This window comes from Haliotis asinina, chromosome 4, assembly GCF_037392515.1.
Source record: "Haliotis asinina isolate JCU_RB_2024 chromosome 4, JCU_Hal_asi_v2, whole genome shotgun sequence".
Lineage (NCBI taxonomy): Eukaryota > Metazoa > Mollusca > Gastropoda > Lepetellida > Haliotidae > Haliotis > Haliotis asinina.
Genome location: NC_090283.1, coordinates 45,586,140 through 45,658,228, shown reverse-complemented (window position 1 = coordinate 45,658,228; position 72,089 = coordinate 45,586,140). Strand labels below are relative to the sequence as shown.

Sequence of the window (72,089 nt, the reverse complement as noted above, 5' to 3'; positions counted from 1 at the left end):
GTTTCATGAACTGCATGATGACATGGCTGCTCGTACAGGTACAATATATCAAGACTGACGGGGTGACTGCTTTTGCCCTTCTCTTCATGGCTTTCTGTTCGTGCTATCGACCACTGGTTTCCTTAATCCAGACTTCATGCCTGATCATCTGATTATCAGCATGCTTGGGGAGCAAACCACTGACGGAAATCGGCTAGCCGAGGGAGATGCTTTTTAATGGTTATTGTTTTTCGATTTACAGTTTTTGGGAGGTACATGTTCACATTTTGCAGTTGAGTGACTGTCGATGCTGATGTGTTAACACCATCATTCAACAACAGCAGTTAATATTAATGTAATTTACCCTGACATCTTGTGGCCGTGCCGTGCCCTACCGATTGATGTTTTGAGACGCTCGTGTATGCATGAAGTGTGACGAGCAAGGCAAACTCACTCAAGCGCCAGAGAAAGAGCCGTAATCTAAACCACAGAGCCCTCGTTTGAGACTATGGCAAGATGTCTGTTCAAACTTACGAGATGTGAAGATGACATGGCGTGCTGGGATATGGCAGGGTGGAATGTTGCATGGTGGGATGTGGCATGGTGGGATGTGGCAGGGTGGAATGTTGCATGGTGGGATGTGGCATGGTGGGATGTGGCAGGCAAATCAGGGAATCGGGATGTGACACCTCAGGATACAATATTTCTGGATGTAACAGGCTGCACAGAACAGTATAGAGATGAAGTGCACATGGTGCCTCTTTGATGATTTGAGATTTAGACAAATACTGACTAGCAGTGTGTGTTTCCACAGTTAACTGAACTAAACACACAAAATATGAGGACATATACAGTCCTAATATGAGGTAACCTCTAGAGATGGTACAACAATGATCAGTGACCAAACACCCTGAATTACAAACGTAAGCTGACCTCTAGAGATGGTACAACAATGATCAGTGACCAAACACCCTGAATTACAAACGTAAGCTGACCTCTAGAGATGATACAACAATGATCAGTGACCAAACACCCTTAATTACAAACGTAAGCTGACCTCTAGAGATGGTACAACAATGATCAGTGACTAAACACACTGAATAACAAACGTAAGCTGACCTCTAGAGATGGTACAACAATGATCAGTGACCAAACACCCTGAATTACAAACGTAAGGTGACCTCTAGAGATGGTACAACAATGATTAGTGACCAGACACCCTGAATTACAAACGTAAGCTGACCTCTAGAGATGGTACAACAATGATCAGTGACCAGACACCCTGAATTACAAATGTAAGGTGACCTCTAGAGATGGTACAACAATGATTAGTTATCAGACACCCTGAATAACAAATGTAAGCTGACTTGCTGTTAAATGTAAGGACCTTTGGCGAGACAACAGGCACTGAGAGAAAACAAGAGAGTAAGCAAAGATAGGTGATTGTGTTGTTGTGAAAGGGAAACAGGTGAGATTAACTGGTTAAGCTACTGAGACAAAGTTATTGACATACAAACTTAAATACACTTGACTGCGTAGTCCCATAAGTGTGGTAGAGGATTGTAATTACATCGTGTCTTGAGAGCAAATTTTATGGGTTCAGGTAAACATATTTCAGAGGAGTGGGCCAGTAGCCATATACACCATCAGGTTAATCACATTGTGTGTTGAGTGTGGTTTGCATAATTTCCTTTTCAAGACAAATGGACAAGTGGTCAGATGGACTGTGTTTGGTGAGCAGATTCCTGCCATGTATATTAATTACTGCGCTTTCTGTCATATGGACTGTGTGTAGTGATCAGACGCCTTCTATTATGGGTACCCGGTAGGTAGGTAGGTAGGTAGGTAGGTAGGTAGGTAGGTAAGTAGGTAGGTAGGTAGGTAGGTAGGTAGGTAGGTAGGTATTGACTACTGTGAATTATGGTGTAGGTTTAGGTTAAAGGCAGTCTGTGCAAATAGTCTAGTGGCCCATCAGACTGTATACAAAGACTAGATACACACCAGCACAGGGTTGTCAATTTATATACGTTTTGTTAAAGATTCTTCAATGGACATGGTCAAGTTGTCACACACTCTGGGGAGGTGGGGTAGCCTAGTGGTTAAAGCATTTGCTTGTCACTGAAGACCAAGGTTGATTCCACACGTGGACAAACTGTGTGAAGTCCATTTTTAGTGTCCCCCGCTATGATATTGCTGGAACATTCATTCGCTAAAATCGGCCCAAAACCAAACTCAGTAACTCACTCACTCAAACAGATTGTTAAGTGACCAGCTTCATAATACCATGGATAAGTCTTCATTCAATGTATTGAGGATGCAGCTTCAGTTCAAAGGCTTTGGAACTGGTGACATGCTCATAAAGATACATCCAGTGGTGGAAAGCTTTATGTAAAGTGACTAATTACATGATACCATGGACAGATATTTATTTCAGTGGGGTTTGAGTGTCTTGTGCAGCTTCAGGTTAAAGGTTTTCTCTAAATAGTGACCAGAAAACTAGTTCCAGCGTGTGCCAAGTATGCCTTGTGTGGCCTCAGGCTACAGGTATATCCCTGGAAATGGTCAGGTGCATAAAATACAATGTGTTCATTGCAAGTACATCATGGTAAGGGTAGATGTTATGTCTTTGTTCTGCCTTGAGGTTTGTTTGTGTAGCTTCAGGTTTAAGGTATTGCTCAAGTGGTCAAATCTCTAGTGACCAAGTGCATCATAACGCGGTGAATTTTAGCAAAAATGTAGCGGAAGTGATGTCATGAGATGGGGAATGTATTTTGGTGTTACCGTGTACCGCGATATGATGGAGTTCTCCCCTTTGGTAAACGTTAATCGACTCTGTTCGTCTAATGGCTTTCAATGAAACACTATCGAAGTTAAAATAATAATTTTTCCAGATTAAATGTCATGTTAATAGGATTCTACAATAAAAAAGGCCCCATAAGTTCAGACTTTCTTTTCCGATTACGGATATGTCAAGTACCGCGATACCACGAGGTCGCAGGCTATAGGGACTGGTCGAGGTGGCGCCAGTCTAATGGCTTTCTTTGGAAATGGTCAAGTGGTCAAACAGACCTCATTACATTGTTTGTTGAAAGTGGCTTTTGTAATTAACAGTTACAGGAATCTAGAAATGGTCAGGTGGTCAGACTCACTGTCTCCAGTGACCATATATTTATATGGGTATATCTTGACTGCAGTATATCTTGTGTACAGTATATCTAGATTACATTATATCTTGACTGCAGTATATCTTGTGTACAGTGTATCTAGATTACAGTATAACTTGTGTACAGTGTATCTAGATTACAGTATACCTTGTGTACAGTATATCTAGATTACAGTATCTCTTGTGTACAGTGTATCTAGATTACAGTAAATCTTGTGTGCAGTGTATCTAGATTACAGTATATCTTGTGTACAGTGTATCTAGATTACAGTATATCTTGTGTACAGTGTATCTAGATTACAGCATATCTTGACTACAGTGTATCTAGATTACAGTATATCTTGTGTACAGTGTATCTAGATTACAATATATCTTGTGTTCAGTGTATCTAGATTACAGTATATCTTGTGTACAGTGTATCTAGATTACAATATATCTTGTGTACAGTGTATCTAGATTACAGTATATCTTGTGTTCAGTGTATCTAGATTACAGTATATCTTGTGTACAGTGTATCTAGATTACAATATATCTTGTGTACAGTGTATCTAGATTACAGTATATCTTGTGTACAGTGTATCTAGATAACAGCCTATCTTGACTACAGTGTATCTAGATTACAGTATATCTTGTGTACAGTGTATCTAGATTACAGTATATCTTGACTGCAGTATATCTTGTGTACAGTATATCTAGATTACAGTATATCTTGTGTACAGTGTATCTAGATTGCAGTATATCTTGTGTACAGTGTATCTAGATTACAGTATATCTTGTGTACAGTGTATCTAGATAACAGCCTATCTTGACTACAGTGTATCTAGATTACAGTATATCTTGTGTACAGTATATCTAGATTACAGTATATCTTGACTGCAGTATATCTTGTGTACAGTATATCTAGATTACAGTATATCTTGTGTACAGTGTATCTAGATTGCAGTATATCTTGTGTACAGTGTATCTAGATTACAGTATATCTTGTGTACAGTGTATCTAGATTACAGTATATCTTGTGTACAGTATATCTAGATTACATTATATCTTGACTGCAGTATATCTTGTGTACAGTGTATCTAGATTACAGTATCTCTTGTGTACAGTGTATCTAAATTACAGTATATCTTGTGTACAGTATATCTAGATTACAGCACATCTTGTGTACAGTGTATCTAGATTACAGTATATCTTGTGTACAGTGTATCTAGATTGCAGTATATCTTGACTACAGTGTATCTAGATTACAGCATATCTTGACTACAGTGTATCGAGATTGCAGCATATCTTGTGTACAGTGTATCTAGATTGCAGCACATCTTGTGTACAGTGTATCTAGATTACAGCACCTCTTGAGTACAGTGTATCTAGATTACGGCACCTCTTGACTACAGTGTATCTAGATTACAGCATATCTTGTGTACAGTGTATCTAGATTGCAGCATATCTTGTGTACAGTGTATCTAGATTACAGCACCTCTTGTGTACAGTGTATCTAGATTACAGCATCTCTTGACTACAGTGTATCTAGATTACAGCACCTCTTGAGTACAGTGTCTCTAGATTACAGCACCTCTTGAGTACAGTGTCTCTTGGGTACAGTGTATCTAGATTACAGCATCTCTTGACTACAGTGTATCTAGATTACAGCATCTCTTGGCTACAGTGTATCTAGATTACAGCACCTCTTGAGTACAGTGTCTCTTGGGTACAGTGTATCTAGATTACAGCATCTCTTGACTACAGTTTATCTAGATTACAGCACCTCTTGAGTACAGTGTCTCTTGGGTACAGTGTATCTAGATTACAGCATGTCTTGACTACAGTGTATGTAGATTACAGCATCTCTTGAATACAGTGTCTCTTGGGTACAGTGTACTTTGAGCGCAACATATTTTGAGTTGAGAATCTGTGAATTCAGCATCGCATTTGTACAGTGTAATTAGTTTAGTGACTCTTGGGTACAGTGGCTATTGAATGCAGTATTATGTATTTCTTAAATACATTATACAGTGTCTCTTGAGCACAGTGTAATGAGTAGTGTCAGTAGTACAGTGACTATTGAATACAGTACCACGTGTCTCTTGAATACATTGCCTCTTGACTATACTGTGTATTGAGTAAAGAGTGTCATGAGTACAGTCTGTCTTGGGTATAGTTTCATGAGTACAGTGGCTCTTGAATACAGCGCCAGGTGTCTCTTAAATACATTACGCAGTGTCTCTTGAGTACAGTGTAATGAGTAGTGTCAGTAGTACCGTGACTATTGAATACAGTACCATGTGTCTCTTGAATACATTATGCAGTGTTTCTTGGCTGTAATGTGTATTGAGTAAAGAGTGTCATGATTACAGTCTGTCTTCAGTATAGTGTCATGAGTACAGTGATAATTGAGTACTGTGTGTCATGAGTATTTTGTCATGAGTACAGTGACTATTGAGTACAGTGACAACTGAGTACTGTGTGTCATGAGTATTTTGTCATGAGTACAGTGACAATTGACAGTGGCTTGAGGACAGCGTGTGTCGTTGGTGTTTCTTGTAGCTTCCAGTTTGAGGTGTATGTCTGGAAATGTTAGAAACACATCAGTGCACTGATTTATCTCAGTTAAAATAAAACATGGCCCCCTCCTGTACCTGTGTTTTATTGGTCACGGGGAAAGAGATGGTGGGTCCCTAAGAATAACCAGTTGTCATTGTCTTCAGAAGTAAATAATTACATTTGATGTCATGGGCGGAATAGCAGTGAAAGTCAAAGTTTACACAGTGTTTTACTAAAGTTTACTAAAGTTTTGTGCAGTCGTGTGCATTTGAGCCTTTCATTTCACTGAACGTTCCGCCACATTACCATCTTCTAATCGTCCTCTAGCCAGCCTCCTGAGAGTTATCTCCCTTTACCCCGTGGCATTGCTCGCCTTGCATATTGCTAGAGAAGCTGCATCTATCTCCCTTCCATCAAATGTTTTACTAAACATACTGTACTGTACTGTACTTTACTGTATTGTGCTGTATCTTTCACAGTTTACAAGTATGTACCTGTAGGTAACAGCCGCTCTTCATACCTAGAAAAGTATTTATAGCCCGACGTCTCACACCGTAGTACTCCACCACTCGCCAGTGGCCCGTAAACAAACTAGAAAGACAAGTCATCATGAAGATCCAGTTTCTGTGCAGAAATTCCGATATTTTATTGTTTACAATGAAAATAACTCGGGGACTTCACTGAAAAAGAAAACCCCAAAGGTTTCTTTGATTTTAAATTGTAGAAACTGTAATCATTTCTGCATGGTATTGTCTACAGGGTCCCTAAACCCATGTTGTAATGAAACATGTATTATCACCAGTGATGCTAAATCCACAACTACGTCACAAACATATGACCGTCAACAAAATGAAATGAATGAACATACATGCGTAGCTCATTCCTTCAATTATGACACCAACTTAACATGGAAAGTATGACAGCACAGTACATTAATTGCCAGACACAATGCGTTATAGCTTTTCTTCAATTCACGGGAAATTAGTGAAATCTTGTTAATGTCCAGATTATTGAAAAGTAAGGGCACCAACTTATTTGTTAGTTACATGATCTTGGAATCTTTCATTGAAACGTATCACCCTAAGTGGACCTTTTTCTATGGTTGCGTATGAAAACATGACAAAGAGCACCAAAACAGTGGAAACCCCCATCTCAGCACCCAGCTCAGTTAGAAGTCTTTCTAACTGAGGAACTCATGACAGTGGACACAAATAGTTGGAATGCCTGAGGGCGAAGGTTATTGAAATGTGGCTCAGAAAAAAACGTTACATTTTTTGTAGATGTCCTGTACAGCGGTTCAAATATGGGGCTGTAGACTTGTTTGTAAACAGTCTCTGCTGTTGCCGTAAGAGAAACAAATCCGAAGTCCATCAAAGAGGACACATTTCAAGTACTAGTGTTTGGGCCATTATTTATCTATTAAAAGGCCGGCTCACTGCTCTACCAAGTAGGCATGATCATTGCTGATAGGCATATTAGCGTTAACAATCGATGGGATATAGATGGGCCTTTTTCATTTTTCTTGGCAAAACACAGCAAGCATAGAGTAAGATCACACAGGGTGCAGTCTTTCACTCACCATATCAGTCACTTGATTGTCTACTCCACACCCGATTATGTCAGTTCTAAAGTAGAATATACCCAGGAGTAGAGGTGGAGTTTATGTAAGTGTTCGCTACACTACTATATACACCATGGCAAGGGTCGAGTTAGATCACAAGGTGCAGTCTTTCACCCACCATATCAATCACTTGATTGTCTAGTCCACACCTGATTATGTCAGTTCTAAAGTAGAATATACCCAGGAGTAGAGGTGGAGTTTATGTAAGTGTTAGCTACACTACTATATACACCATAGCAAGGGTCGAGTAAGATCACAAGGTGCAGTCTTTCACTCACCATATCAGTCACTTGATTGTCTAGTCCATACTTGATTATTTATGACTGCAAATAACCAGACGTTTGTGATTTCACAAAATACCCGTAAGTGAAGTTTGATTTGATCTGCAGGTTTGACTTAATTACATACAAAAAAAAAATGGTGCACTCAAAACACTCAAGACTGAAATTTCAACCACTATTCAGTTACCTTCACAATTCTTTTAATTTAGTATACAATGGAATAACAATAAATGCTTGTCTGTCTGTAGGGTTGTTTGTTTTCTGCTCTCAGTAATATTTCCAGCTATATCATGAGAGTAAATATGTACGTCTGGATCAGTCAATTCAGTGATTTAGACCCTGAACTTATCTAAACAAGTTGGACATAATGGTTTGCATAACACAGAAACAAACCTGTTCCACTTTGTTCTTATAACCAGCAGACCCGTAAAGGTTCCGGGGTAGAATAGGCCTTCAGCAACCCATGCTTGCCATAAAAGGCGACCCAGCTTGTCGTAAGAGGCGACTAACGGGATCGGGTGGTCAGGCTCGCTGACTTGGTTGACGCATATCATCGGTTCCCAATTGCGCAGATCGATGCTCATGTTGTTGATCACTGGATTGTCTGGTCCAGACTCGATTATTTACAGACCGCCGCCATATAGCTGTAATATTGCTGAGTGCGGCGTAAAACTAAACTCACTCACTCTTATAACCAGCAAATGATGCTGGATAACTTCAAGACAATCACATCACTGGGATGAAAGAGATGTATTGAACGTGCATTTTCTTCAAATGGTCAAGTGGTTAAGTTGAGTTTGGAAAGTCGCCAGATATATCCTCTTATGGGTGGATCTAGATGACAGCCTGTCTTAACAGGCTTTAAGAAGTTACAAGATAGTAATTTTCTGTATATGGTCTGGTGGTCAAATAGTCTTGAGAGTGACCATACACATCAGAGACCATCCAAATAGTGAATTTGTAGAGTTTCTAAAGGGTTGCACGTATTCAAGGTGGTTTATGTAGCTTCGAGGGGAGTTGTGTGTGGCTTTGTACATGGTGGATGGTCAACATGGGGTGAATGGTCTCTGTAGGGTGAATGGTCTCTGTAGGGTGAATGGTCTCTGTAGGGTGAATGGTCTCTGTAGGGTGAATGGTCTCTGTAGGGTGAATGGTCTATATAGGGTGTATGGTCACAACAGGGTCCATGGTATCAGAAGGGTGGATGATGATATGAGGTAAGGATGCTACACTTGCAGAATATCTGAGGGATATAGTGTGTTGTGACCTTTGCACAGTGCAGGTGAACTGAATCTATAATTAAAAGTACTGTTTGCTAAAATTATGATATTTTTTTATTTGTTCACATATGTAAGGGCTATTAAGTGTTGTGTGTTGGTTGTATTGTCTACAGGTATGGTTAACATTATGCCTCCATCAAATTCACACTGTCAGATTACATTAGAATATCTTCATTATTCCAATCTTTACTGTGATTACAGACAGGGACACACCAGCCACAATGACGTGTTGTGTGTTTGACATTCGTATGGTGTCCTGGGAGGGAAATATAGTTAAGCTGTGGTTTGGGTAGAGTTGATGAGAAATGATGTTAGTAAGTACATTACATATTGGTGGAGTGGAGTTCAGAAATAAAAGCATTAAATTATTTGTTTGGTGGTGTTTATTGGGCGTTAAAAATAGTCCTTGAGTTGGGACAATAAGCTCGCACACTCACTACGATGACTGTAACAGGTGCCAAACTTTACACTGGAAACAGCCTGCTCACAAATCATGTCCCAGTTTATTTGAAGAATATGGCCTTAAACAGGTATTCTCCCTGTGTATCTACTCCTCAAGTCCCCCGTTGGCACAGGAAATTACACGTATTTGTTCCACTTACCAGCACTGACAGCTAGGCTATGTTTTTTAAAAAAAATTGTAAACAAATACTTGTTGGAAATACGTCAACACTGAAATTACGGTTGAACTCGAGTTTGTATCACTTGTCTCTGTTAAACATTGCTCGTTGCAGCAAAAACAGATGTGCTATATTTCAATGTTCCAAATGTGAACTGGTATCATCTAACTAGCTGTGGCCCTCTCGCCGGTTATCAAGTATGGCGCTGATCACGTCACTTGGTAGATCTAACGTTCAACGTAATATAACTCTTTTTCCGGATATATCTCCCTTTGAAGGATCACCCGTGTCTATATTAATACTTGAAAATTAGGAGAAAAATCATGGCAGTTGTTCAACTCCAAATGTGATAACACACACATGCACGCTAGGCAGAAAACTTTTTCTAAAATTACATGTTTTCTGGCAGAGGTGGTTTGAAATTTGGTCACACTGAGTGACGCTTTCACCGGCCACTGCACCAAGGTTCAAGTACAATAGTCATGACGTCACCATCGCCTGTTCTGACGTCACGGGGTTCCAGTCGGCTGAGGGCTTGATTATTCTGGCGCAGCCATGTGGCTGTGCCCAAGTCGATGCTGTAAGCTTGGTTTGAAGCGTCCCAAATATCACTAGTTTCTTATCAACTCAACACTTTTATCTACAATTAATCGTTTGTATTGTAAATAAATCGCCATAGAACATAATACTTTCAAAACATTTTCAGGACATTTCGTAACAGTTTCGTTTTTTTAAATATCTGTAACTACTTGATGCTTTTGAAATAAGTTTCACAACTCTTAAAATACTAGTGAAATGTTATGGAGAAATTGTAAATATATTTTATCATGTTTAACAAAAACATTCTGGACACTACCAAATCGTACAAATAAGATGTGAATGTCTCACAACTACTGATGTATTTGAAATCCTACATCATATGTTAATTGTGTCTTAAATTGTCCGAATTTCAATCTCTTGTATCAGTAATTTCATGAACGAAAACCTTTCCTGAAAGAGAGAGCGAGTGTCAAAGACGATCCAATATCCAATATTTCCAATATTTTCAGGTCCAAGCACGTACAGCTGGGGATATACAATTCCCCCATCCCAAACCCAAGCACTCCATCTTCTCAAGTTATTTGATTCCGGAATACAGCTGATTTGTCAGACATGTCTGTCGTCGCTCTCTGTCCGTCCATCCAGATTGTCACTTGGTGCCTTTTATTACCTACGGATCAAACAAATACGAAGCGCGGCGTCATATCATGAATATATAGGCGGTTAGCCGTACATCAGGGGTACCAGGCAGTAAGAATCCACGTACATGTCGCGACAAAGAGGAAGTTCGCACGCTCCCGCGCATTAAAGCCAGGGCTGGTGTTCACACGTATCCCGGCCCTCGTGGCATATATTACACCTCACATTTCTACGACCCACATCCACCCACAATTCCCCATCCAAACGGATTGGTCCAGATAAACCAGTGATCGATATCATGACGATCTTTCCCAGACGCTCAGTAGCGATCCTTCTCTCAGCAGCAACAGCGGCCATTCTAAACATTCTCCAAACTATCTGTAAAGATTGTTTGCCCATATATCGTCATCTTCGTCAGGAACCTTTTATGTCTGGGGCTCTGCTGTAATATCATACATGAATGCATGTGATATTTGTTCATCATCTGGTTGGTTGGCACCAGCACATGTCTCTTTAGTTTGGATGCTCTATGGTACAGCCCGGTGACTTCAACACGTGACTCCAACGTGGCTTCAGAACATTGCCTGAGCAATAGTGGGCTTCAAACATTGCCGGGTAGTCTAGTGGGTACAGCATTCTCTCGTTCGGCTGATGGCCCGGGTTCCGTTGCACATATTGGTACAATGAGCAAAGGGAGTTTCTCGTGATGCGCTCCTTGATATTGCTGGAATATTGCTGAAAGGGCGGTGGGCCAGGATAGAAATCCGGCGAGGCTGAGGTGTCGGGATCGAGCCCACCTGTGACTATGTGTATAAAAACTTGGAGTCAACTTTGTTGTCACAACACTCTCTATACAGTGCAAATCCCTGTGTACTTACATGAACCTACGAATCCGTTGGTATATGACCAGACGATGACCACATGAACACGTGTAAACATTTAGTTGTGGGTACAGCAACGTTCAGTGAACATGGATCATGACTGTGATTATGCTGTGAATGGGTACCTCGTTAGGATGCGATAGCCACAATACATTCAGTGCACCTTGAGACAGCATCAGCTGTATATTCCCCGAGGGGTTGAGACTGATAATGCAATGTGACGTTGAAATTGACAGCCAATGACCGAGGGAAACAAATAGCAGCACCTTGAGCAGGCACTAATTGCATGGGTATGTGAGCTATATAAATATCCTTCCGCAGATTTTGTGTATAAATAGTAAAATTTACAGTGTGTAGGGTAGTGTGGACTGTGGCGCAGTCGGTAGCGAGTCGGATTCGAATTCAAGTTCACTTGGAGTTTGAAACGGCTCACAGAAACAAAGGTATGCATGTGTGTTTTGCGTAACATATGTGTGCCTTAGTGCATGAACGTTTTGAACATGTCATCATTGAAGATACGGACATAATACGTAAAGATCAGGAGCAATATGTAACAAAATGTTTAAGAATAAGGTTAAGTCACTTAAAAAATATGGGTAAGAACCGAGATAAGAATAATATATACCCTGTATTATTTTGGAACTGGCACACCCGTTTGAATCATAACTCACGATGCCTCGTACTGCCCGTGCTTGTGTCTGTAATACAAATACAAGGATTATCTGGCAATGTAAGTCTTTTACCTCAAACCAAAATTTTAAATTAGAAGAAAGAAAACGGTGACAAATACTCCCATGATTTTTTCTGTCGCCTCTTGGTTCAGCTTCGTGCCATTATGGCGATGGTCACGTGACTAGCTATAGATTAATTTATCAACACATAAAACTCATCTCCTGGCCACTTTCTATAGGCATTCCCTGTCAATTTATGAGTGGAAAGTGGGAGTTAATTCATGGCATTTCTTTGACTTCAGGTCTAGTGTCACACACTCGCGATCGCTCGTTGGGTAGAAAACTTCCTCAAAGGTTCACTGGTTTTCATGCCGAATTTGACTGAAATGTGTGCACAGAAAGCGTCGCATTGAGCCGTCTCAGGACCAAGGTCGCAGAGTCACACTCCGGCGCAGAGAAGTCGCATAACATCACTGCCACAGGCTAATTTGCATATCACGTGACCGGACTTTTCTCTTGTTTGTAAACAAATGCGCACATTCATTAATATGTTGAGGCTGGCATAAGGCAAACGATTCGACAAGGTTTTCATAATGTTATACCATGTTACGTACATATGTTTCTAGTACAGCTTCAGTAAGGTTTGACAATATATATATATATATATATATTTCAAACCGGCTGCATCGTTTGCTATCCATTACGCTTCGATGACATGTAAACAAAGGGTCGCTCCGCAAATCGAAATACTGTTACATATTTAAGTTTTAGCAAAGATGTTTAATTAGATGTGTAGACCCATGCAAAAGTTAAACAGTTATGAAATGTGTACGTCATATTGACTGAGCTGTGTATGATGTGACGAATCGTCATCTCTTTCTGGCCTGTGCTGTTCAAGTACAACTGGTGTGACGTCACCATGGACAGTTCTGACGTCATGTTTTTCAAGACGGCCGCACATCGTGTCGCCTCATACTCATTCCCATGACTTGACAAAAAATGGTTTGAGTTTGTGAGCGTCACTCACTAACTCACTCCAAAGGTAATGCCTCGTTTTTCACTCCTATAATATCGGTATTAACTATCGATGGTGAAAGGATAATGATTTCTTGAGAGTGTTGACTTTTAAGCACAAGCAAACCAAGTCTTGGTTTTGTCTACAATTCACGATGTGCCAAGTAGTTCGGTGAAAATAGTTTTAGTCACAACTACACCAGAAACATACCACTGGTCGTGAAAGGCAGTTGGGGAGAAAAGGTGTGTGGGTGGATAGATGTGATGGCGTCAAGTGGTGCCTCATATCACCTCACCATGCCACACCACATCCTCCTATGCCATCATGCCAAATCTCGAATATGCCACATGCCACCATGTTATATTACGATACACCACATCCTCTTATGCCACCAAGCCACATCCTGATATGGCACATCCCACCATGTTATATTACGACATGCCACTTCCTCTTATACCACATCCTGCCATGCCAAACCACATCCTCTTATGTCACCATGCCCCATCAAACTATGCCATGCCACATCCCACACGTCAGACCCACCATGCCAGACCCACCATGTCACATCCCACCATGCCAGACCCACCTCGCCACATTCCACCATGCCAGACCCACCTCGCCACATCCCACCATGCCGTATTCCACGATGTCATACCATATTCCAAAATGCCATGGCACATTTAACATGACATAACCCACCATACTATTCCTTATCCCGCCATGCCATGATGTTCCACCATGCCATGCCACGTGCCGCCATGACATGCCACATCCCACCATGCCATGCAATATCCCACTATGCCATGCCACACGAAGCCATGCCATGCCACACTTCACTTTGACATCCTATAGCCCACCATTCCACATCTCACCATACCATGCCTATATTTTACGACACCATGCCATGACGTGCCTTGTCATGCCATGCCACATCCTGCTACCCTACTTCCCACCACGATTTTTCAACACATGCCGCATCATACCAGCATTCGTGTATGACCGAGTGTGGCCTCTGATACCACGTTTAAAATTGTGCAACATTATCCAGAACCAAGCTGCCATAGTGCCTTCCTACCGGTGCGATATGAACATTCTTCTCCCCCTCCATGAATACAATGTAGGAAAACTATTTTGAATGTTGCTACACCCTCACCAGTACATCAGCTGGCTGCTGGACACCAGTTAATTCCAGGATTTGCCTGTAGTAAATGGTCCAGGCGAACGGCTGGCCACTGTACAGTGATTTGTATGCCGTGTCCATGACTTAAAAAGCCCGTCATGGATGAAATGGTTTGGTTTAGTTTGGTCGCTGTTTAAGGTCTCACTCAGCAATGTTCTTGCGACGGTCTGTAAATGATCCAGACAATCCAATGATCAACAGCATGAAACTCGATGTACGCAGTTGTGATACGATGACATCTGTCAATCATGTGAGGCAGAGCCTGACCACCCGACCAGTTCTAAACCCGGATTTCCACTGGTTGTCAAGGACAGACAGACAGACAAACAGGCAGCAAGACAGACAGACACACACACGCATAAACGCATGCACAGAGACCAAATACATACATAGCTTATAAATTCCAATCATGTTGATACAATAAAGCATGTGTGGCTGTTTTGCCAGTGACACAATGTATCTCCGACGTTGTCCAACATGTTGCAACATCAGTCGGAGTCAAGCAACCATTCTGTCTTACCGCCTGTGAGATACAAGCTTTACTCACCACCTCCGTACAAAGCATTTCAACAGTGTTTTGTCATGTTTAAACCTCGAAAGGAGAGGAGCCAGTGTTGAATAGCTAACAAGTCTTTACATGTATGCTTACGGACCGTTCATACGTTGTGGCTAAGTGTACGTGCATGAGTGCATTTGCGTGCGTGTCTCTGTGTGTGCGTGTTTGTGCGTGCGTGCGTGCGTGCGTCTGTGTGTCTGTGCATGTGACTGAGAAAGGGGGTGTAGGGGCGGGCGTCAGTCAGCTGTAACTCTCATACACGCGGCCCTCCCTCCAAAATATTCCCATGTATGAAAACAAACAAACAAACAAACAAACAAACAAACAAACAAACAGCCTCTAATCACATCCTGTAATATGATAATGCTAATCATCTCCCTACGCAATATCGGGCACACAATATAATTATTGTTGATTCTGTAGCTATGATACTATGTTTCTCAGCTCCAACACTGTACAACATTACCCAGGCGCAATCAGCCAGTATCAGCCTGTATCATATGAGTTTTATTCCCCTACCATTGCTACAATGGAGGGAAGGAGGTGTTGCAATCATGGCAGATGTAATTGTCTGTATAAGTCGTAGGTGGTAGTAAGACTATACTCGCCTGCTACTGCATGAGACGACAAACATCTCATGACTTCACCTGGGCCAAATGTAGTGATCATGTGAAAACCAAACAATATGAAACACTCGGTGGCTCTATTTCTCTCACTACATGTCTTGACCATGAACAACACCAGTTACTTGAGTGCGTGAGTGTGAGGAAGGCGGGTATGTGTGTTTGTATGTGGAGGGGGGTGGGGGGGTGGGGGGGGGGAGGTAACATATTTCATGCGCTTGGTCAGTATTTTCGTGTTTGCTGAAAGTGCGGTTGTGTTTTCAGTAAGAATGGTATTTAGACCAAAAGGGAGGATAAGACCATATGGACGAACAGCTTCATTACTAGATAGGGAATGACAAACGAAAAAACAAACAAACAAACAAAACCCAGTGATACTGTACTCGGTTAAGTATTTCTTGGTACCATAAAGTTCCTGTGTCCATCACGCCTTCAACGTGTTTTCGTCTCTAATAGAATTTATCCTGCTCAAGTGGCTATAATAACATGTCTGAACTTGTCGCACATTGTACAAAACTATGAACCATTATTCAGAGGTTAAACAGCCGTACGGCCTTTCTGCCCATGAGATATGAGTGTTATTCAACCCCTCCATTAATACCGTGTAGGAAGACCTACTACAATGTTTTTAACATAACCAAGCAACGTCATGGGCAGATAAAAAGAATATCTATTTAAATCTATTTCAACCAACACAGAAAAATGCACCAATAATGTATTGCTAGGAGAATTCTCATTGTATCAGTATCACAGGGGATACCGACATGTGTCAAGTTTTGTTTATGTATTGGAGCCTCCCTTTCCCCCAGCCAGCCTGTCTTCCTTCCAAGCCATGTCGTAAGAGTGTTTTCCCCTCTCTACCATTCATACAATGTAGGGTGACTGTTTCAGTGTTGCACCGTGCACTGCTCATTGTCTTATGCTGCACTCAGTACCTTTCAAGCTCGATGCTTTTATGTACACATTCGAGTCTGGACCATACGATCGAGAGATCAATAGCATGAACATACATCTTCACGGGAGGGCAAAGACGACAACCACGTGGGCGAGCCTGACCACAAGCTGGGGTACTAATGGGGTAATGTTTAAATAAAAAAGAAAACACATAAAAAACAAAATACTTCGAGGGATTCGAACGCCGTATGCAGTTTTCTTTTTCGTCCCAGGCATTACCTTTGCATGGTTGGGTATAAGGCAGATAACAACACTGTCTGTCCCTAAGTATATTGTTGGTTTATAACGCATATGAGCAGTTCGGACTGGCCCTGTCATCTCCATGTTTACTCTGTATGTTGGTGTTTAACACCCGCACGATGGCTTCGCGACAGCTACTTACAGTTTGCTAACCCACACCCACGCCCCACATTCACCACAAAATGAAAACCAAGACTCGCAGTTTAACAGTCTGTCTAATTTGACTCAGGCACGCATTGATATTTCTCAATTCCACTGAATTAATATTCTTCCTACAATTAAAGTTTAACTCTAATCACTGTTTCTTTATTGTGGTCTCGTCCTCCTGTGTCACACCTCCGTCTATTCCAGCTTCCATTGTTGCTATCAAACCTCACATCACAGCCACGCCAATCATGCTGATGTGGAGGGAACCCAATAATAACGGCAGTGACATCATCTCATGCAACACTGACATGACAGTACACAACTGAGGACCTCCTTCCAGAGACCACCCACAAGTGGGTTTCAGATAAACCACACAGCAAAAGAAATACAAGTTTAAGACACACATGTCATAGTTTTCCAATCGCACAGATTGATGCTCATGTTATTGATCACTGGATTGTCTGGTCCAGACTTGATTATTATTATACTTTCATATGAGTTTTATTATTCACTAACAATTTATACACCTCTATGATACCCAAGTTGACTCCTGAGGTTATCAGTTATCGCATTCAAGCCATCAACAGCATTGGTGTGGGAGCTTTCAGCACCTCAGTAAAGTAACTACTAAAGCTTGGCCTCCAAATCCACCAAAGATTGAGTGTGTCAATGTCGTGCCCAACAGTCTCAAACTGAAGTGGGGTGACGGTCGAAATCCAGATATGATCACTTATCATCTGGAGATGGCGAAGGACGATGGAAGGTTGGTAGTAGATGACATCATCGCGGATGCGTTAACAGGTTATGGTATACCAGCCAGAGGCTAGTGGAAACTGGATAAGATGAAAGAACCACTAGTTTAAGCGCCATGAGCATGTACCAGCTTGCGTGGATATCTGTGCTATATTGTGTTTATTTTGGTAGTAACAGGCCTGGAATATCTATATGTGTGGCGTGTACTTCTACAATCCACCTCAAAACAAAAAAGGATGGACACAATATGTCAACATGACTACACAGTGTTATTTAGCAAGTTGTCAGATGTAACATGTACATCAACATGTGTGAAGCCTGCCATGATATTTCTGAAATATTACGACAAACAGCGTAAAAACAAACTGCTCACTCACTCACTCATAAATTCTGAAACATTTTCTTGTTTTTCAGTCTTCAAACAGTATACAGTGGTCCTGCTCACAACCATAAAGTAAATCGCCTGACTGAGCTGACAAGCTATGATTTCCGCATCTACGCTTGCAATAGAGCTGGCCGGGACCCTGCTTGGACACGATCTCCACAACAAAAATCACCCACGCCTGCAGTGCAAAGTAAGATCATGAATGCTTCTGTCATTAGTCTTACCACCATATATATTGTACAGTGTCATTCGTCGGGAGGCATGGCAGTGACAATATGTGTGGAGGGGGGGAAGGGGGGCGGGGAGGACGCGAATGGATGCTGCAGACAGTGGCAGTGACAGAGATGCAACAGCTCAGAAGGTATTCAATCTCTTGATAATATTCATAACACTTCCAACCAATTGTCCGTCAATTTTGACGAAATCAATAACTTTTACGGCCGACGCCATCTTTGTTTACACTCACGAGAGACCTACTAGACGTATTTGTTTACTTATTTTTATAGATTATTTTGTTTTCGTTTTTATTACAGAAACTTGAGTTATTATAGAATTGAAAATAATGCTAGTAACCACGCTAAATGAAATAAATTTTATGTAATTCCGTAGAAATGTTTTCGTTTTACATGCTCTCAGATGTGAAAACTTTTGAATGAAAATCATGAATCTAATGAGTGATGAAAGTAGTACCAGTATGTCAAAGTTCACGTATTAGCCAATCAAATCACTCGAAGGTGTTATGACACATATATGTCATAACACTTTGTTATGAAACACCTTTACGAAGTACCACGTGGGGAATAAACGTCTTTCTTTCTATCTACAGCTGACAGGCTGCGAGGCTGGTCGGGGGTGCCTTACGTCATCGCTGGCGGCGTGACGTCATACAGCTGGAGGTGCTGACGACATAGCCTCTGTACTGTAAACTCACCACTATAGAACAGTGTACCCAGTTGGTATGGCAAGACACTGATATGCCCGTGATGGTCTGCAGAACAGAAACCGGCAATGGCGGGTAAAATATTACTTTCAAATACTTAAAGCACTCAACACTACAGTTGTGATCACATCTCCACTGAAATGGTACTGAATGATTGTTTGGGCTACAGAAAAATCGTTGAGGGCACAACTAACACAGACATAAACCAAACCAAACCAAACCCAGAGTCACACAGTCCTCTACAAAGAACAGAATATTGTACACAGTTCAGAATCTATGTTATTATTTTAGTCTTGAAATAAACACACGAATGCGGCTGTTCACTCAGTTATGAAGAATTGAGAACTTTTACCCGAGTTCTGGCAATATTTTCTCTCTCATCAGCATCCCGCTCTCAAAATAAACAAAATCAAATTACAAATTTATGTCATCTGGCTGTTACATATTGTTGAAACTGTAGGCTACAGAAAACCTGTATTATATTTCGAAAACCTGCATTATTTATTCATTTCTTGTAAAGATATGTGTTAGATTTGCTAAAGATATACTCTCACATACAGAACTGGATTTCGCCGTAAATAACTTTTCTTCTTGGCGAAAATAACTATGTAGCATAAATTCATGGAACAGTGTTACAACAAACAAGCTGGCTGACCGCGAACTGGTCGCCAGATACACGTATATATTGACCACTGTCAACTTGCCGACAAGCCAACGACAGACCGATGACCTCGTGTGATCAGAGCATATTTGTGATACATTTATCCTGAAATCTGCAAGACGAAAGGGTTGCAAGATGGTTAAAGTGTTAGTGTGTTTCTAGAAAGTTTGTATTGTCATGTTAGGGTGTTTGTGTTTTGCGTCACTACCTGCAAAACAAACCTTAAACACATATCATGGTAACTGCCATCATATACAAAAGGTCGCATGGAATGTCTGCTGGTCTAGAACGGAATATCATAACATGACACTGACTGACTGACGGACTGACTGACGGACTGACTGACTGATTTTGCGTTAGAGGGCTGAACCCCATACAACAAATACGCCGGCAAACCATCACTTTGAGTGAGTGAGTTGAGTTTTACGCCGCACTCCCATCACTTTGAAACACTGATAAAATGAATTCATTGAATTATTGTTCATAGAATGCAATTATCAAAGATTTGAAATGCCAATGTGCTTACTTTGTACACAGTCATCTAGCGATGGTCACGTGACCTGATAAATAATATTTTATGTGTGTACAATACGTGGAGGATATCTTGTTAGTGTTGTCAAATGACATGTATATTTCATCTCGTGGTCTGACAAAGCTGGTATGTTATTTGACAACATTCACAAGATATTGTATTTTGTTATATTTTTAACATTGTTTGTAAATGATCGAGAGATCGGGTAAGTCTGCAAAAGTGATATTTTACTCAGTGAAATAACATGTTATTCTACTCAGTGAAAATATCATTTTTATTTTCATCAATATTTACAGTATTTCACTTTTACAAATATAATAAAATTGATGTGTTGTTGATGCATTGACGGTATTTCCGGGGGAAACATGGATACTTGAATCAAATAATTAGAGCAATACTTTAAAGATTAATTTGGGTATGTCAAAGGGCTACAAAACTGTTTCAGTCAAAAGTCGTTCGCAGCTGATGCTTGTAAACAAGTCACTCGACTTGATACTGAACAACTGGGTGTAAGTACACAGCCAAATGTCAAGACACAGCCGTGACGTCAGTATGGTCAGAGTCATGACGTCATCATAGCCACATATGACGTCACGTCGCAAACACAACAGTTCTGGCGGCAGATCTTCAGCTGAGAGATTGTTTCCATCTCGGGGAGAGATAACAGTGGGCGTGTGGGCCATGTCTAAGTACTCGGTCTCTGGATATTACTGACACTTACAATCGGACTGACACAAAGGAAATTAGCCATTGAAGAAAAAAGGCTCCAAAATTGAAAATCGGTCACAACATTAGCAAACAGAAGCATGCATTGTAACCCTTATAATAAAATCTAGTGTGTTGGCAATTCCGGCTGTGGTGTAGTTCATTTTACTATCTTTTCAATAAAATGAAACACTGGAAAATACAAGTGCACATGCGCACACGTGATTAAAGAAGGCACATCTTTCATAAGTTAAAAAATATTTACAATTTGAATCTATCTGGTCGTTTGTTAAACATCATTTATCCTAAGTTGAATAAGATTCTGAGACTTAAATTTTCCATTGGCCAGGTAAAATTACGTGGGTTATTGAGGACTGTTTGTTTAAAGTAAGATTCATCAGTACAGTTTTCTGCAAAAGACTTTTGTTTTACTTTCATTCAGTTAATGTGTCCCTAATAGTGAGAAGAGAGGTCCGCCTCATTGCCATAAACATCTTGGAAATGTGAAGCCTAAGTAACAGCAAATGTAGGAGGAGTGAAAGAGCGAGATGAGTTCATGGGGAACAACCAAGAGCAGCCACTATCCTATGCTATGCTATACTATGCAACCAACCAACCTTAGTACACCCACCACCCCCCCACCCCCAACGGGCCCCCCACCCCCAACGTGCGTGAAGGGTTGCCCTGCTCTGCCCTGCCCTGCCCTGCCCTGCCCTGCCCTGCCCTGCCCTGCCCTGCCCTGCCCTGCCCTGCCCTGCCCATGCCTGCCTGCTCATGCATGTTGGTAAATGTGCCTTGTTACAAACCAACCTTGGTGTATGCTGCCGGCACATTTAAGAGAGGTGGGATGCAGCAACAGTAACAGCCACATTGTATTAATGGAGGGGAGAAATGCATCTTATATCGTATGGGGTGTGATTAAAGGCTGTTATTTATTTGTTTTTGTTTGTTTGTTTGTTTGCATGCATATGGATGTCTTGGAGGGCCGCGTGCATGAGACTTACTGACTGACTGATTGACTCACTCCCTGCCCCACCCCTAAACCCCCTTCCTCAGACACACACATGCACGCACGCACCGACACGCACGCGCGCACACACGCGTACATACGGACACACAACGTATGAACGGTCCGTAAGCATACATGTAAAGCCTTGTTAGCTATTCAACACTGGTTCCTCTTCTTTCGAGGTTTAAACATGACAAAACACTGTTGAAATTCTTTGTACATGGATTGTAACTTAGGTGGGGAATAAAACTCGTATCTGACGGGTGGTAAGGCAGAATGGTGGCTTGACTCCGCCTGATGTTGCAATATGTTGGACAACGTCGGACACACTATGTACATTGTGTCACTGGCAAAACAGCCACACATGCTTTATTATATCAACATGATTGGAATTTATAAGCTATGTATGTATTTGTTCTCTGTGCGTGCGTGGGGGCGTGGGTGTGACTGTCTGTCTGTTTGTATCTCCATGACAACACGTACAAATCCTGGTTTAGAATTGGTCGAGTGGTCAAGCTCTCTCTCACATGGTTGACTCATGTCATCGCAATGCGTACATCGATGTCTATGCTGTTGTTCACTGTATTGTCTGGATCATTTTAAAAAGTTATACACACAAGTAGAGTAATTCATACAAATCACTGAAAAGTGGCCACCCGTTCGCGATCGCCTGAACCATTTACTAGAGGCAAACCCTGGAACTAACTGATGTCCAACAACCAGGAGCTAGTTGATATATTTGTTAAGGTGTAGTAACATTCAAACACGTCTGTCTACATTGTATTCATGGAAGGTGTGGGAGAATGTTCATATCGCACGGGTAGAAAGGCACTATGGCAGCTTGGTTCTGGATAATGTTGCACAGTTTTGGACATGGTATCAGAGGCCACACATACACGAATGTTATATTATGTCAACACGATCGAAACATGGAAAATACGACGCCCGACGAAATCTTCTATATGACACAAAGTGCCGGATGCAGGTACTACATAACGGGTTTCATGAACTGCTTTAAGGCATGCCTGATTGTACACGTACAATATACCAAGACTGTTTTCTTGGGATGTACCATGGTGGGATGTACCATGATGAGTGTATCATGGTGGGATGTACTATGGTGGGTGTATAATGGTGGAATGTACCATGGTGGGTGTATCATGGTGGGATGTACCATGGTGGGATGTACTATGGTGCGTGTATCATGGTGGGATGTACCATGGTGGGATGTACTATGGTGGGATGTACCATGGTGAGTGTATCATGGTGGAATGTAGCATGGTGAGTGTATTATGGTGGGATGTACCATGGTGAGTGTATCATGGTGGGATGTACTATGGAGGGTGTATCATGGTGGAATGTACCATGGTGGGTGCATCATGGTGGAATGTACCATGGTGGGTGTATCATGGTGGGATGTACCATGGTGGGATGTACTATGGTGAGTGTATCACGGTGGGATGTACCATGGTGGGATGTACTATGGTGAGTCTATCATGGTGGGATGTACCATGGTGAGTGTATCATGGTGGGCTGTACTATGGTGGGTGTATCATGGTGGGATGTACTATTGTGAGTGTATCATGGTGGGATGTACCATGGTGGGATGTACTATGGTGAGTGTATCATGGTGGGATGTACCATGGTGAGTGTATCATGGTGGGCTGTACTATGGTGGGTGTATCATGGTGGGATGTACTATGGTGAGTGTATCATGGTGGGATGTACCATGGTGGGATGTACTATGGTGGGATGTACCATGGTGGGATGTACCATGGTGGGATGTACTATGGTGGGATGTACTATGGTGGAATGTGCCATGGTTGGATGTACTATGGTGAGTGTATCACGGTGGGATGTACCATGTTGGGTGTATCATGGTGGAATGTACCATGGTGGGTGTATCATGGTGGGATGTACCATGGTGGGATGTACTACGGCAGGATGTACTATGGTGGGATGTACTATGGTGAGTGTATCATGGTGGGATGTTCTTTGGTGGGTGTATCACAGTGGGATGTACCATGGTGGGTGTATCATGGTGGAATGTACCATGGTGGGTGTATCATGGTGGTATGTACCATGGTGGGATGTACTATGGTGGGATGTACTACGGCAGGATGTACTATGGTGGGATATACTATAGTGGGATGTGCCATGGTGGGATGTACTATGGTGGAATGTACCATGGTGGGATGTACTATGGTGGAATGTACCATGGTGGGATGTACTATGGTGGGATGTACCATGGTGGGATGTACTACGGTGGGATGTACCATGATGGGATGTACTACGATGGGTGTAGCATGCTGGGATATATTATGGTGGGATATACCGTGGTGAGATGTACTACGGTTGGATGTGCCATGGTGGTATGTACTACAGTGGGACACGCACATAAATAACAACTCTCAGTTCAGTGTGCAGGCTCCAAGTTTTTGAGAAACAAAGATGGTGTCTCCTTCAATGAGAAAGAAGGGTTAAAACCGCCTGTCGAGAAAACTACAGTTTCAGGGCTCGGTTTAAGCCTTGTGCGTGTTTTTTTCACACATGTACAGAATCTATCAGGCCGTGTCGATTCAACTGCCATCCTTCACTGGCACTCCTAGTCTATTTTCTCAAACGCTTGGCAAGGTAAATAACACATTGTGCATTTAGAGACCGTTAAACATAATTTCATTTTAGTTGATGGATGGGTTTAGTTTACATCATTTACCAAAGGAAATACGCGAAGGCGGGTGAAATAGTGTAAAAACATTGCTATATCCCATTCGCTTTACGAGTATCTCCATTAATATATATATTTACAGTGTATACACAGAGAGTATAGCGAGAACGATGTTAGTTTATAGAGGCCTTGTGATCTTGGATGAGTTCCCTGGGATATACTGGAGCTGAGTCATATTGGCATCTGTTGGCATAGCATAAGGATTTACAAGGGTTTTCTCCAGTCAGTTTTCCGTTATTGAATTCCCGCAAAAATCGATCGTAATGAACGGGACTGTCGTCATGTTGTTGGTGTTCCCAATCCTGGATTCAACTGGGGAATGACATTCAAATTCCGGCTGGAAGTAAGATCGTGTTCGTAGCTAATAAAAATGGGCCAAGGAAATCAAGTGTAATGCTTATCGGAGGAATGTGGAGAGTATTCAGAAATGATCTATTTATATACTTATATCCTCATTAGAATCTCTCTCTCTCGCTGTCTCTCTCTCTGTGTCTCTCTCTCTCTGTCTCTCTCTCTCCACCCAGGGCCCATGCAGGAAGCAAATGTACTGTAACAGCTGCAAGTCCCCATTGTCCCAGGTGTGTAGACCTACCTTCAGTTGTTGGCAATCTATAGCCCTGGGCCCCTTGCACAAAACGATCTTAGCGCTGCAATGATTGTAACTCCTATACTCTAACATAGGCTTAAGATCGTCGTAGCGCTAAGATCGCTTAGTGCAAGTGGTCCCGGGTTTTATAGTGTACTGTCGGCTTTAATTAAAATGTTTTAGTTTTCCATGCTTGTTCTATATCCATGTCTGTGATGCCCTAGTATTTGTACTGTCCATTATCAACAGATTTATATAAAAATCGTTTTCATATTACTTGTGTAAATTGTTGTCACGATATGGCTTAGATAATGCCGACGTAACGTTTAATATTAAGTAACTCACTCACTCACACTCACTTACTCACTCCCCCGCCCTCAAATATAATTCCAAACCCAAAATATTTATTTGTTCATTGTGCCGTTAATTGTAAGCAGCAAATGAAAAAAAACATACTACAGATATCAACAAAAACTACATTTGATGTTCCCAGTTGTTTCCATTCTGACACCATTTGCACGAAATGTCAATACCGTCACATCAATATCCTTCCCACACCAGTCAGTTCTCAAAGATGTGCGCAGTGCTAGTTTCGTTACCCTGGTAACCCATTCTGCGAGAAGTAGAGCACAAGAGGTCATCAATGTAACGCTCACACTGTCCAAATCGACAGTCAAAGCCAGGTCGAAGCGAATAAAAGATCAGGGCCTAGATTTTGGAAGCTCTCTTAGCACTAAGATAGTCGTATGCCATACATTAACATCAACTTACGACGATCTTAGCGCTGAGAGAGCTTCGCAAATCGAGACCCTCCTGGTCGACGGCACAATGAGAGAAGGAGTTAGAGCTGGGTAGATTGCATGGACGTTCTTTAGGGTATTGTATGAACAGCAACCCTTACCACAAATGACATAGTTGTAACACTCAGTTTAGCTACAGGCTCGCCGACATCTCGAGCATGTCATGTTGCAGAACTGGAGAAAAAACAATCTGAATTGAAATCAGGCAAATGATCGACGGAACGTCATATAATTGTACACAGCTTTTTGAGATCCATATCAACTTTTCATTATGCAAAATGCATACTTTCGATAACTGATGATGTGACGACCAGTACAGCGAAAGTAGAAAGAATGAATGCTCTTGGTTTTAGTTCCTTCACTGATGCAATCTTATCACCAAGCAGTAGCAGTTTTATCTGCACCAAGAAAGAATTCTAACAGGTTTCAAGAGACTCAAGATAATAATGAAATGCCTCATTCATATGAGTTTGTCTGGACCAGACAATTTAGTGATTGACAACATGTGCACCAATTGCAGTACTATTTTCATTGTTACACTTTAAATGCAAACGGCTTCACAAATTAATCATTTCAATGTTTTGTGCAACCTGACATCATTACTGACTTGGACATACAGGTAATGTTAGGCGAAGTGTTGAAAGGATGGATAGGATATATTCCGATGCAAGTAATCAACTGTGACTCAGATGAGACTAACGCCTGTGGCGTGTATACTTATTTAGATGCAAATTGCTCAGTAGTCACCCGAGTAGAATATGGTGTAATGTCATGAACATTGATACCAATCCAGATGGGAGTACCCACCTGACCCTTCAAAGCGAGAGATTACCCTCTGGAATCAGTTATGTATTAGGGTGACCGGAGAAACCCTATCTCAACATTCCCCACCATCTGAAAGAATTATGTGTGAGTGAGTGAGTTTAGTTTTACGCCGCACCCAGCAACATTTCAGCTATATGGCGGCGGCCTGGAAATAATCGAGTCTGGACCAGACAATTCAACAACATGAGCCTCGATCTGCGCAGTTGGGAACCGATGACATGTGTCAACCAAGTCAGCGAGCCTAACCACCCGATTCCGTTAGTCGCCTTTTATGGCAAGCATGGGTTGCTGAAGGCCTATTCTACCTCGGCACCTTCACGGGTCAATTATGTGTGAACTGTATATCTTATAAACTGTTTCGGGAACAGGTATGGAAAGAATACCACATTCGTAGACTGCGTTCTCACACTTCATCTGGAGTGTGGGGTTAATGAGGAGACTCCAGTCACATTGACCGTTGCTTGTTTGTCTTGTAATGTCTCTCCCAACATTTCTGAAGTTTCCATCGTTTATCTTCATAATCTCCCTTTTGCATTGTCGCATCCTTTTGCAGAGTCGCATCCTTTTGCATTGTCGCATCCTTTTGCAGTGTCGCATCCTTTTGCATTGTCGCATCCTTTTGCAATGTCGCATCCTTTTGCAGTGTCGCATCCTTTTGCAGTGTCGCATCCTTTTGCACAGTTGATCCTGCCTCCTAACTCTCACTCACGTGTAGTGACGCATTTACATATCTTTCTTGGGTGTCTGTACATAATTGACTTTGCATCAGACAATCCAGGAATAGAGATACAGTTATCGATCTACGCATGTTTGCATGCATCACCCAAGTCAGCCGATAAAGTTAGTCGTCTACTACGATAAGCATGGCTAGCTGAAACCCATTTCTAACTCGAATATATGTAATATCCAGAGAATATAGCGTAGCAAACAGCTGTCCCCCTGATAACGGAGGGGGAAGTTCTGTCAATACGAGGGGGAGAAATTCATTGCTGTCGTCGCAAAAATAGATTTACTTCGTCAATTATAATGTATGTTTCAATGTATATAGGTCTCTGACTGCAATGCTTTACTTTGGGCATTTTTCTGCTTCCTATAATATGTACAGGACATGCAGATAACCGCTCCACGCAATCCCAACTACAAATTCTCAGACGAACCACTGCAGAACCCGGCCAAACCTTGCCGAGTGCTAAGCTAGTAAAGTCAGTCTGAGTTATAATTGTTTCCTTTAAAGAGGCTCGTCTAAATAATGGGTTCATCTAAGGGCCCCAGTCCGTTGTCTATATTTTTGTGACAGAACTATCATTCAAAATACTGCTTATTACCTTTGAGACCTGTGCAAGTCTAACCTGACAGCCTTCTATTGCCAGTTTCATTCGGTCGATAACGGTATGGTGTTATGCAGCTGACTTCTGTTGTGGTACGACACCAGGATAATAACGAAAAAGCATTAAGTTTGACGCTCTGAAAACAAACGTGATCTGAGCCATTCTAGCCTTGTGGTATAGTGAGCAGGTTTGCTTGCAAACCGGAAACGGGGTCTTGTCACGTGATATTTAAATTAGTAGCAGTGGCGTTGTGTTCAGTCATCCCACCTCGCAAGACGTCGATTTCATGGTATTAACCTGTAGTTCTGGGTGCTGTGGATAACTTCTTCAGCTGTTCGTTTCGCAGGTAACGTCCGAAATGTGTTGAAATTGTGCTACTAAACTGGCATTATTAGGTTTGTGGATTACTACACGGTTGTGGTTGTTCTGTTACTAGGACTCGCTGCCATATAGCAATGGACAGCGCTGTGGTGGCGTTCGGTACAATACGCATCTCTAGTGTGCGTACTCTGGCCTTATGACCCCCGAAGATCAAGGTTAGAAATAAGCTGCAATAACCCATGCTTGTCATAAGAGGCAACTTTCCACTCGCTGTCGCCAAACTGTTATTCTTAAAGGAGACTGAAATATAGACTCTGCCATGCATGCTGAGTCAGTGAGTGAGTTTCGTTTTACACTCAGCAACATTCCAGCTATATGGCGACGGTCTGGAAATAATCGAGCCTGGACCAAACAGTCCAGTGAGGCAAAAGCATCGATCTGCGCAAGTGGGAACCGATGACATGTGTCAACCAAGTCACCGAGCCTGACCACCCGATCCCGTTAGTCGCCTCTTACAACACGCACAGTCGCCATTTATGGCAAGCATGCATTTATGCTGATTTGTTTTAGAGGTTGAGCATGTTCGAATCCTCAGTGGCGGTGGACTAGGCTACTGGTTAAAGCGTTCCCTCGTCAAGATACCGGTTTGATTTCCCTCATGGTTGCAATGTGCGAAGCCCATTTCTGGTGTCACGCGTCGTGATATTGCTGGAATATTGCAAAAAAACCCCGGCGTAATGGAAAATTGGCGTCACGGAAAATGAATCTTTTATAATGTTGTAATATAACAGGGTCATCCATTTCCTGAGCTATCCATCACGGACAGGCATCAGAAATATGTGAGCCATGCCTTTGAAATATCTCGCTTGCACCCACCTGAAATAATATAACAGTGATGTGGTATATATGGAAAGCCTCTTGAATAGCAATTATGCAATATGTATTCAGTAATATGCCATCGTATGGACTATATTTCCTTTTTTGTTCTGTCAATAGTGTGTCATGTTTCAGCATTAATATGGAAACAGTTCAAGCTGTTACATTTGCATTTTTTAACATTAGCAGAACGTGACGTTATAATGACACCCACAAGAGGCATGTAACAAAATGGTTAGTTATATGTAATGAATAAGTGGTAGGTTTTCATTCATTGGTCAAAATATCAACCGAAATACATAAGCAGTTCATTCCGAAAAGCGGGTTCATGCAAATGTGTGTGGAATGAATTTTTGGTTCACACGTCAGTGAACCAAAATGTACTCGGTCAGAGTCTCACGGGATCATTTCCTGTTGTAAAAAGTTTTGAAAAAATCTACATATACATTGCTGTAATATAGGCAATGCGTGAGAGAGAGAAATTATCGTCACACCGGTAATATTTCAGCCATATTGTGACGTAAAATGTTTTGCTATTTCTTAAAAGGCAAAAGCGAAAATGCAAGACATGCTATTTATTGCTTAACTCCGCACACACCAATATTCCAGTTATGTGGAGAAATAATATAATCCAGTCTGGACCAGATGATCCAGTGATCTTCGCATCCCTCTACGCAGGTAGGATACGATAACATGTCAACCAGGTCAGCAGTCTAATAGGCGATTCCGACCCTCGAGCATATGACAGAAGTTTAACAACCAGCATGACTCCGATCCTTACAACCCTTCTGAGCATAAGCAACTGTGGAAATATTTTCTGTAAACGAACTGTTTTCTTGTCCATGCCAACTGGCAGTATACGATACCAGCAAACATGGTCCTTATGTGAGCGTAGAAACAACTTGACCATGTTGAATGATCAGTGTCAGCTTGGTGTTAGCAAGGTTACTACTGGCCGGGCAATTGGGACTTGTCCCTGAGTGTTGTTATTCAGCCACAAAATACAATGGCTCTTTTACTACAAGTCGGACACAATCCCACGAAACCCATACAGTGGTAAAGACTGCTAACCGATTTCACGAACACCTGCTGTCATTATTTATTCGCAGGGATAAAATGCTGTAAATGTAACGGCCACCTTGTCGTTTAGGCCTACTGCATTCTGTCTTTGTTATTGCCTTTTTCTTTTCAGTAACTATCCGTGAAGATCCCGGGGTAACATAGGCCTACAGTAACCCACGCTTGCCATGAAAGGCTAGTATGCTTCTCGTAAGAGGCGACTAACTGGATCGGGTGGTCAATCTAGCTGACTTGGCTGACACATATCGTCGGTTCCCAATTGCGCAGGTCGATGCTCATGCTGTGGGGCACTGGATTGTCTAGTCCAGACTCAATTATTTACAGCCCGCCACCATATAGCTGGAATATTGCTGAGTGCAGTGTAAAACTAAATTCACTCATTCTCTCATTTTCCGTAACCAGTTATGTGCTCACTAAAAGTAGGGGATATTAAAAGAGCGGCAAAAACAGGAATGTAGATTTCTCCGTGTATTTCAGGTATTAGGATAACTATTGTCCACCTTAGCTTGTTGCACATTGACCACTAGGTATCCTTAGATCACAAAGGTTCCAACTGAGTTGAGTCCAATCAGGGATTCGAACCCACACCCTCAGAGTTAGGCGGCTGACCTTGTGTGCTGGTGATTTGGTGCCTAGCTCTGAGGATGTGGGTTTGAATCCCGGATGACATTCACCTAAAAAAATACTAGAATTTGTACCTTACTAAGAAAGTGTAACCCCAAATATAGCATATGTTACCGTTATTAACCGGTTTGGGGCATTTGGTTTATCACCTCTGGTGAACTTCGCGTTGCCTAAAAAAATATCTGCATCGTCATTTTATTTTATTTTTACAGATTAAGATAGATATGCAGCAGAGAGGGTTCGGGTGATCCTGGCACATTCAGGCTGGTAAACCTCATCATCAGCTCAAGGCCCTCGCCCCCTCTACACGCAGCCCAGGCAGCGAATGGGACTTCTCCCAGGAAACACTGCCTAGTCGAACCCAAAAGAACTTTCCGGAGAATATGAAGGCTCCCCAACACTGCAGCTTTCTGCATTACCCAGATTGTCAGAAGGGCTGTGCTCCCGGTGGAGAACCCAGGCACTCTCCTGATCTGCGCCAAGAGATCTGGATGTACCAAACCTAGGGCACCGAGAACAATGGGGAGCCTGACGACAGTGTACTGGAGATGCAAACGAAACATTTGAAAGGCGAGGTCTGCATGTTTATCACGCTTTTCCTGAATCTTGCCAATCACATTGCTGTCAAAAGGGACAGAAAATTCAATGATATAAATAATTTCATTGGCTTTATCAAAAAGAACAAGATCAGGTTTGTTAGCTGGAATTCGTCTCAGGCTGTCATAGCCACAGGCATGGCGGGGACGATAGTAAAAGCAGCGAGCCATTATTATTTGTATTATAGGATATTTATATGGCGCACATATCTATGCGACCATTGCTTGCTCAAGGCTCTGGTATTTGTTTCCCTCGATCAGCGTCACATCGTATAATAAAAAAAGCCAACGCCCTAGACGGACTGAAGTCAGTTCTTAATGGCAGTGCAAGTATCTCATTATATGCCGACTGAAACTGCAGTTCCGTGTGATGTGTGTCCGTTAGTTGTGTATTATTTGAAAACGACTTTCTGAGATAGATATTAAACGGTGTACTAGAATACTCGGAAGTATAAGCAGATGTCGACTGAACGTTGTACATATCATGCTTTAAGTCGTCAATATTTTCAGAACTGAAACCCTTTTTGACATCGATATGGGGAAGCGGAGTATTTACTCAGCAGTTGTCCTGTTCGCGTCCTTTGCAACAATGCTCTTTGGACCAAGCATCGTGTATGCAAGCGGAGTAATCCATGTAGCGTTGCTAGAAGGATTCCAGGAGGATGTGGCAATGACAGCATGGGTTGGATCTCTATTTTCCTGCATGTTTGCTCTCACAGGTAAAAAAATGAATAACGAGGGCGAATGTCTGAAAGTACTGCTGTCAGTGTCAGTTACCAGTGTTTGCATGTTTGCATGTTTACAAGGAAATATCAGATCTTGAAATAAGAAGGGAAGTTGCTAAAAGTACTTATGTCGGTTTCATTCAGCACTGTTTGCGCTCACAGGTAAGGAACTGACGGAACCTAAATAAAGAGTTCGAGTATCTAAAAATATGTCTTTCAGTACCACTTCCCAATGTCTCTATGTTCGGAAGGAACTGGCGAAACCTGAAATGAGAAGGGAAGTTGCTGAAAGTATTAAAGGCAGTTTCAATGACAAATACTTGCATGATATCTTGCATGTCAGTTTCATTGACCAATGCTGATGGGTTGCTGTGATGGTATTTGTACATATTTCCTTACTATTCCAGGACCAGTTGCCAGCATGGTCATCAACAAGTTTGACTGCAGAACGTGTGTCGTGATATCAGGAGTCTTGATGATGGTTGGGTTCTCAGCCAGCTGTTTTGTGACTGAAATAAGGACATTGTTTGTAACCTATGCCTTAATTGCAGGTATGTGAAGTACGTGAGTCCTGGGTTCTAACTGGGACACTCCAATGTCGCTCATTCTCAATCCTGTACCACAGGTGTCCGGCCAATGTAAATTTGATCGTTTTCTTGTTTACGTTAAACGAGTGATACATAATGAAAACATTATCAAAATCTGTAATGTGGACACCTTTGATATATCCCTTCATGGACAAAATCTTATATTTTAGTTTGATGGTGAGGTAACTAACAGCTAGTAATAACGACAACTCCAATGTCAAATTAAGTTCAAGAAAACTGAAAGGCAGTAAAATAGAGAGTCTATTTTGAAACACTTCGGAACATTGTTTATTGTATGAATAATCAATCCTGCTAAATATTAATCAATGGGCAGAGAAATGACATTCTCTGAGTTTGAGAATTGTTGAATATATTCTTTTGGGAGACGTGCCTTTCCAGAAGGCGCACACAAACACCTTTCAGTGTGACGCGTGACAGTAGAAGATGTCTGCTTTAGGAGAGCCCATGGAACGTCTGCTTGGGAGTATTTACTTGAAAAAAGTGACAATGACAAAGAGAGACTCCCTAGTAACATGCCGGTAAAGGTTGGGTCACCCTTTAATTTTCCATGCATTCTGTACTTGAAAAAATACGTACAATAATGGCATGAGAACGACTTTGATGTGCTGTCGTTCATATTTCAGGTCTTGGCACAGGTTTGGCACAAACAGGAAGTTTCGTCATCATTGGCTATTACTTCCCTGTAAAAACAGGTCTGGTCACAGGAATATCTGTCTCAGGAATTGGATTTGGCATTTTCATACACCCCCCACTCTTGCAGTATCTGACTGAAACATATGGAGTCCACGGTGCCTTCCTTATCACTGGTGGAATAACACTTCATGTATGCATTGCGGGAATGCTCATGCGTCCATCCAACATAGAGCACAAGAGAAAGCAACGGGTTGGAAATGAACTACCCGCTAGGAGAAATATAGCATCAATATGTCGGGATGTAACGAGTGTCTACCGTGTTTTAAGTAATGTATCTTTTATATTCTTTCTATGCAGTCTCTTGTGCTTTTCAATTGCTATAGCAACAGCATATCTCTTTCTTCCGGATTTCTTCTTAAAACAGGGATCAACATTCCAGGAGGGTGCCTTTGTTATATCAACCTCAGGCCTGGGAAGTATTGTCTCTCGGATTCTAACTGGATTTTCACTGAGTGACGAGAGGATTCCAGGTGCCACAATATATGCCTCTCTTAATGGTTTGATGGCAATTTTTACGTTCATGCTGCCACTGTTCAGCACATCTTCATTTCTGAGAATACTTTATGGCTTTATTCTTGGATTGTATACTGGAGGGACATGGGTTCTCCTCAATACTCTGACACTTGAAATTCTTGGAATTCAAGACTTCGCCACAGGTGTCGGTGCAGCTTTATTTTCCTGTGGAGTTGGCTATCTTACTGGTCCTCCTATTGCAGGTACGTACACATACACGAGTGAGAGGCTTACAATTATACGACGTAACACAATTATACGACAATGTTCAATATTTCTGAAAGGTGTCAAGACACAAAGGGATATCATTTATGTTTGGATGTATATTTCTGAATGATCAAAGAGGAGGAGAATCTTAAGAGAAATATAATAGTGTACAGCCTAGGAATAATCTTCGTTGTGGACACGTCAACATCTTCCGACAACAAGACAGAAATACTCTTCATTAATATGAAGTCGAGTTGCAATTACTGATTTTGGGAAAGGAGTATCTGTTAAAGGGGTTTCCACAGTGTTAGTCACGTGTGATGACAAGACCTTCTAAACTTATGCTGTATTCTTGCAACTTCTTGCACGAGTGAGTGAATGAGTTTAGTTTTACGCCGCACTCAGAAATATTCCAGCAATATGGCGGCAGTCTGGACCAGACAATCCAACAACATGAGCATCGATTTGCGCAATTGGGAACCGATGACGTGTCAACCAAGTCAGCGAGCCTGACCACCCGATCCCGTTAGTCGCCTCTTACGACAAGCATACTCGCCTTTTATGGAAAGCATGGGTTGCTGAAGGCCTATTCTACCCCGGGACCTTCACGGGTCACTTCTTGCACGAACGCATCGCTGCATAATAAATGTCCTGAAGTAAGAGTAAGATGTACCTCTTGTTGCTCATGACTCTGTCGTCGACATACTACGTTGGAATATTTAGCTTTAGTGAGTGAGTGAGTTTATATTTAACGTCACATCGGCAATATTTCAGCCATATCGTGACGAGAACATTTAACAATGAAAAGGACTATATCTACATTATAAAACCTGTCAACGAAGGACAGTAAAACAACCAGAATATCACAAATAGCATTAAGACTAGCATGGAAAGTTGAAACTGATATCACCATATGAACAATACAATATAAAACAGGCTATAGACCGCCAACAACTGGAGGTAGATCACCACACTAGGGACTATTTAGCTTTAAGACGAATGGAACAAAAACACAGGAAAGTTTGGTAGTTGAGTACTAGGATATCATTTTTTGCAACATTGTCTCAGTAACATTATCTCTGTTTACATTTCAGGTGCCATAGTAGAATCAAGCGGGTCATACTACAGCGCCTTCCTCCTTTCTGGTATGTCAGGGGAACTATTCCTAGTTGATAAGTAATTTATTTTGGCTCAGTGCATGATCAGTTAAATGTTCATTGCTTTGGATTGAATTACTGAGAACGGAAAAGCGTGGGCTTCTATGTTAGAGTTTCAAAAACGATGTGCTCTTATACGTATGAGAGCCAGCAGAAAAGTACGTACATAAACTCTGTCATCATCAGGTGAGTATCCAGATTGAATATACTGTACATTACATGCGTTTCAGTGCCATAGGATGTTCGGTTGTTCTTCAACCACATACAGCTATATCCTTGCTTGATGGTAAATTTGCTTTTCAACAAAACGTACGTCAAACTCCTAGTTCTAGTTAATTTTCAAAGACGTACGAACTTTTTGTAGGTGCCATGTTTTTCTCGGCCGCGGTCTTTGAATTCCTGTCATCTCTCAGCAAGAGGACACAAGCAAGCACAAAAGACTCCCAGCTGACAGTACCTCTGAACGAAGATACTGAAGTATCACCAATACAAACATCAAAACCTGAAGTAGCACTAATACAAGCATCACAACCTGTGACTGAAACAAAACAAACATCCAGCGAGCATTGTGATCATGACAAATCTACGGCAGCAGTAATAGATGCGCTGATGCCAGCAATTGCATCAATAGAAAATTGTAGGGATGATTATGGTGAAGGGGATAACAAAGTAACCGATACAAACTACTGAAACAAAACACAAGTGAAGGCCGTCTTGTGAGGACACTGTAGCCAGTTACAGAAGTATGTCACAGATAGCAGTGTATGCTATTTGATCAAGCTTATATGCAGAATCCTGAAGACCGGTACACTGAAACGGGTAACAGGCGTGTTTCGTTGAGAAGGCAGTATGTTATTTTGATCATGTATATGTGAACTCATGACCATTTACTGAAGTGGGTAATATGGATATATCGCACGACGAACATGCTGTTCTGATGGTCGGTAAAGACCCGGATCAGAACTGGCATCCGGATCCGGATCAGAACTGGTACCCGGATCCGGATCAGAACAGGTCCTCAGTATCTTCATCAAGTCATTCCTGCCGTAAGAGGCATGTAACGGGATTGGCTGGTCACACTCGGTGATTTTGTAGATGAATGGTATCCCAAAGGCGTAGATCGATCCTCATACTGTTGATCAGTGTATTGTCTGGTCCACATTGGATTAATTACAGACCGCCGCCATATAGCTGGAATATTACTGAATGCGGCGCATAACTACACTCACCGTTTGGTGGTGTTGTTCAGTGTGACGATGGTCAGTACAACATAATCAAGTCACTGAGAATAAAATTTGTTATTTTGATTATATTGTTGTTGATTATATTGTTGTCTCATGACAACAGGTATACTGAAGCGGGAAAAAACAGTAGTACTACATGATTGCACATGCTCATGGGAAGTGACATAATCCCAGTTTCATTTGTCAGCAAAGACTGGCACTTTTACTATGAAACTCTACATATTAACTCATTGTCATTGAAACTATATACAGGTCCCTGTTCATAGCTCCCTAAACTGATAATGACAGCGCAGGTTTGTATTTTTTACCATGCAACTCAACATAGTGTTATAGCGTCTAAATCAGGACAGCCATCGTCAAAATATTTCTAAAGACGGTAAACTATGTAGCCATATGAGACGTATTTGTTGTTGTTCAATCTGCATTCTTAAGTATCATCACTAACGCAGTGTTCATTTACGAGATGTTAGAACATCATGTGTTAACCAATTTCCAGGTGTTATTGAGTATTTGAAGCACGGGAATACATTTGGAGCCGATGGCGTCAGCCGGAGGTTTCAAATGAAATATTCCCGTGCTTCAAATACTCAATAACACCAGGAAATTGGCCAACGCATGATGTTTATCGACAGTGTAAGCAAACACGTAAACCAAGAGGTTTTACTGTCTGCACTCGTTTACATCGAGTACGGGTACAGCTGTGAAGTGTCATCAGCTGGCCGTTTCAGCTGGTGTCCATGGTAGCATCTTGAGCCGCTCATTTGTGACGTCATTTTTCGTCACTTTACGTCACAATATGGTTTGAATGACGTCACCACTGTTGTTGACACAACAAAACAATTGTTTGCGATGTTTCTACAAGTCAATACGCAGCGAGTAGTCTTGCAGTTTTTCTGTTCATATTCTAACATCACCATCATATCAAATGTAAAAGAATGTGCCATTATTTCTCTCTCTATCCCTTGAGTCTATGGTTGTCCATTGTTGTGAATGTACATAGAACCGAAAGAAGAAATATTCACACCATTTTTGAAACTGGTAATGAGTTTAATTCACACACATGTATATAACATAATTATTGTCGGAAAGGATTCGAAATTGACATGTGTGATCATCAGTACTTCAGTACGAATTTCAGACAATTACACATCAAAATGATGACAGGCGGGGCGACAATGCGATCCGAAAGTCAATGACGTCAATGACTCCTTGAGCATTGACAACAGCGTTGCATCGTCTGCACATGGAGTGGATCAGATGGTAGACGAAGGCCAAAGGAACTTATTCTCAAACTCGGTGATGCGCGCGAGAGAGTTCAGATGCACTTGATGACCTTGATAGTACACTATTGAACCTCCTCTGAATCTCTAGATGAGCTTGACGATGTCGAACAGTGAGGATAAGACCCCGGTAGGGCCTGCGACATCGGTCTGACGTTTCTCTGCCTTAAAAACCGCCGCACTGTGATTGTCCTCTGGTGATTGCCTGTGGTTGTCCGTGCAATTTCTGTAGCGCTAATGAAACAGTCTGCCGATTTTGCCTCAACGTTGTCACAGGCGGTCTGTGAGGATCGTCGGCTGTGCTTCCATTGGCTTGCACTCGTTGCTGCAGGTGGTTTATTGTTAGAATACGAACAGAAAAAGAACAGCACATTGTCTTGCAGTCTGGACAGCATTCTGTCTTAGCTTAGTTCCACTGTTCCCTTGATAATCATGGCATGCCGCTACTGTCGGACAGTGAATGACTCGGTGCATGCTTTCTTCTAGGGATGACACGTCGGAATGCAAGTGCATAATTATTTTATAAAACGCACGAAAACCTCGTCCTATCATGACTTTAGCAGCTGCATTTTGACGACATGTACTTAGTATCAAATCAAATAATATATATCGGGGGTTGTAAAATGACAATGTGTGATATTCGCGTTAAAGGGAATAGGACTGATATATCGGTTGAGTCAGTCAAACTCACCATCACTTAACGTACAAAAGTTGTTGTTGATGTTTGGCCGTAAAGGCTGCAGATGTTAAACAGTCTTGTATCGCGATATATGAATTATATATTCATAATAAAGGCATCAACTGAATTCTGTGTGTCAAAACCAACCCAAACGGCTCTTGCGAATTAGGACCAGAAGGGGTTGTTGTGTTCCGTTTAAAAGATGATTGTGGCCACAGAAAGATTTTCATGTGCTGAAGTGGCTTTGTCTGTCACTTTCCCCACTGGAAAGCTCAGGTGAGTGAGTTTAGTTTTACGCCGCTTTTAGCAATATTCCAGCAATATCACGGCGGGGGACACCAGAAAATGAGCTTCGCACGTTATACCCTTGTGGGGAATCGAACGCGGGTCTTCGGCGTGACGAGCGAGCGCTTTAACCACTACACTACCCCACCGCCCCGGGAAGCTCAAGGGATGGGATGACGTTATTACCACCTACATGAGGGAGATGAGGATTGGAAGCAAGCAGAAAAATAACTGTGGAAAGGCTAATACTGAGAGTCTTTAATCAGGGTGGAAACTTCATTTGGCAGTTATGGAGACAGTTATGAAACTTCGACTTATTGTCTGTCGCCCGGCAGCCCGGCAGTTTAGGATGCCAATGAATTTTGAATGACAAATATGATCTAACACCCTGAAGAAGATTCGAGTCAGAGCCCACGCTCCGTGTATGAGGCGACAAATGGGATCAGGTAGTCAAGCTTGCTTTACCTTGGTTAATGAATGCCATGTCCAACTGTGCAGATCGATACTTCGCATGTCAGTCACTGAGTTGACTTATCCAGGCTTGACTACTTACAACTGAACAAATGACGAGTCTGTGTTAACCAACAAAAACAATTGTGATTAAGGTTGAGGTGCTTTTGAAAGGGATATAGTATCATAATACCTTGTTACGGATGAGAAATGACTGTGAATAAAAGCCTGTGAGTCCTCTGTAAACCAGCCAAATATCACACAAAGGTGTCTAGAATATTTGCTTATATATTGGATAAAGACAAAAACAAGATTACAATGACTGATCGTACCTACTATTAGCAGTATTACCTAAGAGGGCAAATATATCGGGGTTCATATTTTTCATACGGCGCCCTTGGGTAAAATATCACTTTGTCATGGTAACGTGACGCTATGAACAATGTCATCACATCACGGTTCTTCTGTGACGCTGCGTTCTACATCTGGCGACGCGGGGTAGCCAGCCCATGTTTAAAAGTAAATTTGAGTTTATTTCCTCAATTTAAGGACTTCGATAACTATCAGCATTATCTCATTTTACCGCACTAAGCTCCGATGCAATACAATTAGGTCGCTATTCTAACATATTAACACAATTTGTCACCAAAGTCTTGATCCTTGTAGATATGCTGGTTGGAGCTCGATGACAGCTGTTGAAAGTTCGATTTTGACAAGGTGGTCAGTCTTGAAACGTGAGCGTTAGCAGAGAGGTAAGCATAAATATAAAGTCGTCCCCGCCGTAAACATCAGCAACTGTTCCTTCCACACGTTACAATAGCGTGTGGTAACAAAGCTATGCCACACCACCATCTTATAATGCCACCCTGACACGTTCATCAATTTTGCTAAGGCGCTGATGCGCAACTCGTCGTGGCAATGCGTGTAATTTAGGTGGCCCGCTTGAATGCGTGAAGCCCAGTTAGCTCCGGTACGTTTCCTGCTTCCGCGTAAGTTACACACTTGGCACGTAATGCGTAACTGAAAATGGTGCTAAATGTCACGCACGACATAACAACAGATGCAAGTATTGTTGGTCCATAGTTTACGTCTAGTGTACAGCAGAGTATGCACGACACGCATAGTTTGAGCACGGCTAGGTAATGCCACTGTACCTTTGCACGAAGCAGTCGCGGTATCATTTGGCCCCGCTTTGTCCCACTTCACGCCACGCTATATAAACAGTAGGCACCGCCACCAGCTTCATTTATTGCTGTACACCTACAAGATGTTGAACACCAGAGAACAAGACTGCAGAAAAGACAAGGTGTCAATGTCTCGCAGGTGCAGCACTGTTACTTCTTGAAGACCAGCAAATACAGCAACGACAGACCAGCCCCAACTAGGAAAAAATAACCGTACGGACAGTGTGGGCATGTAGGGAATGGTTGACCAGATGACATCACCTCGGACTTCATGATCACTTATTGAAAAAAACCTCCGCAAGGAAGATCCAAGAGGCTACAGAAATTATCTCAAAATTTCAACGACTTGTGCCAAGACATGGTGAAGTTAACCCCTTATGTTTAGAAGAAGACCATATTCATGAGAGAACTGATTGAGGCGGGACTCTAGCTGGCAACGACACTTCGCTTCCTAGACACTGGCAATTCCTATGCAAGTCTAAAGTACAGCTTCAGTTGAAGCTTGCACAGTCCGCAAGTTCTTACTACAGGTTTGCAAAGCTACCATTGAGGTTTACAAGGACGATGTACTCAAGTGCCCAAACACTGGAGAGCCGTGGAAGGAGGTTGCTGAAGGTCTTAAATCCAGATGCACAACTGTCTGGGGGGTATGGACGGCAAATAGGTTGCTATGGGGAGGCCTGCCAATGCTGGAGCATTCTGCCATAATTATAAGGGCTCCCAGAGCGTTAGGTTCATGGTCCATGTAGGCCAAAATTATCTACAGCTGTAGGTTGTCACGTGCTCGTCGTGTGGTGAAGAATGCATTTGGAATCGTGTCTCGAGGTAATTATTTATACATTTATGAATATATAAACATAAATATCCGGATTGCTACAGTTGCACTTGCATTCCCTCTAGCGAACTAGATGTTGCATCTGTAAACATATGTTTACTACATAATCATAATCTGATGTCAGGTTCAGGCGTTTCTCTACTTCGATTCATTGGCGCCCAGAGACGATCAAAGTGATAACTATATGCGTCTGTGCTTTACACAACCTCGTCCTCAACAGATACTATCGTACTCTATCTGTTTTAGATTTAATTACTAGTTTTAAATATTTGTCTGTGATAATCTGGTTCTTTAACAGTCCTTCGTTGACAGGTTTTTATAATATTCATACACTCCATTTCTGTGTCAAATATGCTAATTCATTTACAACACAGAGCAGGTAAAGGGTACGATAGGTACCACAATATCGATGGATTCTTCAAAACAATAGTGGAGATACACACACTGAAGTGCAGAATTACCGACACAGTAGGTATGAGCAAGCAAAATTATATTCAGATAAACCAACCATTTGTAGGGCTTAAACATAAAACACTATGCCAATGCACTTTGCACGAAACATACCGTATGTACGAAAGCCCTATCTTAAACAATACCCCTTAAAGCTATACTGTTCGGTAAGATGTCTCTTACACATTTTGAAATAATCATACTACGTATACATTGTACAGCTATGTAAATACTTTGCTTAACAAGACATTAACTTCAGACTTTCATAGCCAGCCAGTGTCCAGCCAAATGTAATATATGAGTGCGGTGACCCCTAACATACTTCATCACTATATGGCTGAAATATGCCGATGTGACGTAAAGTTCAACTTAACTAACATTCTAATCAGTAACCTCCAAATACAGTAATACGTTTGAACGAATACTAAAAATTATGTACAAACAATAGCAATATAACTCTGTTTAAAAAGGAGACAACATATACACAGACGATACATGTATCAATACACACAAGTCCACGTGCATACATCACAGGTGATGCGATATAACTCTGTGTGTATGTTGTCTCCTTTTAAACTGAAGATATATGTATTAATACACAAAAGCCCACGTGCACAGGTGAGTAGTTGGCACAAGGTGTTTTATTTGATCACTGCAGAGATGCCAATTTAAACTTCAATCTGCTAGGACTTGTTGACGAACACTGGAATCGAAACTCCCGGCCAGGTGTAGGGTTGAAATCGTGGTCCCGAACATCCGATTAACAGTCACGAGATCCTGTTTTGACTGTGTCCTTCTGTCTCTTCTACACCGAAGGGCTGTGATTGCCAGTCAAGTTGTTATCCATGAGACTTGTTTTGCTGCCAGTCAAGTTGTCATCCATAAGACGTGTTTTGCATTACCGCACCAACTTCTAAATATCTTAGAAGACAATGAAAAGAACTGGATAGTGGAATCGAGCTTACCATTTCTTTCAGTTGTTTATTTTACCTACTCAAGCCAGTGCTTTGAAAAATTAAGTAAAATTGGAAATTTTAACTATACATTGTATATTTATATACTTATCCTATATCACGATTTGCACTTCTCTCTCTTGCTTCGACGCTGAGTGGAACGAATTAGAACTTTCCTGTAGGCCTCTCTTGTCCATATGCCCGTGTTCCTTAGGCTGCTCTCCTTACAGGACGGGTCCCTTAACCCATGCAGAGCATGCAGCATGCTCCCCTATCTACCCACGTGACTACCTCAGAGAGATCATTCTTTCTTGGAGTCCACGTCTAAATCTGTGTAGTGTGGAGGCTGGGTGGGCATACATCACGTGAGATAGGATAAGTATATAAATATACAATTTATAGTTAAAATTTCCAAATTTTTAAACTTATCCTACCTCACGATTTGCACTTATCCCACGGTTGGACGGCGGGTAGCAGATTACCCTATGTCTCAAAGCACTGACAGTATTACTATGTAGGCTAATGACAATCGTAGGTAGCAATGAACAAGAGAGGTCGCATCCAACTAGCATAGAACCTATACTAGTGGTGGGTTCTCCTGAACCCCTTGGCTTACTAGACGCCATCTCTCCCAAGGAGTGGGTACTCCTGAGCAATGTGGTGTTCGGCCGCAACCCTCGCAAATGCAAGGAGACGCAACTAGGCGAGTCATGTCACTTCGTTGCGATTTATCAGAGTACCCCCGTAATTAAAGTCTTATGACTAGTAATCGGGCCCATACCTGCTTCGAGACAGCCCCCCAGACCCCATCACAAAAAGGGGAAAAGGAAACTGAATCAGAAAGCTCACAAGTTTAACGTTCAGTACCAAAACAACACCACATGGCTTCCACTACTTACCACAGTAAGACCACAAAGGTGTGCTAAGGAACTTAGGAGCTATGAACGCTACGAAATCCGTAAAGGAAATCGGGAAGGACTCACTACACTGACGTGATTGCTCCGAGGAGTAGAGGTCAGCAAGCCAGATTCCTGTTCCGTGTTTGGATAAAGGGTCTGTCACAAAAGCAGTCTTTCAAATCTGGGTTGGTTGGAGAGAAACGAGGCGTTCTGCGTTGTTTCAATGAACTTTGCAGCTGAGATTTCTGCATTTTCAGTAATTCAACAGAGACCTGAAAATGAGTGTCCTGACGCACCTTGTATGAAACTTCTCCAATGTTACCACCAAAAAGCATATCTGAGGAAAAAGGCTGTCTAAACAATTCAGCCTTGAAGCGTTCATCCCAAGATGAAATGTTGAGGGGGGCTCTCCTGCGCACTGCAAGTACGTACCCGAAAAAATAGGATAATTGGTCTAGAATGACCTGAAACTGGTCTAAGACCAATGCCATGCATCCCCTGATATAAGCATCTTGGTCAGTATATGCGTGATCAACAGCTACAGCAACAGCATCCACTGCCGAAATAGCACAATTGATAAAGGGTAGTGTGCGACGAATGGTCATATCCATATGTGCCAATTCCCTATCTTCCACAAAGAAATGTGAAGCAGCGCGTTTGCCACATAGGGTAGAAATATCCTCGTCAACTGATGGAGATGAAGCCAACACAGAAAATCCATGGCCGTGAGCAATGGATTGCATAAACTTGGGTGAAGACAAACCATCCTTCACGCGTTTCAATTTCTTAAACGCATCATCTAATTGTTGAAGCTTTTCAACAATCCAGGCAAGTACATGCGAAGGTTCTACTAAATCAAAACTACCCTCTGGGGTAGAAATATCCGAATTATTTGGAGAGCGGGATGAGGGTTGATGAGATACACCAGTGGAAGACAGGTTACCAGTTGATGCAACTGGAACTGAACTTTGACGTAGTCGAAGGTTGACATTGATTCCAAGCTACTGTAATAGCCCGAAGCATTGTATTTAAATCTGGCCCTTGAGAGGAATCCTGATTAGGATTCCATGATTCAGGTAGAATTGTCGCCCCCGTCATATGATCCGAATCAGTTTGCCGTGAAGGAGAGAGACGGTCCCTGGAACTATACCGGCGTCTGGATGGGGAGCGAACTGGTCAAACGAACCGTAGCATGTTGAGTAGTCGGGGAGACAGAAGAATGGGATGACCTAACTCGATCTGGCGATCTGGATCGATTAGTAGAGCGAGTAGATGATCTTGAGCGAGCAGGTGAACCTGAACGCTGAAGTGATCCAGTCCGAGAAACAACCCCAGAACGCTGATGCGAATCACATAAGTGGCGTGAATCGGGATGAGCTGACGAATCAAATTGATGAAGCAAACCAGTTCGTGTACTTGAATCAATTCGATTCCATGACTCACTTTGTCTAGAAGCCGTGGTTCGAGAAACTGCCTCAGTATGATTAAGTGAAGCCGAACGGTGTACTGAACTGGTTTGGCGATATGAAACATCACGGAAAGCTGAACCAACCCGTTCACCCAAACCTGTACATGGTGAATTGAAAGGGCCATGTGAATTGATTGTATCTGGTGAATTGATTCGACCATGTGAACTGATTCGATGTGGTGAATTGATTCGGCCTGGTGAATCAGTTTGGCGACGTGAATCCAAACGGGAGGAAGTGCCGATACCACCATTTGAATCAATACGTGTTTTAGTATGATCAATAGAAACAGACTGACGACCAACGCCACTCTGCTGGGGTGAACATGACCGCTCAGTCGATCTACGAGATGGATTCGAGACAACCTGTCAGGCGATCTAGACCTACTAGAACTTGAACGTTCCGACGAAACAGATCGATGAATCGAACGTGATCGCCTTGAGAGAACTTGGAGAAACAGAATTATTTGGTAATGCAGGTGATGCAGATCGGTGAACCGAAGCGACTGTTGTCACGTTTTGAGACGAACCAGAGGCCCTAGAAACCAAGAGAGTAGACCGCAGATCGGGGGAGACAGTAGATACTAAAGGTTTATCCATAACAACTACCCTAGAGCCGGCCTGAGACGTTGAGCCAGGTGAAGAATGCGTCCCCAAAAGCTTCCGAACGTCTTCCGAAAGGTAAGAATCTGAAGAAGCGTCCAAAAAATCCTCCGCCTCGGAGAGCGGGGATTTCAAACGACGAGGGGTGAGGGTAGGACGATCCAGGCATGGTTTCTTGGTAGGAGTGGGGCCTAGGTCAGCAGATGCATTCCTATCTGCAATCCTACAAGCACAAACCCGCTTATCAGCCTTGAAATCTTCAGTTGATAAACCTGCACACTTCTCACAACGTTTCTCCCAAGAACATTGACCCACACACGATATGTGTGGGTCCAAAGTCGAAAAAATAGTTTTACACTGAGCGCAAAACTTACGCTTCTTGTTCGGAGGATCTGTTTTCCTCATAATGCAACACAACTCAAACTCTATACAAGAACTAAGATACGTCCACTCTGTCGTGCGACAAGAAGAAGAATGATCTCTCTGAGGTAGTCACGTGGGTAGATAGGGGAGCATGCTGCATGCTCTGCATGGGCTAAGGGACCCGTCCTGTAAGGAGAGCAGCCTAGGGAACACGGGCATATGGTCAAGAGAGGCCTACAGGAAAGTTCTAATTCGTTCCACTCAGCGTCGAAGCAAGAGAGAGAAGTGCAAATCGTGAGATAGGATAAGTTTAAAAATATGACTTCTCATAATATCATAAAAAAATGTTTATCCCATCTCTTTCTGTGGATCAAACATGTAGTGAATCAGTGTCCCCTACTGATTCTGGGAGGATCCATCGAAGACAAAATACGTGATGTCCTGAAAGAAATAATATTACAGTTATGAGCGTAACTGATAAAAATTCGAACATATTGTTGTGTTTGACAAAATTATTAAAATGTTTAAATACTTACTTTACCATAGGTCTTATGCATATTACCTCAAGTTTCGCTAAACGAGATCAAACAGTCGTTGATTCGCCATTCCCTTGAATGGATCCCTCATGTACTGACGAATATATAGGCGCGGAATTGACGTGATCTCTGTACCGCAAGCGTGGGCCATCCAAAAATCACTTTTACTTCAAGCGTCCTCGAGTGTTGTCTTATAATCTAACTGTGTTTATTGTTAATTTTTATCTTTTTAAATCCCAGTGGTTACAGGCCTAGTGGTTAAAGTGTTCACTCGTCATGCCAAAGACCCGGGTTCGACTCCCCACATAGAAATTACGTGTGAAGCCCAAATGGTTCGCTGTCCTTGTATCCCTGTATGAAGTCAGAAGTAGTCATTGCCTTCGCCAAGTAGAAGTGGTGACGCCAACCACAGGATGTCTGTAATCAAGACTCCTTCACCTCGCGGCCAGTCGAGGTAATGAGTCGGGATCAACCATTACAAGGGATAACTATTTTAAATCCCGAACTACGAAGGATCTTTTTAACAATAACATTTAATTATTGCATTTTTAAAAGAATTAGATTTGTTAAATGAATTGTAAATAGATAAACATATTCTATGATTGTATGATTGGAAGCTCGAATTAGTAATTAAGATTGTTCGTGGCTGTATCCTCGAGGGGGTTAAAGTGCAGTAGAATTATTGTCCTCCTGACAGGGTATGCAAGTCCCAAAACATTTCTAAGTACGTTTAGACTTTCCACCATTTTAATCGTAGAATATGTGTATTTTTATTTATGGCAAGGTATGTCTAAATTGCTAGCAGCTGGAGGATGATGTAAATCCAGCTGGAGCCCATGCAGGAAGCGAAAGTACCATAAGTCCCCATGGTCCCTAGTATGGTGATCTACCTTCAGTTGTTGGTAATCTATAGCCCATTTTCATACAGTCTTGTCTGAATTTGGAATCCAATTTTAGAGATGATAGTTTTACTTCTCAAATACTGTGAGAGTCTAGTTCGCTTTACTGTCCTTCGTCGACAAGTTTTTAACTCATTTTAGTCATGATATGGCTGAAATATTGCCGACGTGATTGTAAATTTTAGCTCACTCACTCACCCAGTTGAGATTAAACGGATAAAGTAATAATAATTATTATTGTGGACTATCTTTCTACATTATATGGACCCCTCGAGGTACAACAGCGATACAGTTCAATACAGATCTAGAACTTCCAGAACTATCAGGACGGAGACATCAGAAATGCGCCTCACACACTGCACCCATGTGGAGGATCGAACCCGTACAGAGCGAAGGCTGTACCTTTAAGCTACCCCATCGCCAGACCACATAGATCCAAAAGTGTCACATACAAGTGATTGTACATCAGATAGTTCAATTGTAATGTTTTTTTCAATGGTAGAGCTGTCCGTTGTCCGATTATGACGAAACTCGCTCTTTAATATATAACCCGGAAGTGACCTGTGTAACAAGGAAGCCGAAACTCCAAGGAGGTGCGTGCTGGCCCGTCCTCCCACGCTCCAGTAAAGCTGTCTTGACAAGGATATACTAGCAGTGTAAATCAGCGAAATACATACGTGAGTATCGTAGATAATGTAATATGTAATGTTGGTATTGATTTAAGTTACGTGATCGGGTTTCAGAGGTAAATCTTTTATTGTCATTCCAACTTCAGACGCCATCACTCGCAGTGTCCTCAGCACGGTGAATGTCATTTTACACTTACAAAACAGTGTCACGTCTACCTAACGTTGGCAGTAGAAATGGGTGTCAGCTGCCAAATTAGGATCAGACATGTTGCGTATATTTACAAAACCATCACATTGGAAGAAATTACTTGACCGCATCGACCTTGATATGCACATTATCGTTGTCAATACGTGCGTTGTCGTCGTCACGTGACACGCAGGTCAGGATATTTTTAGACGGCGAAGCGTGTTTGGGATCATCTGGACAGATCTCCACCGGCGGCGTCTGTGTGCAGTCGGGTAGATTAAGGGCAGCAGTTGAGGTGGATACATGGTTCATGCTTAAGGGAGCACAGGATTTGGGAGATACGGGTGGGGTGTATGGTTAAAACATAAGAAAGTGGGTAGACCTACCTTTTGTCTTTGATATTATACTCTCAAAAATGTAGGGGGTCCGTTCAATTTGAATAGGAAGTTTAAGCGTTTAGGGTGTAAGGCACGGGGTGTGGTAGGGGAGGCGAGGTACGGGATGTGAAGTACGGGGTGTGAGGGAGTGAAGTACGGAGTGTGAGGTACAGGGTGTTAAGTAAGGAATGTGAGGTAAGTGGTGTGAAGTAAGGGAAGTGAGGTACGTGAAATATATCGTGTGAGACACAGGGTGTGAGGTAAGGGATGTATGGTAGGAGATGTGAGGTATGGGATGGACGGTATAGGGTGTAATGTAAGGGGTGTGAGGTATAGGATGCGAGGTGAAAAACCTGTACCGGTGAGGTACGGGGTGTCAGGGACAGTGAGTGGGATTCGAGATGTCTCCCTCCTGATCGAGTTCGCCCCTCCCTCCTCCCAGCTGTGAGGTACGGAATGTGAGATGTAGGGTGTGAGGTATGGGATGTGAGCTACGGGATGTGAGGTATATGGTGTGAGGTATAGGGTGTGGGGTACGGAATGTGAGGTACAGGGTGTGAGGTACGGGATGTGAAGAACCGGATGTGAGATACAGGGTGTGAAGTTCGGGAGATCTCTCGCCTACTCGAGTCCGCCCTTCCTTTCTCCCAGCAATCCCTTCTACTCGTATCAGCTCTTATCTTCTCCTAGCTCTCCATCCTACTCGTATCCGCGTGTGGATAACGATATTGAAATATTTTCTTTTCGTTCAAACATAACTTCGCGGAAGTTACTACCGAGACAACACCACTACCACTTGTTGGTGAGTATACCATTAAAAAGTCAAACAAAAGAAAACAACAACGGTACATGTCGTTTTATTTGTCCTGCCATGCTTCAGTCAATGTAATCATCTAGATAATGGGTATTGATGGGCACACGTCGGGCAAGTGTGTTCATTTAAGTTAGCTTATGATCAGATTTCGTCTTTTCCAGGTCATAATACTGTGATACGTGTACAGTAGTTTCTCAAAGCTCGAATACGTTATAAATGCCTCACCCGTGGAGGTCCGGGATAGAAAAGGCCTTCAGCGACCCCTGTTTGCCATAAAAGGCGACTATGCTTGTCGTCTAGACTAGATTACCTAGATTGCTCATTTCCTATTTCCGCACACGCCAGTGTTTTTCTACTTCCGCATCTGTCAACACAATCCACTGTGATCCTACTGCCTCTGAAATACAAGTGATATGTGTACGTGAAGCCTTTACCCCAATCATTTGGCGGGAAAAGCAAGCGTTTATGCTCTCTGTGGGTGTGTTGGGGGGTTGGGGGGTAGGGGCAAACCCTCAGTTTTATTTGTGGCAGGCGTGGAACATGTTCCAAGAAAGTATTTCAATCCAAAATGCTAGTGTGTATCTCTTTTCGGGATACTACAATGCGGTGTTGTTGGGTGGTCGCCGGACCCAGCATTATTCGCACCATATTGCATCGCACTGTAAATAATCGAGTCTCAACCAGACAACCCTGTGATCGACAGCATGAACATCGATCTACGCAACTGATACACGATGTTGAGTATCAACCAAGTCAGCGAGGGTTGACCACCCTGTATCGTTAGTCGCCTCTTACGACAAACATCGATCTCTGAAGACTTCTGCTCGCCTGGATTTTCACGGGTCCTACTGGGGTGTAGGTACAACACTTTTATTATTTTCAAGACAGAACGAAACACGTTGTCGGGTTTATCATATTTACATGTAAAGTCAGGCAAACACCTATCGACACTGGTATTTATATGTGACTTGTAATCCAGTATGAAGTACTATATGATGCACGTTTTATGAACTTGTTCTTGTGGATGACTGTCTCGTGGTTTACAGTGTCGTGGCATGCTAAACCTAGGCCAAACACCACAAAAGGCTTTGGTTCTTTTTGTGTGTAGACATTTCCACGCAATTCTTGGCGCTTACAGTGTGTTTTACATACTGTGAAATAATCTATTACGTGTGTAAGACTGCGTCAGTATTTTCAATTATATGAAAGACAGTAACAGCAACATGACGTATTGTGATGCGCTACAACTAATATAATGCCTTAAAGCTATTAGCAATCTAATTAGCATGTTCGATTTGACATGATGTTTAGCCATTAAGTTAATGTGAAAAACCTACACGATCGTGTGACAAGTTGTCGGACTTCCCATTGAAATTTAATGTTTTAAAGCTCTCGAGACAAACTGTCTAAAGATATACAACATGAAATATCTGTTTAAAACTTTAAATGTTTAAAAACTTAATAGGTATATGTCCCAGTCCATGTACATGACGCGGCGACCTCCCTACGCACTGAGTGTGTTGAAAATGTGGTCAGTGATTGAAGCGGAGGAACATGTTACCTCTTGACACTGTTGAACACTCAGATGTGAAAATATCATCCAATAACTGCTTTCTGTGTCTTATTGTTTCGTACACTGAATACGAAGTGTTTGGAATACTAACAGTAATAGTTATATCATAAAATGATGTTCATACAAGTCAAATGAGTTTTCGGAAATGCCTATTTCTGACTACAGACAGTAACCCAGTTCAGTTGACAATTTCTGAAAAAAAATGTTTCGTGGAGTGTTCATTTCATTGTCAATCAACAGTAACATCACGAACAATGTTTAGAATACCCATATGCATGTTTTCACAGAATAGATATGTGTGTTTTAGTGACGGTGGTGATACAATTCATTCACAGATGGAAACGGCAGCCGATCAATCAATGCGCTGTTTTGTAAATATTGAAACAAGGTTGACAAGAACATGATTAATTTGTTGTGTGAAGTCGGGAAATGTGTTAAACTGTAAACAAAATGCATATTTCCAGGTCCTAAACTACAACTGGACGCTGATCGATCCAACACAGGCAGGCGCCACATAACTACAGACGGTCAGCTGGTCAACTCGCCGCCCGCCACACTAAACAGATACAGCGGCAGGTTACAGAAATATCGGTGTACATGTGCCTCCACCCCGATCCACCTTCCTCCACCCCCCTTTACTGTCACCCCTGCCCCATAAACCCCACAGTACTGGGAGACACACTCTTGGGTGTGTGCGGTTTATGGAAGGTTGTGGTGGGTTGTCCCGGAGATGGGTGTGATGGAGCTCAGTCAGGTGAACAGTGAGGTGTATGGTTTTGGACAGCGAAGCTGCTGGTGTGTCAGTGTGAGAAAGCTGTGACATACACTGGGGAAGTCTCTGTACCAGGGTGTGGCAGCAGGGAGAGGAGGGGAAGTGTTACAGTAACACAATGTCTGACAGACCTGGGACAGGGGCCAACCTCCACTATGGCCTTGTGCTGGACGTGGGGATGGGGAAACTCGCCTTCATCGACCTGGACAGAGAGGTTGTTTTAGGGAGTGACATACGTATTTAAACTGTCAAATATAGTTGTAGTGATTGAGGCGGACGTATAAGTTGTCTGTGAGTGTGCTGTTTGTTGTGTACAAGAATGTAACGCGATCAGTTAAATGTGTTGTTTCTCTACGTAATTGGATTTTCTTGTGTTTATGAAATAATTTAGATTCATGATTATTGTTATCATGTTTATTCTGCTGTAATTGACAAGTTTATCACACAGTTCATACATGTCTGGGAAATGACACAACAAGTAACTTGTTGACAAGTAACAAGTATATTCATCAAAAATTGTTTCAGATCATGAATTCATCGCCACGGATAGTTCGTTCTCTGTAGTACAAGTGTTCTGAATCCACACATGAATATTGTGATGACATCATTGTAGTTGTGAATCGCACACATCACATTTGATGCCAGTGAAGAAATATTATGAAAGTGATTGAAGTGGACATAGAATATCCATGTAAACATGTTGTGACATTCAGAAATACAGTCAGGTGTGCAGTTTCTTTTGTTTACCCGACTATTTGGATTCCGTTGTCAAATATTTAAAATCTACACATGACTAGTTTATGGATCAACTGAAGCAGAAAAGTCCGACTTACTGGGGCACCTGCTTCATCCCAGTAGTCAAACACTGTCGTTATATCTCATCACCTGCCATTGGTTGATGTTTAGGATCACATTTCCCTCTGAAACAATGCCCACGGGTCATAGTATATCCAACTTATAAATCGAAGATATGTATATACATGTTAGATATAATTTCAGTATTTTGTTTTCACTGATGAAATCAACTGGGATGAGACTGGCAGCCGACGCCCTACCTTGCACGTCTTCAAAACAAACAATAATGGGTCAGAGGGACATTATTTAGATAATTACCCCTGAGAGCGAGATTGAAAAATTACGACAAACGTGTCCTTATGAACAATATACTGACGTCACTGGAGGTTTACAATTGCCAGATAAAGTAAGTGAGCGTGCCATGAGACTGGGCTGCCGTCTGTAGGGACAGCGGGAATGTAGCTTAAAACGTTAACTGTAAGCATTAGTGTACTTTGAACGTATTTGTTCAAATAATTTATGTCTATAACCAAAACAAACCGACGTAATAACGATGAAGGCTCGATAGGGAGTGTTATTCAAACATGATAATAGGGAATATCTGATAACTGACCGGTTAAATTGTCAGGAGACCCTATTTATAGTTTGACTAGGTTAGATTATTACATGCACGCTAGACTAATGCTTAGTCTCTGATATATGTAAAATTGTGATATTAACAAACTAACCGATATGAATTCAAAGGAAGTTACAGGGAGACCAGAGAGCGCTTGGCAGGAGGGAAACTGTGTACTTCAGGGGCTGTGAGACAGACTACATGCATGCATATATGCATGCATATCGTGTAACCGGACTCTATTACTAATATATGCATTATTCGTCTTAAGAGTCACATGTACACTAGTTCTATTTTGCCCAGTTTCATTTATATCGCAAAACGCATGTTTTGCGCAAAAGACAAATTACAAATCAGTTATAAAGTGTGTAGCTGTGTCTGTGTGTACGTGTGGGTGTATTTGTATTGGCAGGGCGTGATAAGAGCTTTTGCGAATAGTTTAAATCGACTAATTGATATTCACAGAGTTAGCGAATGAAATTACTCTTTTTTTCTTGACGGTCACGTGCACCACCGAAAGAGAAAAATACCTTTCCCTAGACTACAAGATGCAAACTATGACATGACATTTGTTATGGTTGCACTGTTGGAACTCAACATAATTATTGGACACTGAGTTGTCATTGCATCAGCAGTAATGATGATACTATGTTCATAGTCTTATTTTTTGGCTTTATATCATATAATGTTTGGGGGGTGGGGAGTGGGTGTAGGGAGAGGGGCTATGGCGGTGGAGGTGAGGTCGGGTGAAATGGAGTTCAACGTCGCACTTAAGAATGTTTTGCTCCTGTGACGATATGTATGCGCATGCATACGTGCGTCTGCGTGTACCTGTCAAATTTAAGCTGGTTTTATAGTGCAAGCTCACTGTGAAACAATTCCGTAGTTAAGCCTTTATACTCCACTCAGACACATTATACTGACTCTGAGCCGGCCAACAAGTTCCACATTTTAAAACCTATTGGTATGAGATCGAACCAGCTACTTTCCGCTTTCCGGACGGGAGCATTAACCACCACACCAAGGAGGCTGTCTTCTGGTGATGAAAGTGAGTGGATGAGGCGGAAAGGGGTAGAGGTGTGTGTCTCTGTGTCTGTCTGTCTGTGTGTCTCTGTGTGTGTCTGTGTGTCCCTGCGTGTGTCTGTGTTTGGGGGAGGGGTTGAGTAGAGTGATGTGGTGGGTGGAGGGAGCGTGGTGGGTGCATCCATGGACTTTCATTTTCACTGTACGAAACGGTTTTTTCTTTCTTCTCTTATCACAAAGTACAGCCAGTCAGTGCATACAAACACCCAAAACACAACTTACATGCAATACGAGTCATTGACAATTAGGATTTCTCGAGCATGACAACCTATAATGTGCACTCGGATACAGAAAGTGCTTCACAAAATTAAAAGCCTTTCCGTCTATAAGGCGGTATTGATTTCACCCCATGGTCAGCTGGTATTGCACGTACTTAATCGCCAATCAACCTGTAGCAGTCAAGTGTATTCGTCCAGATTACTTGCCCCGCCTGCTTGTCACAAACGCGTTCACTGCGCTGGCTTAGTTACCTAGCAGTAAGTTAACATTCACCGACCTATGAATCTCCATGGCCAGTCTCTGTCTACTAGGTCACTAAACTAAGGAAGATTTGGCGTTTTTAACAGTTACACTGTATTGCATATAAGCTTATAAACCAATTGGAATATTTGCATTCGCTGGATTCAAAAGTTTCCAACTTCTCATCAGCTATGGTCTCTGCGCATCATCAACATTGCAAAATTTGAGTGAACGAGCGAGTTTGGGCTTGCAATAGTAATGTTCCAGCAGGGAGATTGTAAAGAGAGGGAGTGGAAACTCCTCGAAAAGTCTCTTAACATTTGCCGGGGATCGTTATGTAACCAGTGTATCCAATATGGCGACAGCTTAGCATTTAAGTTTGAGAACGGTTTATTTTCAAAAGCTAATTAAATTCGCTGAATGTTGTGACAACTGAAATCCTATATGTAGAAGATAAGTTAACTATTTTGTCACTTCATTTTAAGTGAAAAAAATGGCATTAGTGTCAGTATTAGGACAGTAGATTTGTAGGAAATTTCAAGTCGGTATGTTATAGCTCACTGGCTTTCATTCACTCGAAGGTAGACCAAATTGAGCAGATAAAAAACATCTTTCACACATTCGTTTAATGTTTAGATGGGAAACATGCCTTTACTTGAAAGGTGTTTGCAAGTACTAGGTATATTTTTACGATTTAAAAAAATTGTTCGGGTGTATTTGAGGAGTGTGAAAATTATGATGTATCGCCGATCTGTTCTGATCCTCCACCGAAATTCTACACGCCGTTGTTTGAGTGTTTCTAGTTATTTCTTCAAAAACATCTTTCACATACACCTATAGTTCTTATGAGGGGAATATAATAGCAGGTGAAATGTGTTTGCAAGTAATATTGATAGTTTCATAATCTAAAAAGGATGTTGGGGTGTATTTGAAGTGTGTGAAAAATGAGACATGCCGATGATCTTATCTGATCCGCCATTGATGCTTGTGATGCCTGAGGGTTATAGTTCCATAACTTCTTTCTTTCTTGTTGATATTATCTGACAAAACTGGAAAGGTGTTTACAACGCTCTGTGACAGTTTTACACTTTCTGGTTCTGTTGGGTTTGTGACAGTGTCAGTTAATATTGTCCATGCCATACAACACTTGCAATAAGATATCTGAATGGATTATTAATGTAAACAGAAATGTCTCAAAGTAGCGTTTCTTTAGGGAGGACAGTTGATGTTAACACGTGTGTTCTCGCGATACTTCTGCATTCTTTAACATTTTTTGGGATGGAAGGCCGCGGTGTAACATTTATTTTTTTCATTCATTCACATATGTACTTCTTTCTTTTATTCTTATTCTTTCATTCATTCATTCATTCACATATGTACTTCTTTCTTTTTTATTCTTTCATTCATTCACATATAATTCTTTCTTTTCATTCTTGCTATAATTCATTCATTCATTCATTCATTCTTTGTGAAATTCCGACTGATACAATAAACTGTCTGAAGTTCTGTTAAACACAGCTGAAGTTGCGCTGGGAACGAGCCAAGTCACTGTGTTGGAGCACATGTTAATTAGTACAATGGTAAAGAAACCAAGCGAGTGACCTATCCCTGTTGTAGATTATCCCTGATTCCAGCTATATGATTATGGATCACACCAGAAATTGTGCTACCCGACCTCTTTTGAGTGATGAATACTACCTGTGTGATAACCCATGTTTCTCTGTATCGAAAACACCGGGTTTCATCGCTGAGTCTCTGCGATCCGTACATGTATTCCAGTACTTTGTTTAGGTTTTGTACCTATAACGAGATCTGTTGTGTCGGCCCGGTTATTCTCTGACGCTAATCTTGCAGTTTTAACACATAATCTTCAGTTTTTAATGTATTACTGAGAAAATTGGGAAATGCACCAGAGTCAAACAGTACGTTGACATAAAACTAGTATATGTTTGAGAATGCATCAACAATTGTACTTCCTTATGATCATAACCGTTTCTAAAATAATTCTTCTTTAAAGATAATTGGTGTATGACGTAAATTTTGCATGTGCACGATTGTCTTTTTCAAACAAAAAACAAACCGGCTAGAAACGAGCATTAGCAATTGTGTGATGCATGATGATTGTCAGAATTGATGGTATTCAGTGGTATGTCAACCTTCTTGAAAATACGGAACTTCCAAGTGAAGAGTCAGGAACAATACCCCATGCACGTGTATAGGGCCACTGCGTTGTGCACGTACAGACCGTGCCTTATGTTTTGCGGTGGTGACAAAGCGAAATGGTGGCGCGGTCATTCGATTGGAAAGTCTCTTAACCCTTATGCTTCCTTTCGAATTTTCACCTACGTAGCAGAGTATATTTGCACGTTGTGATCATTCCAAAAGAATATGGAGCAATGGCATACCTTATGAGGTCAATAGATGCACCATAATACAAATGTAAAATATTAACAGACACAAATTCACCGTCACAGAGATCGTGACTTTGTAGGGTCAAGGTAATTCAGGTGAGGTAGATTTGTTTAAGCAGGTTGTACAGCTGACAGTGTGTACAGTTTAGAAGTCATTTAGAAGTGGTTTGGTTTCATCCAGTGAATCACGTCTCGGGGAATATCATCTACGAGGAATTCACGTGAGTCTTTAGTTTTATAGTGAACCGTTACTTTCTCTTCCATCCGTTAGTGCGTGACATTGGTGATCATCAGTTTCGCTATGTACGCTATGTACGCTACTAGAGTCTCAATACTGAGTAGTGTACTGAACAGTTGCATTATGGAGGGTAATACTGACACAGTCAGTGGTTTGGTGGGGAAGGTGGGGTAGCCTAGTGGTTAAAGTGTTTGCCACCTGCAGGTACTGGAAAATAAACTCAACAAACATGAAAAACTTTACACTTACACTCGTTTCATAGTCAATGATTTGAACATTTTGGAAAATGGATTTGAAATAACGATTGCATTCAGTTCTCTTGTCATTATAGATGCTATAGCATACAGATCATGTTTGTCATGGAATCGGTTCTACAGAAATGCCACTACAATTTCCATGACCAAAAACTGTGAGTCACAACTTAATGAAATCATGTCAATATCGGGTTTGTCCTCCATGGGCGTTCACAACTGCGATACAACGTCTCCTCATGGATTGGATGATGCGTCTGAACACAGCTTTAACGAATTTGTACCAATGTAGCAGGGCTGCGTCAGTAACGCACAGACAACAGAAACTGCTTTTGTTGTTCTTCAATGGCCGACGTTTTATTAGAGATGCGTATTGGTGAAAACAATAACCCAGGCGTGTGGGCCTAGGTTTATTTCACATCTGGGGGCTCTGTTGCCTCTGTGTCAAATGCTTGTCTCCGAATGCAATCCAAAGATTTTATCCAAAGATATGTCCCAGCAAATCAACATGTCATATGAACACAATGACGATTGAATATGGAGTGACCACAAACCTTGTAATGTGTGAAAGTGTAAAGCTTAGCTGATTGCCCAAACCGGCAAAGAAGACAAAAGGACCTGAATGGGTAAGGGCTTATGTTATTGTGTTGTGTGGTGAGCATGCGGTAAGCACGCCCAGTGAACTGCCTGTGAGTGATAGTTAAGGCAGGCTGTGTAATAGGATAAATAATATGACTAAATCTATGCAATGAATTTTGAATTTATTTACATGAATTCTAATCAATACACAACATGTTGAAATATACAAAATCTGTCACTGCCTCACCAGCATGGCACCAAGCTCCTGCAAGTTCTGTGGAGGGTTCCTTACTTGACGGAGCCGCCTGCCTAACACATCCCACACATGCTCTTGAGGTCGGGAGATCTTGAGGGCCACTCCATGATATTGATGCCAGCGTTCCTGAGGAAATTCTTTATTAAATTGATCGTATGAAGTTTGGCGTTATCCTGTTGGAAAGTCAGACCTGGGCCATCAGCTGCCATGAATGGCAAAAGCTCTGGAAGGAGCACCTGATCCTTGTATGCTGCCGCATTAAGGTTTCCCTGGATGACAATCAGTCGGGATCGAGCGTTGCGTTCTCTTCGTCTTCTCCAAACTCTAACAATTCCATCAGCAAAGGTTAATGTGAACCTTGATTCATCACTAAACACAACCCTATTCCAATCTCGCTGGGTCCATCTCAAATGCCGTCGTGCCCAGAGAAGACGTTGACGTCGATGGAAACGGGTTAGAATTGGTCCACGATATGGTCTCCGTGCATGAAGACGAGCAGAGCACAGGCGATTCCGAATGTTTTGGACAGTCACTCGACCTCCATACGATACATTCCCAGTGGGTGTGGCAGTGACAAACCGATTACGCACATGACGTCTGACAATCTGTCGGTCTTCTGTGTGTGACGTCACCAGGACGACCAGGATGGGGACGGTCACTTGTCGTGACAGTTTGATGGACACCTGTCTGGAGATTATGGATGGTCTGTCGACTGCATCCCATAACCCTCGCAACACCAGTGACGGACGTTCCCGTATTCAGCATGCCAATGGCACATTCACGCTGAATGTTTAACAGTCGTGGCATTGAAAATTAATGAATGATTAACCATAAAACCGTGTTTTTCTGAGATGACACTCTACTCTGCTACCATGAGATCGACTGCACGTGTATCAATAGGTCACGTGACTTGTGGCATGTGGAAACGTGATTTTAGCATGCAGTGCTCTCCCCCTTTGATACGTAGGCCCGACCAGTAGAATGAATGTGTGACGTAATGCCCTTGACAATGCATTTAACTATAGTCACAACAAGAACTCTTTCAAGAAAAGTTTCAAAACACTATTTGAAAAATAATGAGTGTCAAGTTTTTATTTTTTCCTGAGTTTGTAATGGAGCCCTTGAAGCGGACGTGTCTGGACATGAGCGTCATATAAGCGGATTATTACAATTACTATTCATCACTACCCATCTCTCTCTCCTCTCTCTCACCTCCCCTCTCTCTCTCACCCCTCCTTCTCTCTCTCTCTCTCTCCTCTCTCCCTCTCACCTCCCCCTCCTCTCTCTCACCTCCCCTCTCTTTCTCTCACCCCTCCTCTCTCTCTCCTCTCTCTCTCCTCTCTTCCTCTCACCTCCCCTCCTCTCTCTCTCTCACCTCCCCTCCTCACTCTCACCCCCCCTCACTCTCACTCTCACTCTCACTCTCACCTCCCCTCCTCTCTCTCACTCTCTCTCACTCTCACCTCCCTCCTCTCTCTCTCTCCTCTCTCCCTCCTACCTTCCCTGCTCTCTCTCTCACACCTCCCCTCCTCTCTCTCACCTCCCCTCACTCTCTCTCTCACTCTCACTCTCACCTCCCCCTCCTCTCTCTCACTCTCTCCCACTCTCACCTCCCCCTCCTCTCTCTCTCTCTGCACATATACACGGAGAAGTTTTATAACTGGTATATGACTAAATATGAACTAAGGGAGCTTACTGCGTCACGTTTTAAAATTATTACGCTCAGTACAGAAACAGTTTAGAGGCTTTGGTTATTTACACACGATGGCGATAGGTACATGATGTTCAGATCTGAATGCGCCATCTGTTGATCATACGCCTGATGTTACAAACTGACAGTTTATAGATTACACACAACACAGCAAAAGTCCTCAACCCATAGTACATTCACCGTACAGCTGTTAGTGATAAATTATACATTCGTGCACACTGTTGTGTTTCGTTATCTCCATTTAGTAGATCTCTGCATCGCAAGCTTTGACGTTTATTGGAAGTGTACATGCCGACGTTCAATTTCTCTTGTCAGGTATCTAGGCATTAGGTAAAGTGTATAAAGTGAAGTGATTTCTGGCTTTGTTTGGAACACAGTGTGTTGTATTTTTCGGAAATGTACATATTTAATGTCTGACTATGATAATGTAGAATATTTAGACCGTGCCTTATCATCCTCAAAGCGCGTAAATATAATCTGATCATTATTGCCCTGGATAACCCAAGCTTCTACTCACTTGCCTAAGTTAAGACCACATTTGTTTCCTTATGGGACATAACTCAAATTCTAGAACCTGTAAGAAGTCACGATGTCAAACACGGTCTCTCTTTTGGCAACTCTGTCCAGCGTTCCTTAAGTTCAACTTATGTGAGACCTGAGCTCCATGCACAGGACCACACTGCACCGCAATGATGTATTTTCTTCAATGACTTCGGTAAATACCATCCCAACTGGAAATAACGTTATGCACAATTCCCCAACCTCATGTATTTAGTACCGAGTCGCATCTTGTGGTCAACCAAGCGTTTATCAGCATACTGACATCCATTGTCTAAAACCAGCGGGTCTTGAACCATTCGTAACTACTCGTCACTTTCCGTGACCTACAAAAAGACACCCGGCTTGCCGGAATGACACGAGTAGTTAGCAAGGGGCCTTGAACATGCCCATCAGCATTCAACCAGCTTAATTTTTTGCACATACCAACCCTGCCGTGATATGTGGTCTCGTTCATGCAGATAGAGGGGAAAGGTGAGCTTATGGATTTCAGAATTTCTTTAATCAGGCATCAGCCATGATCATGTTCATATGTTCATGGTGTATATGTTTTTGTAGAATGTTAGGGACTTGATTTCCACTGATTCGTTTGTATAATGGTTCTAGAATTCGTTTTAGGTTTTTAGTATAGGTCATCCGTGGCAGGCGTCAAAGCTCATTCAATTCATTGACAGCTGTGAGCTTTGGATGTTGCCAGGCCGCTTGTATTTACATCCAGCTGTACGTAGCCATGTCTATAGTTATGCACTGTGGTAGAGTGAGTGAAGTAAAATTTATCTTCACGGCAGCACAATTTCAGCCCTGTCGTGACGAGAACATTTAATTTTGTACATAGTGATTAATGGTAAATTGTAAAAAGCTGTCAATGAAGGACAGTAAAATAACTTGATTATCACATGGTCGAATTTAAAACTAGCTATGAGATCTAAAACAGTTTACCTGTAGACGACAATACAAGGTAAAACAATCTACATATATTGTAGCATGGGAACGTATTATTAGTTTGAGTGAGTGTCGTTGTTCCCTGTCTTTATATGGAAGATGCTCAACAACTTGTAGCATGGGAACGTATTATTAGTTTGAGTGAGTGTCGTTGTTCCCTGTCTTTATATGGAAGATGCTCAACAACTTGTAGCATGGGAACGTATTATTAGTTTGAGTGAGTGTCGTTGTTCCTTGTCTTTATATGGAAGATGCTCAACAACTTCCACCATACAGCTGGAATATTCATAATTAATTGATGTGTGTTTCAATTTCTATTCAATGGGCTATTGTACTCTGTGACAAGAACACTGGCAGATGGTACTGAATATGGTGTCATCTGATGCGTGTATGAATTATGTTTGCTACCTTATGCCACATTAACCAACACTGTAATTATGTGGACGTGATAGATAATCGACGCTGGATAGAGAATGGGGATGGGTGAAGATGTGAAATAGATACATACGTAAGTAAGTAGGTGGACGGTAAGTGAGGCAGGCAGGTAGGTATTTCCTTTATGCCATGCACGGTGGCCTATCAAAACAGCACATAATAAAAGAAATGTATCATTTTGCCGTTATTAACGTAGATTCGTCGCCGAGGTTGAAAACTCCGTTCATTTCCGACAAACATAAGTTAGTTGAGACTTATCCCAACACAACACGTCATGCACGTCATAAACACTAGAAATGAGGAGGGTGGGGGAGAGAGAGAGATTGGGGAGGGTGGGGTTGAGGTATAAACGTCAACATTGTCACCCGTCGTCGTATTATCTTCCTTTCAAACGTGTAAAGAACATACATGCGAATGTACCATGACATGACGAACATGAGCTGATCTGAATTTCTATACTAACAATACACCCAGCAAACCACTCAGTTTCGATGAACGCTGGCGGTTTGTTGGTAATCTCAATGATCGTTGTTGCTGATGTTAAAGATGAAGGAAGAGGGCACGTATTCCTGGGTGGTGCTGGGTGCTTCCTCCGCCACTATGCTGATTGGCTCAAGTATCACCTACGCCACTGGTGTGTTCCTCGTCGCCATGTTGAAGGAGTTTGAAGAGGACTTAGTTCTCACAACCTGGGTAGGATCGACTTTCGGCTGCATGTTCGCCCTAGCAGGTACGGTCTTTAGTAATGCGTACTTCATCATCTTATTACAGAATCCTGATTGGACATGGGTCCGGGTGTTCAGTTCGCTTTAAACGGAGATCTGCAATACACAGAAAACGAAAACCGTTCCTTATCCGTTTGTTGTTTAATGTATGTGACGGAGGTTGACCATGTTCACCTACGTTGCAAACGCCATTGTAACATTAGTGTCATAATTAATGATTGTTTCTTTTCGCCATATGCGTAGAAAAGGCAGTAGGATTTATGTGGATAGCAACTGTGTGGAGGTGATAAATAACCGATGCACTAGGTAAAGCACTAAGATATAATATATGTTCATAAAAATGATGTGGAGTTGATCAATAACCGAAGCATAGATAAAGCACAATGACTTATGTTGATGGCAACTTTGTGGAGGTGATAAATAACCGATGCATAGGTAAAGCACTAGGATTTATGTGCATAACAATTATGTGGAGTTTATCAATAACCGAGGCATAGATAAAGTACAATGATTTATGTTGCTGGCAACTTTGTGGAGGTGATAAATAACCGAAGTATAGATAAAGCACTAGGATTTATGTGGGTGGTATCCTCTTTTGCCATTCGGGCTGGTTGTATGTTTAAGGAGTCAAGGGGATTATGAGAATCGCTCGACTGGGTTTGTTTCTTCAACTAATCACAACTGTCTGGGGGGTTGATGACCAAGCCAAGAAAGGCATTTAGTACGGTTCTTACTATTAATCACAGTCATACATAATACAGAGCATACAGCAATGTACACAATAATCATCATGATGAAAGAGCGTAAATATAAAAAATTAATAAATTACTATCAACCACACTCATACATATTGATGTTGAAGTCCCAATCATGTATAATCAATGTCTACAATGAAGGTTCCCACACAACTGGCTTTAAAATCCAATAAAATGGGAAACAGCATCTCCACACTCTTTCATGGCCTATCTTCCTGCTTGGAAATTTTCTAATTCTGTCTGTAGTCTGTCGTTCAGCTTTCAATATTTCATAGCAATTACGAGGAGGTGATAAATAATCAACTCTGGATAGAAAATGGGGATGGAGTGAGTTAGCGTGTTTAGTTTTATTCCAGCTATATTCCGCAATATTCCAGTTCTATGATGGCGGTCTGTAAATAATCGAATCTGGACCAGACAATCCTGTAATCAACAACATGATCATCGATCTACAAAATTAGTATATAACATGTGTCAACCAAGTCATCGAGTCTGACCACCAGAAATAGGGTGTCCAATCACTCACTTAGCCAGATTCTGTTAAAAAACATCTCTCACATAGAGATTTTGCTGACTGGGGTTAGTGTTTTCATAACATATAGCCCAAGTGAGTGAGTGAGTTTGGTTTTTCGCCGCACTCAGCAATATTCCAGCTATATGCCGGCGGTCTGTAAATAATCGAGTCTGGACCAGACATTCCAGTGATCAACAACATGAACATCGATCTGCGCAATTGGGAACCGATGACATGTCTCAACCAAGTCAGCAAGTCTGACCACCCGATCCCGTTAGTCGCCTCTTACGACAAGATTAGTCGCCTTTTATGGCAAGCATGGGATGCTGAAGGCCTATTCTACCCCGGGTAGACCTTCACGGGTAGAATGGGGATGGATGCAAGTGCGAAACAGATAAATTGGTAAGTTGGCAGGTAGGTAGGTAAGTCAATAACATAGACAAAGCAGTTGGAATGACAACTTCATTGCATTCTACTCCCGTTGAAGGCCGTGAAGCTGCACAAATAATTTATACAGCTCAATTACGACAGTGTTTATGTCAAAGGCTTCAGTTCCGGATATAACTCTTTAGGTCTTCCTAAACAAACAGCAGCTTCTCGAGGCAAATAAATCAGGACTTACATTCACAGCTGACAATAAAGTTGGGGCTCGATTTCCAGGCCCACAGAAAGGCGCTTATTTCAAGCACTAGTTCGCCAAACCATTAACATTAACGTTTTCTTTGATAAGCATATCTTGAGAGTTTGGGCAACAAACTCCAGTCACTAACATCATGAGCATGAAGCCATCCAATTGCTAAAGGTTAGCATGGAAACCAAACCAGTGACCTAACCAGTTCCCATCGAATTATCCGTACTGATCAGTTGAGAGTAAAGTAGTTGTCCGAATGTACGATACTGATTATTTGATTATGTCAGAATCGCCCCTTTATGAAAACAACAACATATTCATAGAAATATCCCAGTTGGCACATTAAACGTTTACATGCATTCTCAGAGTTGTATTTAAAACTCGCATTATGCTTTACAGGTCCAGTTGCCAGCGTGATTATCAACATGTTTGACTGTAGAACGTGTGTAGTAATGTCTGGTGTGTTGATGATGACCGGATTTGCGACAAGTTTTCTGGTGACAGACATACGATTCTTGTTTCTGACATTTTCTTTAGTAACAGGTAAGTAACTTGCCTCATTGTGTTGTGTCATATCGACCGCGTATTCTGTGTTAATGCTAGTGGCAGGTTTGATGCCAGTGACACCTTGCAATGTCATATTTACTGTGTACTCAATGTGCGATGTGTGAAAGTTTCTAAATGGGAGGTGTTCACTATTGTTGCCTTGTGTCATATATAGAGGATACTAAACGACATTCTGCGTTATACACTTTTTATCAAACGAGATAGTGATTTGGTATCAAACGAGTGAAAACTAGTTTAATATAGATGGTATTTCATGGAAGCGTGTTTAGCATTCTGTGTATCACTCTCAACATAAATTGATTAAATTGCGGCGATATTGCCTACAGTGTGCACGTGATGACTCCAAGCTTTCCGACAGTTAAGCAAGGTCAAATACTATTGTGACAGAGGAATTACCATTGTGACGTCATGACTGTAAACCAATATGGCGACATACTTGCGGTCCTACACTGCAATATCTTCAACGGACGAGTTATGAAAACTATTTAATCTACGTCCAGTATCTGTTGTCAACAAATGATATGTGTGTAATGTCATCGAATATTGTCATATTATCTGTTTGAGTGCCTATGTGAGTGACTGAGTGAGTGAGTTTTGTTTTACACCACTCTCAACAATATTCCAGGCATATGGCGGCGGTCTGTAAATAATCGAGTCTGGACCAGACATTCCAGTGATTAAAAACATGAGCATCGATCAGTGCAATTGGGAACCGATGACATGTTTCAACCAAGTCGGCGAGCCTGACCACCCGATCCCGTTAGTCGCCTCTTACGACAAGCATAGTCGCTTTTTATGGCAAGCATGGGATGCTGAAGGCTTTTCACAGGTCACGGTTCCAGATGGTAGCTGTATATAGTGTCATTAGCTAGTTTCATATTAACTGTGTAATCAACGTCCAGTACCTATTTGACCAATAGCTGAATGTAGGTATGTAGTTCCACTATATAGCGTTTTATAACAATTATTGATTATGAGGAAAGAAATACAACTGTGTTTTGAAGTGACCTACTGGGGATTTTATTGTTTTAGTTGAATGGCGTTCATGATGAAATCGACTTCAAATGCAGGGATGAACATGAAACAACCTCTGTTTTTCAGGTTTGGGCATGTCACTAGCAGGAACTGGAGCAATAGTTGTTCTAGGATACTACTTTCGTGAACATGCAGCCATCGCATCTAGTATCTGCTTCACCGGAGCTGGAATTGGAATATTTGTTCACCCACCGCTTGTCCAGTTCCTTCTAGAGACATATGGTTTTCATGGAGCCTATCTTATAATTGGGGGAATAACATTTCACGCCTGTGTAGCCGGCATGCTAATGCGGCCAGGTGTTGCTGAGCGGGCAAGAAAACAACATATCTTGGGTGGTGAAACTCTCAGGAACAAGATTTTGCTTTCAATGTGTGGAACTTCGACGATGATTTACAATGTAATTCAAAACGGATCATTCCTATTTTTTGTAGCCGGTATTTTGTGTTTTTCGCTTGGTGTCTCTGCACAATATCAGTTCCTACCTGAATATTTCATAACACAAGGATCTACATTAGAAGAAGCTTCTTTTGTTGTATCTGCGTCCGGTGTTGGAAGTATCTTCTCGCGACTTCTCGTTGGATTTGCCGCAAGTGACGAGAAGATCGGTGGTGCCACAATATTTCCCTCCATCAATGGGATAATGGCGGTTTTCACGTTCTTTTTACCACTGTTCAAATCATCAACTTATCCAAGATTAGCATATGGAATCATCCTTGGTGTATATACGGGAGGTACGTGGGTTCTTATGACTACTTTAACACTGGATATTCTTGGTCTTGGAGACTTTGCGACAGGCGTGGGTATCGGAAGGTTCTTGTGTGGCGCTGGCTACTTGATCGGTCCTCCAATTGCAGGTAAGAAACACCGTGGAGGATGGGTAAAGTGTTTTGTATTTCCATCAATATCAACAAACTTCTTTCAGATCGATCCAGAAAAAAACACATTAAGGAAACGACTATGTTCCCTGTATCAGGATTGAATTCCTGACACGACTTTCCTAATGACATGTCTTCATAAGTCTTTCTCTTTACTCACTCGGTGCGGTGGGGAAGTCTTGTGGTTAAAGCGTTCGCTCGTCATCCCCAAACCTGGGTTCGATTCCCCGTATGGTAACGATGTGTGAAGATTATTTTTAGTGTCTCCGTTTATCATAATCTGTTCACACGAAAACAAGTCCGACGTTTGTGACTCATGTGCTATCCTGACTGATTTTATATTTCAGGGACAATGATGGAACAAACAGGAGATAAAAACAGTGCATTTATGTTTTCGGGTAGGTTGCTACTTTCTTTTATGCTGAACCTTTCATGGTGTCTGTGTCCAGACTGTCTACCGATTGTATTATGTACAACGATCCATGTTGCCATGATACATTGACACTCACGAAATATTTGCTACACAAATAACTGATATCCCATTAATTTCACTTTCCATTGTCAACTATATGAATGTACCGTCGAAACCGGCATCTATCCAATCCGGCAAGTTGTCATCACCGGCTCAAAATCTCAGTCCCATCGGTGACTTGTATAGTTATCATCAGCTCTAAAGTCCGGCTCGTTGTCTAAACCAGATAATTTCTTCAGCCCTAAAGAGTGCCGGCTTGGACAGCTTCCACTGTAGTTAAGATTTAACGTCACATCGGCAATATTTCAGAGAACGAATTTCGTATTAAATAGAATATTGAAAATAGTGTTTATGGAAACAAACACCAATCCCCTTTCAAAACGTTTCCCCCGAGGATCACCCCCTGATTATGTAAAAACGTAATGCTACTCACTCGTGATACTGATCGTTTTGCTGTCATCATTTGAAAAGTATAATTTTTTTGTCCTAAAATCTAACATCTGTCATTGAAGGCTAGCATCCGCCTTAACACATGGCAATGCAGTTTTTGCATGGGAACGGTTTTCCCTTGACGTTTTTCACGTTATTTACGTTTTGTACTTCAGTCTGACAAAAACAAAACGTGCGTCACATATTGCGTTTGCCAGTCGAACGGATTCTGGAAGGTAGAGGAGAAAGTGTTTACCTAGGCTTAGAGTGTTCGCTCCGGGTCCCAATACCCTAACTGATACAAAAAATGAACGAAGTCACCCTGTCTATGGGGATGGAATATGGCTCATAGCAGGTTAAAACACATTCACACTTTTCCAAAGTGGACATCTAACAACATGAAATTGTACCTTTGACCAGTGGTAATGAAATAGTCCAGTGAGAGTTTGCTTGATCCTACTATGTTTCGTGTTCGCTCGTGTTGAAACTGTCCACTAATGTCTGTATGACACTACACTAATGTCTGTATGACATTACACTAATGTCTGTATGACATTACACTAATGTCTGTATGATAGCGCAAGAGGTTATCAAGTATAATTCTAGTAATGGTGTTTTGGCGAAGTGTGGTAGACATCAGTTGTATGTAGAATATCATGGTAAATGTGTTGAGAACTGGTGCAAACTTCTGATGACTGATAACAGTACGTATCCGAGTTATTTTTTATTCAAACAACTCGATGAATCTGGCAAGACAACATGGACAAGTGGTGTTTTCGGATTCGGTGATGTGTGGTTCTTTCAGGTTATTGGAAATGAACATCAATGTCTAAAACATATGTGTCGTACAGTAATTTCCGTTCGTGTCAATAGCAAATACTCAGTTCATATGCATATATGTGACATGCTTTGCTATCAGTTAAATTCATTTCGGACCCTGATAGCTGACGGAGCTTAAAGGTTGGAATAGAAAAACGATCACACCAGCCTTTCAAATTTCCCATTGATTAAATACATTTCCTTACAAGGTGACGATAATAATCATGGAGAAATATAATTTGTAGATTGGTCCATTATATACTTAAGAAATGTTGTCCAAGATGGCAGCCTGGCTGCTGTTTGAGCAAGATCGACAGGGCTTTGCTCAATTTAATTGTTGTGTTATTTGGCCTTATTTACTCTGGTTGATGAAAGTGCAGTATGGTTCATGAATCATCTCTAGTGATAAGCAAGGATTCCTTTAAACTTAAAATTAATTCCATAGAACTAATACTAACCGGACTTTCATGGGAGGGAAATTTGTGTCATACCGTCATGTATATGCACACAGATGTACAATATTTCCAACCTTTCAATGCTTCTATTGTGTGCACTATTTTAGCGTAGATCGTATCGTTGTTTCAGGTTCAATGTTCTTCTCGGCAACTGTGTGTGGGTTTCTGTCATCTCTGAAGAGGAAGGCCGTGGAACCCTCTGAGGACACGCGTCGGGACACAAGAGCTTCCGACACTGCTGACATTACTGACGCTCTAGTGACTGCGAGTGAATAAATTTGTATTTTACATATCGACAGCATTGTGAATTGGAAGGACAATTGCAAAAGCACTCACGTTAACCTCAATTCAGTCATTTTGATTCCTTACATATTTTGCTTACCTATACTCATTTACTGTCTTGTGAAAGAACATGTGGAATATACATTAAATAATCAGAGTCTCCTTTATTCGACATATATTGGTGTGATCGATATCCAACAAGACATGCGCACACTATATTTAGAATCGTACAGTCATACAGAATAATAGTTGTGGGGCACGTTTGAGTGTGAGTATTTGAGTGGGGAATGTGAGGGTGAGTGGTGTTTGTCATACCAATTCAATATATAACAAACGATTCACAGAATTTTGTTTGATGACTTATTTGAGTGGGGAATGTGAGGGTGAGTGGTGTTTGTCATACCAATTCAATATATAACAAACGATTCACAGAATTTTGTTTGATGACTTATTTGAGTGGGGAATGTAAGGGTGAGTGGTGTTTGTCATACCAATTCAATGAATAACAAATGATTCACAGAATTTTGTTTGATGACTTACGAATTGGCTATAGAGACTAGCAACTAAAATTAGACCATGGTACTGGCGATAATGGGGAATTACTCCTCCTGCATGATTCTCAGCAGGGCTTGTGGCATCACTTTGGTCAAGCAAACTTAAAGATGCACACTGCTATCAAATTGATGGCAGTGACATGAAGGCAATGTTGGTATGCACCAACACAGAGGGTAATGTAAGCAGAGTCGTATGTAACGTCACGCGTATAACAGACAGGATGCATCATACAGACAGACTGACATGAGCTAGACGAATAGTGTTGCTCACATTACCTGCACATTCACAATGTAATAAAGAATAAATGCATGTGTTTGTTGTATTTTCCAACGTTCCAGCTAACTGACGCCATTGGTCGAGTCTTGACTGGACAATCAAAAGATTGTAACGTCTGGTACAGGGACACGTCATCCACCGAGTCTCACTTCTTCAACTCAAAGACACCTGCAGTATGACGTCATTTCGTGCCACGCGCTGATATGGTATAGCCATTTGAAACTGATCGTGCGTGTGTATGTGTTGAGTTTGTTGAAAGAAGAGCTCATTAAAAGTAAACTGTGAGTTCCACACAGCGTTGGACGATGGCACATTTATATGCTGTGAAGGATGGAACCATTAGAGTTGACATACCTGACCCGGTACGTGATAGCCAGCGATATTCTACCCGTGCTCTACAGACCAAAGGAGGCTAAACTCTGCACATAACATGAACGTTTGAAAATGTTATTCTTTAACTCTGTCAACATCTGTATTCTCATTGTGTGTAGACTATTTCATCCATGGTATTTTCAGGGAAAAACATAAAATCTGGAGGTTGCTTTACGTCTTTAACGCGGCTATCAGTAACATTCCTGAACATGAACATGAACTAATGGAGTGGGAACAAGACAATCCAGTGATTGACACCGTGACCATCAATCTAGATATTTGGGACTGGATGACATGCATCACACTCTCGGTAAAGGTGACCACCGACTCCACTAATCACCTCCATGACACTAATGAGCTGCTGAAGACCAGTTGTAACACATGTCTATTAAGGAGCAGGATCCACCATGCCCAGAAACGTAAGGCAAGGTCCTATTGCTGACCTTGTTCGATCAGTATGTGAATCTCTTTGTCATTATTGATTGTAAATGTCATTCTTGGATGCACTCTCATGTGCAAAATACCCTATCTCAAACGAAGTTGGGCACACGGGCAAAACCAGAGCCGCTGCTTCCTTCAAAGTATCTTTAAACGTTCTTTTTTTCGCGCATTTGAAACACGAGTGTTAGTATCCATCACAAAGTTTTCACAGCCGATAGACATGCAATGATCAAAGCTAGCCCCCATAATTAAATCGTGTTTACTAAAACAGGGTGTTGAGATTATAGTGGTGTCAACATTATGCCCCAAAGGCGAGATCAAGAGTGTTGGTAAACCAAAAACACCACCAATACGTATATATATTATGTAAACGTAGTGGACTTACCGTGCTGACTTATGATCTATGACATAAATATTCCATGCATTTATTTTAGCATTAATCATCGATGAGCGCTACATTTGAGGCGAAAGAGGCCGAGATGTCACTTGAATTA

The 72,089-nt window shown here is 41.8% G+C and overlaps 2 protein-coding genes across 2 annotated transcripts; both read left to right on the top strand.

The window, feature by feature from the left end:
- The first annotated feature begins 32,185 nt into the window (after positions 1-32,185).
- LOC137282513 (monocarboxylate transporter 12-like) lies at positions 32,186-36,887 on the top strand. The gene is made up of 5 exons (XM_067814267.1): positions 32,186-32,396; positions 32,810-32,953; positions 33,634-34,419; positions 35,518-35,568; positions 35,945-36,887. Exons 1-5 carry the CDS (start codon positions 32,213-32,215, stop codon positions 36,268-36,270), a joined length of 1,491 nt encoding a protein of 496 aa, XP_067670368.1. The 5' UTR covers positions 32,186-32,212; the 3' UTR covers positions 36,271-36,887.
- Positions 36,888-62,937: 26,050 nt separating this feature from the next.
- Positions 62,938-69,945, top strand: LOC137282511 (monocarboxylate transporter 12-like). The gene is made up of 5 exons (XM_067814266.1): positions 62,938-63,121; positions 65,416-65,559; positions 66,685-67,473; positions 67,842-67,892; positions 69,800-69,945. The coding sequence occupies exons 1-5, from the start codon at positions 62,938-62,940 to the stop codon at positions 69,943-69,945; spliced, it is 1,314 nt and encodes a 437-aa protein (XP_067670367.1).
- The last annotated feature ends 2,144 nt before the right edge of the window (positions 69,946-72,089 follow it).

Bases quoted from the DNA above. Each gene is read 5' to 3' on its own strand.
- LOC137282513 (XM_067814267.1), top strand. From the start codon at position 32,213: ATGGGGAAGCGGAGTATTTACTCAGCAGTTGTCCTGTTCGCGTCCTTT. The intron at 34,420-35,517 runs GTACGTACACAT...TTTACATTTCAG, and splicing joins TACTGGTCCTCCTATTGCAG to GTGCCATAGTAGAATCAAGC. The intron at 35,569-35,944 runs GTATGTCAGGGG...AACTTTTTGTAG, and splicing joins CAGCGCCTTCCTCCTTTCTG to GTGCCATGTTTTTCTCGGCC.
- LOC137282511 (XM_067814266.1), top strand. From the start codon at position 62,938: ATGAAGGAAGAGGGCACGTATTCCTGGGTGGTGCTGGGTGCTTCCTCC. The intron at 63,122-65,415 runs GTACGGTCTTTA...TATGCTTTACAG, and splicing joins CTGCATGTTCGCCCTAGCAG to GTCCAGTTGCCAGCGTGATT. The intron at 67,474-67,841 runs GTAAGAAACACC...TTTATATTTCAG, and splicing joins GATCGGTCCTCCAATTGCAG to GGACAATGATGGAACAAACA.